Raw genomic sequence first — 72,089 nt, 5'->3', positions numbered from 1 at the left:
AAGGATTTTATGGGTCCACACTGTTGGAGAGCAGATGGGAGATGGTAAATGGAATTAAGACCGTTTGGCTCTGCATGAGGATTCAAAAAGATGTTATAAACATTTTAGGTAACAATTTAAATAAAGTTCTGATTTAGGAGGAAACTGGGAATTTGTAACACACTTTGATGACTATTTGTTTCTATATATTCATTAAAATTTTGCAATCATTCACACTGTGTTATATTGAGAGGTTACAAAACAAGAGCAGTCTGTTAGCGTGCATCAATTAATGTACTGCAGTCAGTACACTACAATAAACGCTACATATGTGTAGCATGAGTACCTATGTGTGCTCATTTCTCATTGCCATAACAAATCTATAACAAATCTAGAGTAAAACTGAGTTTTTGCAGAGATTCCAAGACACAGCGTTCAGAAAGAGTCACTGCAATCCTTCATGCCGTCTGCACCTAGGAAGCTCCTATTCCATAACCGGGACACGAGCCCAGCTTTCAAACAGAGCAACACTGGGGATTGGGTAGAAATCTGGTGCTTAAATCTAGACTATCTTTTTCATATCATCATGTCTTTACCAAGTAACTCCCCTGGCACCAGGGAAACCACTAAGATGCCTGAAGTTCTGCTCCACACATGCGCTGAAGCCTTTTGGGCTTGACAGGGCTAAGAGCGTATCTCGCACCTAATCCCATCAGGATTCACAGGCAAGGTGTGCCTCCTCCCTGGAGGAGCCTGTGAGGGCAGTACACATGTAATCCATGCTCACCCAAACAGGGATCTGCACGGAACACAGTGGCTACCGGCAGCCCCACTTCTCAGAGCAGGTTGTTAGTCGTGCAGGTATTGAAGGAGCTAGCAATTTGGGGAATTCACAGACACAATTCCCATAACTGTGGTGTGTTGCTCACATAGTATCAGGCATCTAAAGGACAGAGATGAGAAACAGTCTTCGTTCTCTTGACCTTGCACTAATCTCCATATCATGATTGATGATTCGATCCCTCTTCCCTTCTCCTGTGGCAACACCAGAACAGCTTCTACCCAGACATCAGTATACTGTTACAGAGAGTGAGAAGTAGAAGTTTAACGCTCCTAAGGAGCTGAATAAGGTCCCCAGAGCCTCATATCCATATATAAAAATGTATTTTTCAGTTTCTGACTAGAAAGATTTATTTTCCACCACCTCAATGCAAGAAAAGACTAAAAGCCATTGAGCTGGGCAGACATTCCTGACAGACCTAGGCAATGCTGAGATGTTTGCAGGAAAGTGACAGAAGATTTTATTCTCAAGGGAAAAAAGAAGGGAGTTTTTTTAAGCCTCTGACATATCTGACTGATATGTAAGTCTGAATCAGACAATGCTTTGGAAAAGGTCCAAACTGGCCTGCTTTCTTTGGGTTGCATAAAGTGGTGATAGACTTTTCGGTCCTGGGTAAGGACAGTGCATAACTGTGCCCATGTGGCTGGAAGTGCGTGTCCTCAAAAGCACCAGAGCAGGATGCCACCTAAGGAAGCATCATTGGCATGAGCTAACTGCAGCTAGTGTGCCCGGGGAGTGCACACACATCAGACACCTGTCCTTGGGGACAAATCCTGCAGGCTCTGTGCAGCCATCTCCTCTGCCACCCACAGATGCTGCTGTGTCCTCGCCGTGGTTCCTTATCCTCCCTAGGTCCCTTCTTCAGAGCTCATATTTCCCTTAACATTTGAGAAAAAATTCCTTGTAGTTTAGTCTGGCCTCACGTACAGTCTTTGTGGAGCCAGGGCAAACTCAGCACAGGTGAGGCGGCCTTTGAATGTGCATCTGCACTGCTTAGAATGAAGGAACTCAAAGCTCCAAACCCTAATATCACCTAACATCTGCTGAGGCTGCTTGAATAGGCAGTAGAGCATAAGGTCCAAAAAGCACGACTTTTGAGACATTTGAACCAAATCTTTAAAGCAATCAAATTGAAACCAAATCTTCCTTCTGAACCAAATCCTTCCTTCTGTCACTAGAGCCTGTCAAAGACATTTATTTCAATAAAGATTTTAAGAACTCAGGGTTGACGCTAAAGCAGAAAACTTAGTGCCTTACACTGGCAATCACAACTAGAATTCACATAGCTGACAATAAGGGGAGGTTTTGGGAAGTGCATTTTCTGGTAAGGAAAGAAAGTGGGGGAAGTATGGTTCATGTGCCCAAAGCCTTAATCACCCCCTACCCCATCCCCATAAAAATAACCACATAATTTATAATCATTCATAGCAGTTGGGATTGTCCTGACTTTTAAAAGACTTTTTTCATTAGACAGCCCTTTATTCCTTGTAAAGCATATTATTGATCTTAATACGCAGAAAATGCCATAGCTAGCAACTCAGAATGTCAGTGCCATTTTTGCTAAACAATGAGAATTGATGAGGTTTGGCAAGACATTAAAATATTTAACACTTTAACTTTGAGAAGTCTTTTATGTGTTTGTACTAATAGGAAAATCTTTTAACAGGAAAAATATTTTTCTCTGCTCCACTAAAAACTCCAGCGAGGGCTGATTCTGTTTGCATTAAACCCAATGGGAGGCTTGTTACTGACTTCAAAGTCAGTTCCAAGAGGAATTCCAGTGTGGAAAATCATGACTAGAAAAAAAGAAATCATAGACTTTTAGTTACATGACTAGTGCCATTTAAATTAGCACTTAATTACGTGCCCTAACACTTCAGAGTGTCTGGGGACAGCACGTTTGGTGTAGCTCAGAAAAATTGCACGTTACCAGCCTGAATACAGTGGATATGCCAGCTGCTACAGCAGCGTGTCATCTGAGGCACAGGAGCGAGGCCAGGTGCCCAGGGAAGTCACAGGCCTGTATCACTTACCGCTAAGAGTCTACATTTGCAAGACATTTTTCTTTTTTAAAACGATTTTACCTGCCCAGATCTTTTTTCTTATAGAAACCTGCCTTGCGCAGTTCTGATTCCTTGGCTGATTTGCTGTCTTCACAGCTTTATGTGCAGAGCACAGAGTTTGGGTGAAGTAGTACAGGAGGCATCAGGGTCTTTGTATTTAAGATGAAAGAGTAAAATTGCTTAGGCTAACTAGTCAGTCTAAATGAAAATTGTGATGAAAAGGAGATTGTAAACTTCATGTCTATGTTCATCTTTCAGCACTGATCTTGTGTGAGGGTATTCTGAACTTGAGCACAAAAAATTTTCTTTTCTGCATTTCTTTTAAAAGCTCATGGGCGGAGCTCAGGGTCCTATTCAGGCATCTTGAACATTTAAGAAAGGGCTGATACACTTAATTTTAACCATGGAGCTCATCATCAGGGTTTCCTGAGGTGGGCAATTAAATTATGAGCATCGGGTTATTTGCAAAGATCAGAATTGCTTTTGTTCATTTGCAATCTTTCCTTTAACCCCAGAAGGCAGCACCTCTTGTGAATGCCATTAGGAAAGGAACAAAATGTAAAATTGGTATCCTGTAATCCTGTATTTATTCCTATACAAGCAAGCTAAAATGCTGGGATCTTTTAATAGCTTTTTCCATATTGGACTCTTTGTTTGGATGTGGTTTTCCTGATGTATCCTAGTAACATGTTTAGTTAATTTATACTGTGTGTATGTGTAGACAGATATACACACATCCATATGTATGCACACACATAGTCCTCATTAAGTGAGTGTTAAACCTCCCACAGCAGAGCTGGGTTTGGAGGGCAGCAGGGCTGGAAACTGCGAGTCTGCTCCCTCGGCAGAGGGGTACCACAGACGCTGCTCCAAGGAGGCACACGCGGCCCCTGGGGATCTGGAGCCCCCGTGCCTCTGCTGTGAGGCTTGCTCTGGCTTGTGCAGCCCAGGCAGGACTGAAATCCTTATTTCTCACCGGGAGCAGAGCTCCCTGCTTACAGGCTCTCCTGGGAGGGTGGGCGCATCACCCTCCCACGTCTCACTTGCACTGGAGTGCTTGGCCAGCCCCTTGGCAGCAGAGGGATGGTTGCACTTACACTGGGGGTGTGAGCACTCAGTCCTTACATTGTCAGAGTATCTGAGCTGTTGCAGGATAAACCCCAAATGCAGAAACATTTGGCAGATGAGGAAGAAAAGAGGGATTCCACATTTTGCAGAATAAAACACAAATATAGCCTATTTATCTGGTGTTAGAAGACTCATTCTTCAAGGATTCAATCCTGGCCATACCTGCCTTTACTGAAACAAGAAAATGCTGGTTCTAAGGCTTACAATATGCACTCTTGGAAGAGCCACACAATCCTTATTATCTTTCTGTTTTTTGTTCCAGGCCCACAAGTGGATCAAACCAGTCCTGCACTGTTGCATTTAGTCCATAGCAAAAGTCCCTTTGAGGAAGATTCTGCAGACTTAAGGACTGAGGAGTTGGGACCGGGAGCTAAGGAAAGGACATGAATGACTTCCTTCACAACTGGTTTTAAAAAGCCAGCTGTTTTCTACAGTCAAGCCAAAACTAAGGGGAGATGGTCTGAGGTTTAGAAACATGCAGGATAATTTTCACACCAGATAAGAAAAATGAGAAATTATCTTAACATATTGTAACTTTTCATGAAAATACATGTTTCTTTCCAGCTTTAAAAGAGGACTTTATAAATTCCACTGTCTTTGATTTGTTAAGTCGATTTTATATTGATTTTTTAATTCATATGTTCTTAAGAAAGTAGAATGAAACACTCGATGTTTGTAGTGTCTTGATTAGTGCTTCATTATATAAGAATTTGGTTATTGAAAAGTACACTAAATATTGCACTGTAAATTGTGTTGTAACTTATGCAATACCTTTTGGTATTAATAGAAAAAAATTCAAGATTGCAAAAATGGTATTTAATTTTTAAATTTTATTTAGTTTAATAAAAAACTCACTTGAGTGCACATTTCTTTGCTTTATTTTCTCATTTGTTGTGTATATATTTGATGAAAAATATCTGTGTCTGTTGCATATCATCTATCTACCATGAGAAACTGCTGCTGTTCTTAATAAGTTATTGAGAAAAATAAACCAGTTTGCATTTTGATTTCTATCACTCCTGGTGAGTGATTCTTCTGGAATAAACATAGCTCTAAAACATGTAAACAACACAGGAAATTAATAACAAAATTCTTTGGATTTCTTTCAGATGCCTACATACTTTATGTAAATATATGTGGCTTTCAATTTCAATGATTTTCCAGAAAGTAATAAACTTTGTTCATTAAGCATTCTCCTAAACTAAACATTTATTACTTTATAAGTGTTGTTTCAACTAAATCAAGTGGATGTCCATGGTAAATTGATGCAACAGATCTGTTCAACTACAGAAGCAGGATGGCTTCTTTTGAGTTTGGAAAACTCTGAGTTCCTATTTAAACTTCAAGGGAATGAGATGCGGCATAATGATTTTTAATGTGAAAAAATGTTGATAATATCTTTAAAAAATTCATCTACCTTTACCTCATAATCTCTGTGGTAAATCTTGGGAAAAATCCCATCAGTTGGATAAAGTCATATGTCTGCCCCATCAATCTTGGGTTAGTACTTTTGCACTGAACTGGGTGGGTGGGTGATTAGTCATTATTTCCAGCTGTGATTAGTCATTATTTCCTGGAGGGCTGAGTCAGGTATTTTTTCTGAAAACATAGCTCTTTTAAGTGTAAAATTTGAAGATCATACAGACAAAAATATTTTATGTTTTCTGTACCAACAGGTAAAAAAACATATTAAGAAATATTCTCGTGATTGTCACGATATGTGTTTGAATTCTAAAGAAGTTGCTGGCACTGGTCTTTGTGGTGACTTTACATGCTTAGAAAACTCACTCCCAGGAGTCTGGGTGTGCAGCTCCTGATGTGGAAAAGCCCTACCACAATAAAAAGGTTTGGTGTGGGATGCAGCAGCACCTTCATTGCCCTTCCTTACTTAAGGAATTTGGAGAAGACTCCTTGGGGGCTCAGCCAGGGGGACAGTGGGAAGCAGCCTGTTGTCAACCCAAGCTTCTTGCTTTGGGGATGGATTTGGAGAAGCCCCTGTGCCACTGCTGAGTGCCCTCTGCTCACATGGGCTCACATGGGCCGGGCCAGCTCCTTTTGCAGCAGGGGCTGGGAGGGGGTGGCACTGCCACAGCGCATGGCACAGGTACCTCTGCCGTGGCCCTGAGGCCCCTGGGAGGGATTTCATTGCTCTGCCCGTGTCAGATATCAGTGCACAATCTCGTATTTAACATGAGTGCTAGGCTTCTGGACTTTATCTCCTAATGAGGCACAGGCTAGCCTTGGGGGACACTGAGTCATCACGTGTCCTGAGCGCTGTTTGCAACCAGCAGCACTTCCCATGGGGAAGGCATTGGCCAGGAGTCTGCAGGGGATGACACTAGCCCTGGCCACAGCAATCAAACATTAAAACCTCAGATTCAACAAGTATAGATTTCTTTTAGTTCTGTTTGGTTGGACGTGATTTTGTTCAGATGTGATTGCCACTTCCTGCATCTCCGTGATCATTCCTTCAGCTGTGGAGCATGGCTTGCACCTTCTTCAAGCATAATGCAAAATCTCATGTAAACTTTTCACACAGGAGCTTCATCTGAATTAAACATGGCAGGACAGAGGGCATGCAGTATGCATCCTTGTTTCTCTTAGTAGACTGAAAAGAGAACTACAAAGGAAAAAAGGAGGGGGGGAAGGTAAAAAAAAAAAAAAGAGAGAAAAATTTTTGAAAACCTGTTGGAAATATAAAGGAAGAAGTCAAATTCCAAAACCTCACAGGAAGCCAAATTTTCCAGGCACAAGAGAAGTGACATTATCCAAATAAAACCCTAACCCAGCATGGAAATGTGATGAAGAGTAAGGCTGGTATTTTCAGTAAAGCTATAGACATATAAGTAAATACAATCAAATTGGGAACACATTCTAGGGATTAAAGAGATCTGTGTAGCACTAGAAGAAAGGAACAGCAGATGTAACTGCTAACAACAAAAGAAGTGATTTCTGGCCAAAGCTCAAGATTGTCTTGCACCCAAGCCTGTTGTTGCAAATAAATCTGGACACAGTAAATAATTTGTAGTGACTTGTAGATCCAACTTCTTTTTGTTTTTATTTGTGAACTAGCTACCATTTAGCAACATGCTGACTTTTATAAATGAGCTTCTTCAGAGCTGTTCAGCAAACATGTAATGCAGATGGATTCCTATCTAGGCAGAGTCACTGCTCCCTTAAATTGAGCTGCTGCAGTGGCTGTGAGATGGGCAGTGACCAACAAGCACTGATGACTGAAGATGAGGAAAAAGATCTGTGCCCTGAACAGCAGATTGCCAGCAGGAGAGAGGCAATCTCATAATGCTCATAATCAGGCTTTAGAGAGGTCCCAGGCATCATGATTCATAAGCATCTCTTGATGAAGGAGGGAGGTACGTGATGGGAAGATACACTTAGTGGAGTAATGACCCACTTAGTATGAAACTACCCTTCAGGATAATCCAAATCTGATTTCAATTTCTTGGTGTTTGTAGGTAGGGGTCTCTGGACATCTTAACAGTAGGCATTAAGCAAGGTATCAAAATTGGACTGTATAATTAGCAGATTTTTCCAGGTCAAGATACTCACTGAATAAGTCACCTCAATTTCCACACATAGTTGAGAGCATCCTGAACACACAAGAGGAGTGCTCAGCCAAAACTAAACTGGAAATAAGACCCACCTTGACAAGACTCTTATTTCTACTGGTCACCCGAAAAATATCAACAGCATAACATTACTAATCTAACACTTCTGTCTGTGTATTGTGCAGACCTGAATCCCAAAGAGATAGGGAAGCCCACAGAAAGGTTGGATTCAGTGTTCACATATACTTCCCAGGTTTTCACAGCAAAGGATGCAGTTTTAAAACCTATAAGTAGATAAATATTAGGAAAGCAAATGCAGATGAAGGGCTTTACTGCCTGCACCAAGAGGATCTTTGTCTTATGCTGTTCAGTGGTCCAGTGAAAGACAGAAAGGGCTACCATGTGATTCCAGTGGGAGACAAAGAAACAAGCATCTTCTGACCATTATTATTATTTTTAAGGGACTGGCAGCAGCAGATCTTCTAGATCTGGAAGGAAAGGAGCTATAGGGTGGTGACAAAGAGGAATTTCTCTGTTTCCAAAGATGTTCCAAGCTGATGCCATAGCAGAGCAAAGCCATGTGCAGGGCCTGCCCTTTGCTGGGTGTCACTCTGGCAGCCTGGTCACTTGGTGCTGTGCCAGCCCTGTGAGATCACCACCATGGGGAGCTGGGTCCACCAGCCCATGGCTCATCATCTTTACATTGGGGATGGCAGTAGATTAAACAGTGAAAAAGTATGACCAATTTTTCTATTTATTATTCACACTGAATAATAAATTGACACACAACAGCTTTATTTTTGCAAGATCCTCTTCTGTCAAACAAAAAGGAGCAGATGAAGCAACTTATATATTTATACATTTGCACTGCTTTTTTTTAAAGTCTTAAAGTCTGCATTCAAGCATTGCTGTTGATGACCCAGCATGCTAAACACTTTTTAATATCTTGTTAAAAAACCTTTTCAGCTTGCTTTTAAACAAATGAAAATCTGGTTTAATATAAGAAGCCTGTAAAATTGCCAACTATAAAAGAACATCATACTCACTCTTTATTTTTTTAAATTATTTTAAATGCTTCTGAATTCCCAACATACTTATTGAGATCCAAGGTTATGATCTAAGATAAAAGATATGTTCATTTAATTAAAGTAGCCTTTTACATTTTTAAAAAGTTACTTTTGAAACATTCATATTGCCATTTATGAGCTTTGGGAGCACCAGAGGCTCTGGGGAGTGCTAATGACATACAGATAGCCATGTGTTGCTCTCACCTCCACTGTTTCCCTGGGACTGATTCTTTGCTGCTTGTGCCATGTGCAAAGCAGTAATAATCTATGTCTGTTTTATGAAGCTTTCCAATCTTTGGTTGCAAAGCACTTAATGTTGTGTTGCAGATGGGAAACGGAGGCACAAAAGGTGAGCTGATTTTGTCCCATGGGTCAAACTGGAGACTAGAGGCAAGGCTTGGCTTGAGCAGTACCCTGTCAAGTGACCCGTGCTGTGTGTAAAAGCCTACCTTCTGAAATTGCTGACTCCTCCACAACCCATTGCTACTGCAAATGCAAAGGATGGAGAAACACGTTGGTTGGTTTCACTGATTTATACTGCATCAAAAAGAAAGTCAGCCTCAGTGCATTGTCAGCATTATGAAAAGATAGCAATGAGAGACCAACTGGTGTTTTGTAAGAGATCAGATGGGCAGTTTCAGCTCAGCTTCGAATAGACAAGTGTCTTCAGAGCAACACTCTGGTCACTCTCAGGGAACTGTATAAGTGCAGCCACAGCACCAAGCAGCCACCCAGCCCCGTCAGCACAGAGTGCTCTTCCCTGGAATTCCATTTGATACCTACTACCTCCTCAGAGTAAATGGGAAGCTGAATACGAAATCTCAAACTGCACAACAAAATGAAGAAATCCATACAATGGGATCTCTGGCTCTCACCAGACAAATGGTGAAACAGTTTGATTTTCTTCTCTGCCTCAAAAGTGAAACCATGCTGACCTCCCTCAGAGTCACAGATGTACTTACGAGCTCTAGCTCCGTGCCTCATTGCCAGAACGCTGGAATGATGGAGCCTATTTTTAAATAACTTCCCTTCCATCTTTGAAATCAAAGAGGGAGTATGTGATGTAAAGAACAGACTAGGTTCAGATAAAGTTTTAAAACTTATAGGAAGGAAGTAAAGCACAAGTAAAGGAAGAGAAGGATGGCCTAGCAGCCAAGATAAGGCTCATAAATTCCCCAAGCTTAAGGGCAGAGGAGATGCCAGAGTGTCATTTTTGTTCATGCTCTGGGTCACTAAATTTTGCCCTGTCAGGCTGCATTGAACTCAGACTGACTATGGCATAACTGGGATTGGTCCCCATTTTATTTTGTCTCAGTCTCAGTGAAAAACTAGCTGAATCCTCATTGCATTGAAAGAGAATTTTCAGGAATGGGGGTGGAAATACAGTGAAAGTAAACAAAAAAAACTTTCACTGGAACGGTCTGGAATGAGAAGCACATCAGGGTCAAAGCTGGAAGATCAAAGATTGTATCTACAGTGTCTTGTTCTCTAGGGGCTTGACCCACGCAGGGGTGTGACAGCTGGAGCAGACACACCCTCCCTACCAGTGTGGGGAGACCAGCACACCCGGGCCTTGCAGGCAGCATGGATGCAGGGGATGCAGGCTCCCCATGCAGGGGGACCAAGGTGCAGGCTGTGGGCAGTGTGTGCACAACCGCAGGCACAGAGCTGCCTTTGCTCCTTGCACCTGAACTGCATCACCACCCCCAGGAAGGGCCACTCCTCCAAAAAGGCTGGGTTTGTAGCAGAATAATCTTTTTGTCTGTGGGGCTCCCCAGATTGCACATCTTCGGATTCCAGGAGTTCTCTTTGTGCTTCCATGTCTGCTAAGACACAGTGCTGGTGAGAAAAAGCAAAACCAAGGCAGAAGCCTTCCTCAACCCATATTATTCCTCTCTGTGACTCTTATCGTTGCAACACTTCGCAGGGAAAAAGCAAGGAATGTATCAGATGGAGGCCAAACATCAAGGTTAGACTGAAAAGTTAGACAGCCTTTGACTGTAAACCGGTTTGCTTTCTCTCTACAGGCTCTCTCCTTCCATGCTAAATACAGCACCTGGTGCAAGCCTGGCGTGCAGATGGCCCTGCCACGGTGCACACAGTATGCAGCCCTCCCAATCTGGCAGGCAGCTGTTTCACTTTCTTTTTTGCCAGGCAGCCCGTTAAGGATTGTTTTTACTTTTCTTTCCCCTTTTCTGCTCCCTCTGTACTCAGCCTTACGCTCCACGATGTAAATTGGAAGAGCAGATGTATAATCTGGGAAATTTTCCACATCCATCTTTTAAATAGGAAGGTGGATAAGCTAACTCAGCTCTTTAAGGCCCCATTTCGGAAAAAGCACTTTAGGCACATGCTTAAGTCCTGTTGATTTAGGAAAGGCAAAAAAGGCTAGTGATTTCATAGGTCTTAAACACATGCTTATGTGTCCTTCCTGAAGAGCAATATGCACCTGAACAGTGGCCCAATTATGCCAGTGCAAAAGGCACAAAAAAAAAGTGTTCACTGTAAAATACACAAGCCAAGTAATGTCTTAGTTTAGCTCTTTACAATGGTAACAGTTTCATTGACTTTCTGAGGTCAAAGAAATGTGCTGACTCCAGAGTCTTGGTAGTTCTGAGGAGCTCAAAGTTATAAGAAAATATTTAAATCCTGGTCACCTCCAAATCCTTCAAACCTCTCCTATGCCAATAAACTCTTGCTACCCTTATCCCTCAAAAAAACTTTGACAGCATACTGGACCAGGTGCATTCAGATTTTAGGAAAGAGAAAATGAAAGTAGCTAAATATTCCTCACTAGGGATGCTTTCCCCCAGATGCTGAGATGAAATCTTTTTCTCAGCTGCTGCAATACCACAGAGATATGTGGTACAGCACTGGCAATTTCACTGGTCAGTCAGCTGGGCTTGGAAATGGGCAGCAAACTGGCATGAGCTGCTCCCTGGAGGACTGAGTGAGCTGCATGCAAAGCAGTGGTTGTCCTCTCCCACGCATATTTTTGCACATTTTTCCTCCCTCCCAGCCCTTGCATACAACAATCTGCCCCCCAGCAAACCTGTTCCTATTGTTCCTCTGCACTGACAGAGGAGGAGACTCTTTTTCTCTGGGGTCACCCTGAGGGGCTGGGCTCACCTTTGTGCCCCCAGCTATCTCTGCTCACAGCCTCTCATCTTGTTATCAATGACTAAGAGCACCTTGCAGGCTGTCCTGTCTGGAAGCACCTCTCAGTGCCCCACTGTGAGTGCAAGGTGGGAAAAGTGCCCCATGCCAAGGCCCTCTCACCAGGCTCCCCCAGCCCTGTCACTGGCTGCCTCCTTTGCTCTGCTGCCCACTGAGCTCCAGGCAGCTCTGGTGGCACAGGGTAAGCCCTGCATCTGCACCAGCTCCTCTTAATGAAACAGGCTGAAAACTCACCTGGGTATTCCTGAGGTGGTCTCCCCAAATGCATGGCAAACAAAGCGAAGAAGTGAAGCAGAGCTGGCTCCTGTGAAGCACAGTTAGCTCCTGGGCAATCACTGCTGCCATTTCCAGGGTCCTCTCTCCAGGGAAGCAAACTTCCAGCCTTCATGAGAGGAGTTGTGCCACAGATCAACAAGCACAGAGATACAAGTAAAGAGATTTGGTTTTTGTCAGAAGCCTGTTGGCTTGTGATTTCTGCCAAGAGGTTGTTGTGCGGGTTTCTGTTTGACTTTTGCTTGTTTTATACTGTCTTTCAGGAAGATCTGAGCAAAGCGGAGAGCCAAGGCCCCCCTGCACAGTCCTGGTGCAATGAACCCAGGAATCAATGGGCACAAGTCAAACCAAGGTAGGAAGAAGAAATTTGGCTGGAGAAATTAGTTCAGAGGCAGTTTTACTTTGTTTTTTTCCCCTTAATCATAGCCTGTGGCAGATTATTAGAGATCATCTTTCACTGCAGCTGCCTATATTGTACTTGACCTATGCAGTAAGATTTTGGTCCCCAAGCCTGGAAGTCGGGCACCCTTGCCTAGCTCTGATTTCTCTTCTCTGATTTCTCTTAAACAATTTTAATTAAACAAGGAAAGAAAAAAGTGAACTGACAGTTATGAATAATGAAGTGGAAATGGGTTATGAATACAATAAGAACTAATTAAACTGTGACGGTAGGAACACGCTGATTTTTTTTTTTTTTTTTTTTTTTTTTGTGTCAGACTTTTAAATGAAATACATGTGCATTTAGGAGAGATTTAAATCTGCTACGCACACTTTCCTTTACAGCACAACTCATGACAGCTGTTAGTCACAGCACTTAATGCACTACTGCATCAGGCTTCAGACACCAGTGAAGAGTGCAGGATAGGAACCTGCATGGGAGACCATAGGAATCATGCTGGAGAAGTAAGTTTTACCTTCTGTCAGAGATGTGCCTGCACACGTGTGCACTGAACCTGTGGTACAGCAAGTACCGTAAAGCCAAATCATTCCCAAATGCTAAGATGCTTCTGCCTGTTCTAATAAAACCATCCGTGTTTCCCTAGCATGTTACTACTGAAGATGTGCAAATAACAATAGCAATGGATTGCACCACAACACAAATGAAATCACCGGCAAGGGACCATCCCACAGACCACCTGCAGATTATATATCATTTCTTTTCAGAAAAGTTGGAGCAGAGGGGAAAGGGGATTATTTTATTCCACAGAAACGGATGGCAGCAAGCTGAAAATGATACAGGAAATATTCATTCCTCATTCCCAAAGGGAGGAGCAAGGGCCAGCTCAGAAAATTAAAAGGCTTTACTGAAGATTTTCCTGGAAGAATTCCTCCACAGGCTCCTTAGTGCTGGTTTTGAGGCAAAGAACAGTAGGAGCACTGAAAGAAATGACCGAGACAGTAGCTGACCAAGTAGCTTCTGCCTCCCCTTACCCAGCACTGTGAATTCCATCCTGTGGGAATCTGCACTCATAGACTCCCACTCACGTGTACATGGATGGCTGAGCATCGCCAAAGTATTCCCGAGGACTGGCTGCCTGCCTCCAAGCTTGAGACTGACTCCAGACTTCCCAAATTCTTCAAAGCATCCCTCCAATTCCCTCACCCTGTGCTTGCTGCTTGTCCACACTGTTCGAGTTTATCATCTCCAGCAGAAAACATCACTGAGCTAGAAGACTTGGTAACACCCAAAGAAACCATCTTTTCCAATTGTCTTATGGAGAGGATTGTGTGATGGGGTTGCTGTGGAGACTGTCAGGGACCAGCAGTATATCTGAGGAAGAATCACTTCATACATTCCTTGCTTCTTACACAATTCCCTAAATAAGTGCCAAGGACATGGGAGGCAGAGGTGGGGGGATCTGTGACCTGAGCCACCTCGATGAGAGCAGTGGGCTGCACCTGCTCCCTGGCAAGTGCCTTTTAGCCTGTGCTCCAGCCTTCTCCCTGTACCTTTGCTCAGAGGGACTCACATCCGAGAAGAAACCTTGGAAGCCCCTTTGATGACTTGCATTCAGAGTGCCACAAAATAATTTGGCCCATCTATGCAAAAAATGTCTTTTTCCTCAAAATGGAAGGGCTGTATTTTCGTGGAGCTCACTTGTGCACAGAAAGTCTCATTTATGAATCTACTACATGCAGTGAAAATGTGCCCTTTTTGTGAATAAAGCTCCAACTGTCTGCTAACAGTGCTAACACACTGACATCATTCTGCAAACATTTTCACGTAATACAGTCTCTGACAAGCTTTGTTTCCACTCGGGTCAAATTACTTGGAAAAATCACACTTTTCCCATTAAAGAATCATTTTCTCTTTAAGCAGTTTCCAGTGTACTCCACCCCACCAACTTCCAGTTGGAGCTGGCTCACTTTTCTTGGCCCAGCCCAATGGCCAGAGCCCAGGCAGTTCTCAGCACCAGGTCAGGTGGGAGCCAGGCAGACGCGCTCCCTTCAAGCATTAATCAAGATTACAATTGCTTAAGCAATTTCAGCTCCACCAGTCTCCAGCCAACAGAGGTTAGAAAGCTCTGCACCTTGGTGAACAAATAATTTGTGGAGACTTACAAAGCAACATTTCTGCTCCCTACATATATGCAGATATTTAAAATAGGTGAGTCTTGCAAAAAGGTTATTTGAACAAGTAAAAGTATCCTAAGCTACCAAGTAAGGTCCATCTTTGCTGGTCCACTCTAGGTACTTCATATTTTCTAACAGCACAAACCCACTTCACAGAGAGCAGTTTTGACACAAATAAACTGAGAGGACAATTTTGCCTACAGGAGAAAGTTGTCACAAATTTAAGTAGACTGGCAGTGGAGGCTTGATGCGTGCTTTCAAGATGAAGAGTTAAGCTAGCTTGTTGCCATGTGAATTATCCATTGGCATATTTTCAGAAAGAGTGAAAGCTCTTTTTTGTGGCTGAGTGTTGAACTGCACACTAGGCTGCAAAATGGAGCTACAGAAAAAAATCAGTTTATTTCTGTATATGTCTGTTTGAGAGTAGCTAGAAATTCAGAGCTGGATATCAAGTTCAATTCTCATTTTGACCAAGTCTGTCCGAATTTTGGGAAGGCAACTTGATCAAAAACATCTCTGCTCAAAAAAATTCTGTGGGTAAGAAATTAGTCCCTGCACATTTTCTTCTCTGCAGGAAAAAACTTAGTTTCAAAAATTTTGGCTTGATTACTTTTGGTGTAGCTAATGACCTCTGCATCACTTCCTCTATGAAATTTTCGAATTTTCACTTTGACATCTTTATACTTGATTTGCTTCCTGAATTACTGAATAAGGCTAAAGTCTTCTGTAAGTGAAAAGGCAAAGTTTAAGCACTGTCCACATGCAAATGTATGTCTTTCAAAAAGCTGTAAATGTGTACACTTAAGTCTCACAAAGATATATTTTGGTCCTAGAAATAATTTGCTTCTATTAGCTATTACAATCTGAAAGATTTTTTTTTTAACACCAAAATACAATACATATTTTCACGGGTTTTTGCCAGCTTGAAAAATTTATTTATTTTTATTACTTTTGTAGAAAGCAGGTAATTTTTCTCTCCCCACTCTACAGATGGGAAAATGCAGCACAGATACTGTGAAGTGGTCATGCTCTGGACAGGTGGTGAGGCAGGGAGAGAACTCATGCCCTCAGAAGCTCAGTATAATGCTTCGACATAAACTGAGCAAGGTTGTTCTGCCCAATATTTTTATAGGCCTGATGACAATGTGAGTGGAGTTGAGATCCTTTATAAAGTAATTTCTGTAGTCCATGAGTCCTATGAAGTGGGAAGAAACATCAACTCAGTATAAAATTCTTCAAGCAAGAAAAATTGCACTGTAGTAAGAGCTGTACACAATTCAAACAAATTATTTTTTTTTTACTTTGTCTCCATTCCTTTCTGCACATTACTTGTATTTGCATTGCTACTCGTATATCATTCTTTAAATATCCTTTGGGTGAATAGGTATGTACTTTCTCTGTTTGTTTTTGTTAGCAATGTTTAGAAGTTAGAATGTGCTCCTTTGCCTAAAAAAAAAAAAAATTGTTATAGGGTTGCTTCTATGCAAAGGTTGTTACTATACAAAAACATGTTTTATTTCAATAAAAATTGTCTATGAAGATGGATGCAATGGTTGCTGCATAGACACGTAACTTGCTTCCCTTAAGGAAAAACAGAAGTCACACAGCAGGGATGAATGACATAGATATTGCACAGAAGCACAGGGGAAAGAACCAGAGCCATCATTTATTTATTTGTAACGAAAAAATCAATAAATTGTTTTAAATTATTTGGGTTACACAGTGACAGGCGGGTAGGAAGAGAAGAAAGAGGTGGGAAAGAAGGGAGGAAAGTGGGAAGGGAGGAAAGAGGGAAGGAGGAAGGAAGGAACAAGGAGGAAGGGAAAGAGGGAAAAGTTTAGTTAGCCACTGAATCTGGCTTTTTTAGGAACTGGCTTTTTAGGATGCACAGCAGAGATCTAAGGAGACATGAGGAATGTGACTTTGCTGTGGTGTTAAATGGCTTCCAGAACTGACCCTTGTCAAGCAACCACAAGCATAGGCAGAGCCGGCGTGCAGCTTCCTGCACATATCTATGGAAACAGGCTGTGAGAACTCTGTGTTTGAAATGAAAAGCTCCTTTGGGCTGTCTAGCTGCCTTGTCATTGATGGGCATTTGATCTTGCATTTTCAGCCTATATCCAGGCTTGCACTGAATCACATTTCTTTATAGACTATCATGGATACTCACATGGTGCTTTGCTAGCACACATTGGGAAGACTTTAGTTTAGCAGCCCTATTCAAACTGAGCAGCTGCTTCAGGATTAAATTCCCCATGGATTCCACGCCCCTCAGTGTTATCATAAGCATTTATGTTCAGCACAGCAAGTCAGGAAAAATAAAAGCATATGCAGATATAAAGAAATCAATTAAGGGTCCCTCCTCTTTGGATGCAAATCTCTGTCATCCATTTGTTTGGGTCCTTTTGAGAGAAATCAACCACTCCTTAAAAGTGCATATTTCTTTCAAATTACCCTAAAGGGACTCTAAAAGGATCATTCAGATTAAGAAATTTACATTATAGATGTCTAGAACTGAATCAGTCAACAGAGATAGCAAAGGTTGTTCCGATAATATCCTTTCTTGACTTAGCTCCATCTTCCAGCAGAGACATATACAGCATCTTTTCTGCTCTCAAGTGACATAATATATGGGTGCTCTTGTGTATCACCCTCTTTCTTATCTGCTGTTGTGGGTATCAAAAAACCTGTTCTTAGCCCTAAGCAAAATCTCCTGGCAATGCTCACAGGCTGGCTGGGGCATTTGGGTCACAGACATTTTTCCTACGGCTGCAGGAGAAACCACAAAGTCCCCTGGGGTGTGTCAGGCTCAGGTGGTCCACTTCTAGTGAGGCTGCACCCCAAATGCACTCAGTTCAGTCAGCCCAGATTGTGCTGTGCTCAGGAATGCGAGTCTTGCTTGAGTTTGCCCTCAGTAGACACCAGAGTTAAAGGCATCCTCTCACCTCTCAACTGCAACCCTTACAATATTTTAAGAAGAAATCCTTTCTTGGTAAAGAGCCCCAAAAAGGTGTGCAACATGATACGGTCCCATGTGAGCAGGATTTCCTGCCTGACATCTGAACATTGCTTAAGAATTATTTAGCCTATTTTTCCTTCTAGCATGTAACATGAAGTTTTCCATTTGTTACTACTTACAAACAAGTTTCATGACTAATTTGACAAATAACTCCAGATTGAATACCTCTGCTGGAATTTTTCTTTAAAGCTACATCATTCTGGACTAGTTGTTGGAGGAGAAACAACCTCCTTGACAACAGATAGAAAGGACCTCTTGGCTCTCATTAGGAATTAAGCACATTTCTTCTATATCTGTATCATGGTTTAATCCTGGCTGGCAACACAGCCACTTGCTCACTCTCACCCCTGCTGGAATAGGGGAGAGGTGAGAAGGATAAAAGTGAGAAAACCTGTGGGTTGAGATAAAAACAGTTTATTAAATAAAGCAAAAGCTGTGCAGACAAGCAAAGCCAAACAAGGAATTTATTAACTCCTTCCCATGGGCAGGCAGGTGTTCAGCTCTGTCCAGCAAAGCCGGGCCCCATCACATGTAACAGTGGTTTGGGAAGACAAATGCAGTCACTGCAAATGTCCCTCCCTTCCTCCTGCCCACAGCTTTGTCTGCAGAGACATTGCATGGTCTGGAATATCCTTTGGTCTGTGGGGATCAGCTGTTCCAGCTGTGCCCCCTCCCATGTCCTTGCGCACCCTCAGCCTCCTCACTGTCCCGGTGGGCTGAGGAACAAGAAAAGGTCTTGACTGTGCAAGCCCTGTTCAACAATAACTAAAACATTGCTGTGTTATCAACACTCTTTCCAGGAAAAAACCCAGAACATAGCCCTATACTAGCTACCATGAAGAAAATTAACTCTCCTAGTCAAAACCAGCATAACTCATGCCCCCAAAGTTGGTTATATACATGGATGAAATTTTGTCCCCACAGATCACAGAGTTCAGTGGGAATTCCAGTTGCCAAAGTGAAAGTGTTGAGAATCAACCCAAGGTGAAAATTATGTTTTTCCAGGGGAATTACAAATTATCAATGGAAGAAAGAAAGCCTGAGATTTGTCTTTGAACAGAGACTTTCCTGAAGAAAATTCTCCTAATTTTCCTTTAACTATGTATATCAATAATGAATACAAGACTAGCAGTCTAGTCCCATGATACTGAATAAATTACTACCCACTGGATCATAAATCAAGTGTTTGTATAATTTGGCTATTTACAAATCAAGTCTCAGTCCAGAAACCGCTTTTTCCCAATGCAGTCATTGTAGTTAAGAGAATACTTGGAAAACATGCAAGATCTCATCTATTTATCAGTTTCTTTTCAAACAGCTGTTCATATCTGTAGTAAAAGGGAAGATGCAAAATGTTCTTGGACTGTATTCAAAATATGAAAATTATCATAGTAACAGTGGGAACAACAAAAACCTCATGAAGGCAATCCAGCTTTCTTTTCAGTGGCTCTCAGGACACAGATGCCATTGAAACGGGGTCTCCCAGGAGGATGTTTTGGTAGCACAAAACCAGAGCACCTTCTCCTGCCCAGGGGATGGCTGCATATGGAGCAGCCAGCACATCTGATGGCTTGTGCCCAGCTCTGTCCTCACCTCCAAAAAACAGTCCTGTGAGTTGCTCTCTGCTTCTGGAAGGACACTAGTAACATATGCTGCTTCCCTCAAATGCTAGTTTAATGAAGGGTTTTGCTATTAGAAAAAAGTGTGCTGGGGGATTTGTGGAAAATTGGGCCAGGACTTACTCCAAAGACAGCATTGACCTGAGCTCCCCCAAAGGTACCTGTTAGGGGACAGGAGGTGACTCCAGAGAGTTTCTATTTTTCTTTATACTCAGCACAGGAGTTTTACTCTGCTCAGAAAACCAACTATGGGCCAGAGTCTGCTCAAAGCGGGCGTGCACCCCACAACCAGAGCATTGCAGTATGCTGCTTTTCCACTCATGTAAATGGCAGGGTAAGGACCAAAGGCTTGCTTGGAAGCCATGCCTCCGAGCTCATTCCAAACAGATATGTGGAACCATAATATTGTACTTAGAAATACATTTGAGTTTCTGTGGTCATTTTTAGATGCAATAAACTAATGAGAGCCATGAAAGCTGGAATCAGCCACTGTTCTCATTTCCAAGATAAACATCTCAAAATACATTATGAAGAAAATAAAGCAGACCAAGTTGCTAGTAAGGTTTCCAAGTGTAGGTGGCTTGTTTTGAAGTTCCATTAATGTTTTTAAATTTGTTTTGGTGCCAGCCTGCAAAGCAAAAATATTCCAAGAGATAACATAAAGGTACATAGTCAAAGGAAGAATAAACCCATTATTCATCTACTGCCAGGCATTTGGCCACAGTGAAGTAAGAGATGGAGAATGGAAAGTTGTTGACGTGTCCGGAAGATGAAGATTATTTTGTGGAACGTAGCACAAAGTTTAGTGCTATCTATTAAAAAAAGAGAAAAGATTGCTGGGTTGTGGGAGAAGGAAACCAGCTACCCAGAAGACAGAGGAAGCCCCACAGTCACAACAATGTCATCCTGGGTTAATTTATCCAAGTTAACCCATGCGCAGCCATGCCCTCGGGCAGGATACGCAAGATATTTACTTCTCACACCTGCAAACCTCTTTCCATCTCCTCTGGAACAACAGTAAAATCTCCAGTTAAAAAAAAAAAAAAAAAAAAAAAAGAGAACACCTACAACCCTACAATCATAAAATACTAGAGGATGAGAATATTCTAATTTTAAAAAATTCTGTTCATCAGCAGGTTATCTTCAACTTCCAGAGCAGCCTAGGAAGTGAGCCACTTGCAGTAACATGCAAGTTAGCAATCCATTAAAAATCTAGCTGAGGAGGAAAAAGAACTGCAAAGCTAAGGCTCAAAAGGAAACATGTAAACAGGTTATAGGAGCCCCACTGAGAAACAGGCAGCATTGCAAGGCTCCTGAGAGAAGAGCAGCTGCCAGGGCTTGATTAATACAGTTACTATTTGCAATTCTTACATCTCAGCTTTACTTTAATTTTATTTCATTTTAAGAATAAACAATTTATCTACTTAACAAGGAATTTAAATGTGGGATTGCTGAGTTGTATTTTATAAGCTTTCACAAAAACAAAGACAAAGAAATGTCCGTCTCTTTGGAATCTAATGAGGGCAAAAACATAAAAAAGGGAAAGTTCAAATTTTTTCTAATAAATGTATCTTAGTTTTCCCTATATATATATATATATATATATAAAATTACATATATGTATGATTTGTCTATAGCTAAGTCAGCATACTTCGTAGCAACATTTAGGAAAGGACTTGTATTCATTAAACTTCTTTCTAATTCTATTGTTATTAAAAGCCACGTTCAAAAATTGTGTCTGTCTTGCATAAGTGTCTCACTGCAAAACACACTCTACTCTTCTGGCTCACATGTACGGTACTAGACACAATGAACTAACAAATTAAATAATAGCTAATAAGATTTGTCCAAATCTGATTTTGCTGTCCTTTTTTTGATACTGCTGATCTCCAACAGCAGCTCCAGCAGCACAGCGTTACAGCTGAAGATCTGTAGGTGAGAATGTACTCTCAGTGTTTGCTGGGGCAGCACATCTCCAGTCCCTCCAGAGGTGCTAGCTGGTTCTTGCTGCCTGCTGGGAACAGCCAGATTGCCAAAGGAATCTCTCCATCCACAGATCCTGCAGGGAATACCTGGAGGAAAACAAAAGGAGGGTCCAGGAAGGGGTGTGAAGGTCTGACACTTATGCTGAAATGAGTCTGTAGAAACTTTTCTGATGATAACAAGTCTCAAGCTTTGACCAGCTATAACAAAGCTGAAGGCTCCCTGGCTGAAGTCCAGTGCTCTCAGGGAAGCAAGGAGTGTTCCAGTGCATCTACACAGCCTCCTGTGAGGTGTACTGCACCACTGATCCCAGCTCTCCACAGACCTTCCTTCCCCAAAATGCAGTTCAAGATTGTTTCAGCTGCGCCCTGACAGTGATCCAACCCATACAGCTAAAACCACCAAGCATCAGGTGTTAGAAAGAGTTCTAATTTTTGAAATGATTATTGATTAACGCAGTGTTGGTAGATAAAACTGGTATGCTACCACAACATTTGGCTGCTCTCTGACTCATTAGGCCGTAACCCCTCAGCTGTGTCTCAGGACTGTGCCACTAGTGGATCGAGCTCCAGTCCATGCTTTTCTGCTGTACCCTTATTGCCTGAGTCATTTACCATTCTGAGAAGCAGCTCTAAGAGGCTTGCTTTACAGTCATGCTGGAACAGACAACAGCTGGAGAAAGGACAGCAGGATTTTCAGAGGTTGTTTTTCCGGAGCTGAGAAAGTGCAGGAAAGGGTCCAAAGGTGGCACTTAAAATTTAGAGTAATCCCTCTGCCCTCCAGTGCCCTGAATGGATCTGTATTTGTTTGTCCAGCATGCCTACCAAACAGGTGTCTGAACTAGTTATACATTATATTATTACAATAGTGATACTGGTATTAAAATTATTAGTGAATGCTAATTTCCAAGAACATTTTTTGAGGTGGATCAGTTTCTGATTTCCAGTGCATTGTGCTGTGAATCACAATACCTAGCTGAGTTATTGCTGGTTTACACCAGAGTAACAGAGAAGACTTTGGTCTGGATATAGCCTGATGAGCAGTAATCACATCCTTCTGCTCCCATACCACAGGCCTCATCACTCCTGCTAAAGGAAAATTTTCATTCAATTTGATTAATGTACGATTCTTGTTCAGGACTAATTTAGACCATGCAATGCTGAGAAGGTTCTAACCCTAACCCGACCTTTCAAACACACCTGGGGGAGGCCTTTTGGAGAGAAGCAATTTATTTCATCTCTAGTTACCACAATTCCAATTTTGTGGAAATTTTGTGTCCTCTCACAGTTGAACAGAAAATAAGAATTGGAAAAATGAGGTTTTAGAGGTATTTGCTCCAGAAACAGCTCAACATTTCAAGTTCCCTATTTGGATAGTTTATATCTGCTATGCATGTGTGTTTTAGCATGCAGAGAATTATATTTCAAACCCAAAACACACATTTATCTCCAGTAATCATCAATCTTTGGTAAACTTAAATCTGAACTTCCATCTCATTTAAAAAAGCTGAACCCAGGTGGGGTTTTGCCTGGTTTTATGTTTCATTGTAAAAACATTGCATGCCCATACTCAGAAATACTTGGTGAATCAGCCTTTAGCAGGCAAGGCTTTTTTCTAGTGATCTGGGAAATAAGGTTCTGCTCAGCAGGGATGACAACTGCCCTGGTTTTTTTCCTTCTTTAAAATACTTATCTTAAAAAACATTAAGACTATCAATATTTATTGTCAAAAATAGAACTTTTTACTTATCCTAACATCTGAAGATATTGTGGTTTCTCAGCTGATACTTGGCTTATGGGTTTTCTCCATTGTTTTCTAGATCACACTTCCAGCTGATAGGCGGGATTTGAGTGCTGGACTCCACTGATCTGCATCAGATATCTCTGGGTGGACACAGCAGAGTCTCTGCAGCATAACTGTGTTCTCAAAATTCTCTCAGGGTCAGAGTCTTACTATTTGCCTCTGGTACCCTCAGATTCTTCCTAATAAAAATTGTCAGGAATATACTCTGGCACAAATTAGAACATTAGCACCCTCCCAAGACATGGATATTCGATTTTTCTCACCTCTACACAAGAAATAGCATTTTGTTTTGTTGGCTTGCATGCAAAAGCTGGGATTTTAAAGTTACTATTATTATTGTTATTTGAAAGGCTAAAGAAGAGAATTTTCAAAATATTTTAGGATGTCGAGGCATATATTTTCTTTAATTAATCCAGTTCATTCAGATTGGTGAAAGGTGTTTAAACCAAAGCAGGATATTTGATAGGCTTTGGAATCATGATCAAAACTGTGTCCCTCTTCAGTACCAGGTTAGAAGCAAGTTAGGGCAGCAAAATCTGCCTTTGCAGAAGGCACCAGAAGGCATTCACACCATGGCACTGAAAAAGCAGAAGGAGTAAGAGTAGAAGAGTAAGGCTGCACCCTGTGCCTTATATGTCTCTCTATAAGGTTGTCCATAAAGGAGAAGAAAAAAATAAAAATATGTTTTGAGCCTTCTTATGCTTGTTAATGTGGATTTTCACTGATACAAAAGTGGAATTTGTCTTTGGCAAAGGGAATAACACTTTGAAGGCTGAAGAAGAGTGATAACTAGCTCTTCTCTGTAGAGTTTGCCTTAAGAATAATTGCCCAAGACCAAGCTCTCTTGCAGGATTGATTTTTGCAGTGCTAGTCTGTGGTATAGCTATACCCCATCTGTATCCCAGGCCAGTCCATGGAACACAGAAAATTTGGTTCTAAATAAGGGCATTATTCAATTATCAGCAAGTTACCAGTGTGACATTAATGCCAGTGCTGTAAACCTGACATTCTAGAAGAAGAAATTTTATTCCTATTCAGGTTTAAAGGTGCTTTCTGGGATTTGTTTTCTGACTGGTTCCTGAGTCTGTGGTACACAACTTTTACTCATGAAGAGCAAGGTATCATTCATGGAGTACCTGAACCATTGGCCCAGTAATAAGTTTGCTTTGAAAATACTATGTTTGTAACAATTACAAAGATTTCATTCTGCAACATTTTAGTGGGGCTCTAGCTGCAGTTTTGGTAAACTGATTATTGCTACTGTTCTGCTCATTGTGCTGGGCCTGTGTAGCAGTGAAATGATGCACAGACGACATTTCCAACTTTTCTCTCTATACTTTATGTTAAAATCAGATAATTGTGGACAATGTCAACATTAAGATGTGTTAACTACCCCCCCAAAAAAGTATTGACTAAAATGCCTTGTACTATGATAGTCCAACTTAAAAGTAGAGGATTTAACAACGGAACACCAATCTACCAAGGCAGTTCTTATCTGTTCTGTTGCTTACATTGACACTTATTTCCTTCCCTGTTGCCTTAAGAAAAAAACCTCTTCTCTTCTCCAAAAGCACAATGTGTGCTCCCCAAACTCTCACTGCAATGGAGAAGTAGCAGCCAGAAAAACACCATAGACCTGATTTGTGGTTAGTACCTCATCAGTGGGAATGACGAATGGAACCAGGAAGTCCTGTATGAATTAGATGGCCTGAGTGATCTCTCCAGTGTTCTGGAGAGATGTTGTGTTCATAAATATGCAACTCAGTTGCCACAGTGGAGAGATCCAATGTTAGCATATGGCCCTTAATTTATTTGCACTGAGGCCTGGGGCTGTGTAAGAAAAGAAGCCAGCAGTGTTCAGGTTCTTCACTCAGATCTCCAACAGCACTTTCTGCTTGATCACTCTTAGTGGTAGCACAGTAGCCCAGTTTCTTGAGAGCAGAAGGCTCAGGGTGCTCCAGTTCTGCAGGGTCTGAGCTCCTGTACACTGACACCTTGGATAAGGCAGCTGAGTGGTTCCACAACTGCTTCACAGGTAACACCAAGCTGCTGTCTCAGAGGGCAAGGAATAAAAAGGGAAATCTGGCTGATATTTCAATCTCATCAGACATTGATAGCATTGATCCTTGATTTAAAAATGCATCTATGCTTCTTCATAACAAGACAACAGAAATTTCATTACCTGAAATATTCCATAATTGTACATACCCAGAGCACATGGAAATTTTGTGACAGTAGAGAATGACAGAACTGACTCATCATGAATAAATAATTCTGCATCCACCCTTCAAAGTTCCTATAGTTTCTAAAGCTTCCAACGTGCAAAAGTTTCACCATTTTCTAGAGCTTTAGGACAAACTTGCCTTCTACTTAATTTTAAATTTCTGTCTTTTAGGCCATTTACCAGAGAAAAATATTTGAAACTTGTGTGGCTGATAATAGTCATTGGCTCAGGTTTTTTGGCCATTGTTACTGACTTCTAGGACTGACGGCTGAAATCTGGTTTGAGTGCAGGAAAGAGAAGAGGAGACAAAACACAGCAAAAAGCCTGGCAGGCATAAATTTTGCTTCCCTGAATGTCTGTGCTTGCAATCAACAGCCTAAAAAGTTCTGCTATGATCATCAAGAGATGATGTCTATCAATCAGTCTTTAAACACTGCCCATTAGGTTCTCTTGCTGAGGATGTAACTGAATCTACAATTCCCTGAAGGCTGTTTTCAGTCCATTTTACAGCCAAAGGAGAAATAAGGGAAGTTCTTTTGCTTGCCAATGCATTAAATGGTGTGGATCAAAGAGATTAGTATCATGGCCTAAAAGGTTATTTTTTAGAGCTATAGTTGAATCTATACTGCTACTTTTTTTCCCCCCCATAGAATAGTTTAAGACATAAATCAAGTCACATGGTATTGATGGTAGAATATATTTGCAGATGTCACCCCTTAGTATAAAGACTCGATTTCTACGTGTTCTATTTTCTGGTACTGCAGGATTTTATACATTCATGCGAAATGCATTATATTATTCTCTGAGTTTAGATTTTTTCCAGATGACAGGTGTTACTTTTATGATGCCCTGAATGGAATGACAGAGTGAACTGCCCTGATTTATACTCCATTACAACCAGTGATACTGCTGTCACGACCGCTGCTCTTTCTCATTACACAGCGTCATACACTCCCTGGCCTAGCAATGAAATCAGTTGCAGCATTCCCAAATGCCAACAACGGGAGTTGATTCCCATCGTGTCTCTTGCTCATTCACCCTGGGAACTTTTCCTTTTCAGACCTCTGTCCGTAGCTCCTCTTACGGATGGTTTCCATTCCATTGCCTTATCTGGGGTACACACGGTATCTCATTCTTCATTTTAGATGTACTGTTTGGAGACAAGCACCAAAACAATAAATCATGGGGCTAGGTTATTTTTAGGCCACATTTTCGAATCAGCATTGAGACTTTTTCTGAAGAACCTGCACAAGGAACTTATTGTGTGCATACACAAATAAATGACACAATTCAATGGTTTAATACTATCTGCCAAGTTAAACTACTGCAGAGCAGCTGTGTACATTTAAAATGATCCCTGGCACTTCTGAAGAGTTCATAAATCAGCAGCAACATACTTTCTTCCAATTAAGAGGGTTAAAGGAAAAAATCAGAAATTAATGTGTCTAGGACATAAATGACATCTCTATACACTTGTGAATCTGAAGAAAAAAAAGAAGAAAGCACTTCTCTTTACATTACTAGGATTATAATAATTTTAAAATGCCCATTTTTGTAAGTGGTTCAGTTGCTGTCAGAAGCATTGTTTTAAGGAGGCTTGCTTGAAGCAAGCCCTTGACATTAACCCAAATCTATTGAAGAAATGAGTGACAGTCATCAGCCAAGCCACAGAAGTACTACACCAATGCCTCAAACTGAGGCTCCTTCCAATAAGAGTAACATGAGAAATACACTCTGTATGGGCAGTCACAAGTCATCTTTTAGAACTCTCTCTGAAAGCAATTACTGAAATACTACTTATTGCTCTAAAGAATCACATTGTCTAGTCCACTATCTAAACTTTCCTGACAATCTGCTGGCATCATTTGAATGTCCAAAGTTGAAGGGCCTCGAGGGGAAGCCATACGAGGAGCAGCTGAGGTCACTTGGTCTGTTCAGTCTGGAGATGAGGAGGCTGAGGGGAGAGAGATCTCATTGCAGTTACAGTGTCCTTGTGGGGAGAAGAGGAGGGGCAGGCACTGAACTCTCCTCTCTGGTGACAGAACCTGAGGGAATGGCCTGAAGTTGTGTCAGGGGAGGTTTCGGATGGATATCAGGAAAAGTTTCCTCACCCAGAGGGTGGTTGGGCACTGGAAGAGGCCCCCGGAAGAGGTCACAGCACCAACCTGACAGAGTTCAAGACGTGTTTGGGCAATGTTCTTGGGCACATGGTGTGACTGCTGGGGCTGTTTTGTGCAGGGCCAGGAGATGGATTCCATGACCCTTGCGAATCCCTTCCCACTCAGGATACTCTGTGGTTCTGTGGTCAACAGCAAGCACCGCACAACTGTGCCATTGTTTCTTGTGCTGTGCTGTAGCAAACACTGTGGAAATGCAAAGGCATCACTGAGTCTTTACCACCTATGGCAGTATCTTCTATTTGCACTTCTTGCAACTTCTTGCCTTCTCACCATGTTCCTGTGTCCTTTCACAGCAGTTTATTGGTCTCTTGCTCTAGCTGGATCTTCTTCCCAACCATATTTGACATAGTTTGTTTGTCTCTGTGACTACATACATTAAAAATCTATGTTTACATCTAGTTTGGACCTCACTAAAGGAGGCAGAAGGAAGAATTAGCGCATTAATAAAAATATTTTAAAATTAAAAAAACCCTCCCCTTCCTCCCTTTTTTCACTGAATGGTGTCAGCAACAAGCCTCCCACTGCTCCAGTGCTGCAGGACACACTGCTCTTGCACAGATGCAATTTGAAGAACACACAGGTTGGAAGGGTCCTCAGGCATTTACCTAGAACATCCTCCTGCTCAAAGAAGGTTTTTAGAGCAGGTAGTCAACACCTTGTCCAACCAGGTTTTCAATATCTCCAAGGACAGGGATTGTGCAGCCTGCTCCAGGGTCTGACAACTCTTTATACTGAGTTGGGATTTCCTGTTTTCCAGTTTGTGTCTGTTCCCTGTTGTCCTTCTGCTCTGCACACCCAAGAGGAGGACTCAAACTTCTTTATACTTTCCTGTTAGGAAGTGATTCCCAGCAGTGGGCATCACAGAAATGAATTTCATTATTACAGTTCATTTACTCAAAATCTAGTATTTCCATTTAAATACTCCCTAGGATCATAATTAGTTCTCTCCACGCTCCAGAGAAAAGATATTCCTTTCACTCTGTGCTCTGGCAGAAGGGAGAGATGATATATGCCTAATTGCCAGTGTGTCTGGAGCAGGCTTGAATCTGCTTCCTGTTAACTAAACCATTATTGCACATTTGAAACACAGAATCCATGTTAAAGTGTGTCCTCTTGTTTTAAGCTTATAGCAATGCAGGCCATTTTTGTGGTAAACCAAGTGTGGAATGGATAAGATTTGGAGGACTGGGAGACAAGTCTGGGTCAATGCTGCTGCATATTGCCATAATGAGTCATAACATCATTTAGCTGTAACTCTTCAACTAGTGCATTAAAATTTCAGCATAGTACGATGTTAATTTAATAAGAAATAAAAGACTGGCTTTAATACAGATTTGCTAAAGGTTTTGCAAAAATGCTGTATCATTTGATTCTCACATGGCATTATTTCCTGTGCCAGCTGTCTCTGGCGACAATGATATGTTTGACAATTCAGACAAGGAGACTTTAGGCCTGGAAAACTCTAGGAACTGAACAAGTAGACATTTCCAGCCAACAGCATAACCCTCTGGAAAGCTGACAGCCATTCAGGTCTGCTATAGTACACTTCGCAGGTTCTTCACAGCTCACATTCATTTGACAACAAAGAATTCCCATTCTTCAGGTGAAAGTTAATTTATGTCCATAATATGTGGATGTTATGTGGATACACTTCAGGGGGTGAGTCAGGTGAATCACACCCACCAGCTGGGAACATGCCAACACATCAACGTGTCCCTCAGGGCTTCTGTGGAGACGATGCTGCACATTAATAGAAATGGTTTTCATGACTAAGGCTCTCCCATTGTTTTACTCTTTTCCAGCCTCAGCAGGACCAGTCAGAGGATTTGCCTCTTCCATGGTTATGGGGACAGACCAGTCGTTGTGTACTCTACAAGTGGATCTTAAAATGATTGCTGTCATCTTCGCGTGGTTTCCCCTTCACCCTGGATCTAGTCGACAGAAGTTTCCAGAGGGGGCATCCTGTGACCAGCAAACCAAAGTTAATGGAAAGCTAATGGAGTTTGTAAACTTCCTCAGTGACAGAGAAGTGGACAGACTGAGCCTATCACTAGCACAAAAGTAGTGGAGAGGGCTGAGATAAGAAATGGAATTAGACACCTCAGTCCCCATTGCTAGATCCCTTTCTCAGCTGCAGCTTGCCCAGAAAGCAACACACTGGTACCCTGGTATCCCTACAACTTATCAGGCCAGATCTGGACAGCAGTGAACCGCTTTAGATAGAGAGCAGATAGGCATGGTTAGGCCAGGCTTCTACTTAGCTGAGCCTAGCCCCTCCTGAATTCTAGCCAAAATGTCACTGAAATGTGAGGCCAGGTCAGGAAACAGCATGGAAAGCAGGGTTCAGGTGATACATTGCTATTTATATACAAAACTGTGGTTCTGCGATCTTTGCTCAGCTGAGCCCTGTAACATCAAGTTCAACTGCCTTCCTGCTTTTAAAAAAATTTTTACAATTCCCTGGCAGCTACATCTGCCAGGATTGCAGGAGGGCTCAGCTCCCTTGTTAGCCAGAGAGAGAAACCAGTGCCCAGAGAAGATGCTGCAGGAGGCCCACAAAAACACAACCTACCCTGTGGCCAGGCTTCCACTCCTCACAAGCAACAGTGCAAACTGCCAGATGGTGCTTTGTGGTGCCTTCACAAATACCCACTAGAAGAGTGCTTTTTAGTGTCTTGGGCAGAAAAGGGACTCCTTACCCTCATTGCTGGAGATGTCCCTTGAAGCACATGTGGATGCCATGCAGAGGGGAGCCTCTCCTGTGGCACTGCAGGAGGGACAATGTTTAAGATCCCTGGTGCTCTCTGTCTGGGTAGTTCTGCATAATTCTGATTGCAGGGGCTTCTCTCCTAGGGCAACCCAGCTTTCTCTGCGCACTGCCTGGGAAGATGGAGAGCATGGCAATTGTTCCAGAGAGCAGGCACCTAAAACTCCACAGCTAGGTCCTCTTCTGGCTCTAATACTTAGGAATCAAACTCTCCCTTGGGAACAAAAACAAACCCTTAAAACCCTAAAGTTTAATGTGATAAAATGTTTCATACTTTCCACTAACTAAATGAGTAGGAAATGGAAGAATTTACATTCTGGAAAGTTAAGGAATTGTTCTTAGTAAATGCAAGTAATGCTGCAGAGTTTAAATTTCTGAGGAAGTCTGTGTTTATCTTGGGGAAGATAGTAGAGCCGATCTGTTTTCTAGATTTTCACGGTCCTGCTGAAGTAATATTTTGCAAATGTTGTTTGCAGTTTCTGTCTTATGAAGCCATATTATGTATATATGTATGTATACATGTATCTCCTTAAGTAGACATTCTATAAGGAGTCCAAATAGCATGTGAAAAGCTAAAAATGCTTTTGCAGAATATACATCTTACTTTGCCAGGAGGTATCTGACAAAGATAAGAGATTTATGTTATTATTTTTATGTTTTGGGTTTTTTTACTTTATTGTCACAGCCAGAAGGTTTAAAAGACAAAATTTTGGTTAAAGGACAAAGTATGCAGACTTCCATATAAAGAGTAGTATGATAAACTCAAAATTCTTTGAAACTATCATAATTATGCCAAATTTAAAAAAAGGACACACTTCAGAGCTGTAGAGCAGCACATGGCTAGATGGAAAGAAAATTCCACCAAGTATTTTATCAGCTGGCTGCCATTCTCTGTATGTGAGCCAATAAAAATGGAGAATTTTATTGAGAAGCAATAATTTCCTCTATATCAACTCTTGCAAGCTCTATTACATCAAACCCCAAATCTGCTCACAGAAACAAAACACCCTTTTAAATGTTTTCCCAAGATATGATGCAGCCATTCCATCTATCATTTGGACCCCACTGTTTTAACCAAACATGCTCACATTGAGGAGGCAGAGGGCTGAGCTGCAGATAGCTATGCAAAAGGACTGCAAGCTTTGTAAGGCTTTACATAATTTGTTTGTCTGTTTGTTTTTAATTTTGAGGTTCGACATAGCGAGCTATCTTGGTTATGTTGTAACACAGCTCTAAAACGTAATGGCAGGAAGAGCACAATTTTATTGAACAGCTCTTGTTACACAGGGAAGGGATGTGAAGAGCTTTTCAACACAGGAAGCCATAGTCACTCCCTTGACCAGAGGCAACACTTCAAACCAAATTAAATACAAGTTAGCTGAGTGGAAGAGCACCTGCATATTCCCAGAACCATTAAGCTCTTGGTCTCTGGGACCTGACCATGTGAACCAAAATGAAAGTTAAATAATTTCTGATGACCTTGGAAGGCTTTAGAGCTGGCCAGCAACCATTTATGCCTTTTCTGCAAAGCTTTGCTGATGTGCTGAATTTGAATAATCTCCCATTTTGCAGTTGGCTGACATGGATGAGGGGGTGCCTCTTTGACTCATTCAAATCCATTCTTCATTTATACATACTTTTTGTCCATACAAAACTGCACTAACTGCAGGCACTCAAAGGCCTCTGAAAGCCTAACTCAGGAGTTTGGTGGAGGACAAAGCCTGTGCTGACTGAAGCTGACTGAACCCACAGAAACCATGAAATGACCCAAGTCAGTGCCATGCAAATGTTGACTCATCTCACCTGGAAAACCTCATTCAGCTCTTGTTCTAACTGCTTACCACCAAACTGCCCATCAGGAAACAGCCCCAAACCCTGACTGGGTCCTGGAACTACAGGAGTAGTTCAGTAGCTGCTCAACAGCCAAGATGCTGGGAAGTCACACAGTATCCTAATAGGAGTGTGCTTAGGAAACACTGCTCTTAGGCTCAAGAATTTACACTTGTTTTGATTAACCAAAAAGTAAACCCTCAGTCAGCATACTTTCTTTAAAGCCCATAAAGGGAAGGACACAAGGATTTTTACAGTATTTGTGGCCACATATCTATCTCCATCAGGAAAAAAACCCCTCAAACCTGGGAAAATATGCAGCAGGAAAATATGTCCTTCTTTGCTTTTTGATCAAAAGCTTTTAATGCAGCAGAATCAGGCACCAATAAGTGAACACTGATCATACCAGGAGAAAGAAAACAGCTGTGGACACCAATATGAACAGCCCTGCTGTATCACCTCATTTAATGATCCACTGCTTTTGCACTTGATATTTACCTCTTTGGAGCTGAGTCCCATCCCCCAGGGATACATCTTCCTTTCTTCTTTCATGCAGACGCAATATACATGATAAGGTTCATTAGTCAAAGCAAAGTTTTCTCCAATTTGTCTGCAGCTGGAATTCCTGTATAAAATAACATGAAATAAACCATGCAGTGGTCCCCAAATTAAGATTCCAGCAGTATATAAGCAGAGTACTCAGTTTTCTCAAGGGTACCTAGCCTGACACCGGGGACAGGAGGATGGAGCGCTATCACTGAATCCCTGATCTGCCTTTACAAAGGTCCCCAGTGGTTTTAAGAGGTGCTGGCTCTGTTTTAGCTTGACTTTGAGCCTCTGTTTCGTGGTGAAATAGGTCTCCATGAGCACTGGCAGCCATAGTGTTGTCTCTGCACTGATCATTGTAGGTAACTGCAGAGCCACTGTCAGGAGAGGGCAAACAGTGAGAGTGAGAGGAGCTGCCATCCTTTTCTGCCTGAGAAGAGGGAGACAAAGAGGAGGAGATGCTCCAGACCCTGGGCTTGGGTGTTGCTTTCTCTTCCCTTCACTAGATTGAGCCAGATTTAGACACACAGTGTTCTGTAGGAAAAAAGTTATAAAACAAAAAAACTTAAAAATGAAAGGAGTTTCTGCAGAAAAATGTTGAAATTAAATAGTCTGGCTCTTCAAATGTTTCCTTCATTTCTTGACTGAAAACATTGCTAGGAATTTAACCTAAAGCCTCAGATAGTTTCAGTCAATTCAAACCTGCATTTCAGAGAATAGAGATACCTAACATATGTCAGTGCAAGGCTGCTGACCATTTTTCCCAACAGAATACTGGAGCTCTCATATGTCACTGAGAGCTTAGAGTATAACAAATTTCTTTTTGTTTTTAGCAATTTCCTTTAGTGCTCAGTGAATTACCCTGTCGCACATTCAACAACTTGTTTTCATATTGCTACAAGGAATTGTGCCGTATGAAATTAATGTAGTAAAGTGTATTCTCAGCTTTTATTAATCTCTCTTGACTGAGGAAATATCAATTCTTAGTAGGAAGATGGGGGAGGGAATGTAAACACAAAGGTTTCACTTTTCTCTCTTGTATCTAAAAAAAAATTTAAAATTAAAGTATTTAGTTTCATGAATGACAGATCAATTCAGATGACTGGCCAGATTCTGCTGAGTGCCAGTTGCAATCACAAAGATTTCAGGCTTATTATGCTTTGAAGTTAACAGAGCTGGCACAGGCAGTACTATAAAAAGAAGCAAATAACCTGAAAGAAATGTAAAGGCTACAAGTACTGTTTAATGAAGTGACTTTGGAGACGCCTATGTGAGCAAAGTAATTAAAACCCAGGCAGTAGGGAGAGCAGGAAGAAAACTGAGAAGCAGTAATTAATTTAAAACATTATGATGCTTCTCGCTGCAAATTCTGTAATTTTCACAACACTGCAGAAACTCGAAGTAGTGCCTTGTCCCTTCAGGATACTGATCTCTGCAGGATATAGACACCTACCCAATAAAGTATACATAATAGATGAATAAAAGAAACAATTGTTTCTACTTCAGCCTGGTGGTGTGAGGGTGAACTTTGATGGCATCCTAGTAAAACACATAACATTTATTGCTGTGATAAACTGCTCTTGAGGGAGTGATTTCCCTGCCCTCCCAGCTGGAGCTGTCGTACTGCAATGACAGAGTGGGTAAGGAAGGGACGGAACAATAGAGAAGTCAAGGAGTTGGAGCCTGACCTTAACAGAGTGGGTGGTATTTGCTGCAGTCCAGAAAAGCAAATAACTCACTCAAAGGTGATAGATTTTACTGGGGAGTGGAAATAACAAAGCTGAGAAATAAAGTGGAGCAAACACGGTATGAAAGCATATTAAAGTAATTGAAGGAGGGGATTTACTTCTCAATAGATTCAGTTATTCAGGAGAGAGAGAGAGGAAAAAGCAAAAGAGGGGTGAGAGAACAGAGGAAAGAGGAACAGAAAAAGAAAAAAAAGAAGAGAAGAATGAAAAAGGGGGGGGAAAGGAAAAAAGAAAAAAAAAACAAGGCTCACAACTGCAAGGTGTTCTTGATTAAATGCATCACTCAGTGACATGTCCAAAACACACCAACCCACTTCATGGAACACCTCGCCTGACAGCAAGGGTGTAATTGAGTAGTTGGTACCGGAAAATTTGTTTCTGTTTTCCCTTTTTGGGACTAGAGGCTGCAGGGACCTACGGCCTACCATAGGAGCAACATCCTTCATGGTCTCTATCTCATGCAGGAGCAAACTCAGGATTCAAAAACAGGGGGAATTTTTTTTAAACCTTTTATTTTTTTTGAACATGAGTGCATGCAGAGCAACTACCTGTCTGTTCTATTCATTCTTTCCCATTGCCCTCTTTTCCTGAGCACGAGAAAGGGCAGAGTTTCTACTCACTGATCTAAAAATTTAAGAGTTGCTGTGGTACTAGTGACTTCAATCCAGTTGCATTTGCTGTGGACAGACAAAACATGATATGGGGTACAATATGTACGTTGTGAACTTGAAAAGGTGTCAGTTTTACAAAGTTGAAATAAATCAGTGACTTGACTGACTGAAGAGTGGTATTGATCAAGGATATTCTATTTGCTTAGCAAAATATCACAGATTGATAGGAAAAAGTAATCTGACTGAAAGGAGACATGGAAGTTCCAATAAATTATAGACATGCAAAGAGAATCAAAGAAAAAAAAAGCATCATTGTAGTGAAGTTACAGATTTATGTCTCTCATAACTGATTTAAAAAGGAAGGTAGAAAAATTGATAAAGCATCCATTGTCTATTCTGCAGGGGCTTTTTTCCTAAAGTGTGTGTAATAAAAGATTCTTTTACACAGTTTGAGGTACTTTTATGGCTCCTGTTCATATTGCATTAAAGTGCTTCAAAAAAGAAAGTATTTAATTTTACAGTGTACTTTTGAGAAGCAGATGTCTCTTTTGCCTCCATGTTAGAGAGGGGAAAACTCAGAGAAATATTCTGAGTCAGTGTAAGATGGGATACATACACTGATAAAGCACGATTCTGGAAATTTCTGGGTGAGAATGGGATTTGCTGGTCACCCTTTCTCCAAAAATAAAAGCAACTGCCTGTTTGAATCCATTATTATTATTATTATTATTAATTATTATTGCTACTACCACTACTGCTACTATTATACAAAGGTGTTGCTGGAGACTACAGATATCCAAATGTCTTTAGACCAGCAGACAGGGAAAAGCTGATGCATAAGATGTTGATAGGGCATGACAGCTTATACACAAAGACACCTTCAATTCCTAGGGGATAAGGACCATGAAGCAGCTGCTGGCCCCTGCAGAGGCTGTGTAGATTCCAGTGCTTTGTGAGATGAATCAAACCTAAAGAAGGACTTAAGAGAATTAGAAGTAGTGTCACACATTGGGACTGGCAAATTGTCATCATCTTCAGACTGTTCTTTACTCAGGGTGATGAAAACCAGGGCCTGTGCTGATGGTCACTGAAGGGGTCATCTGGTTAGATGCTTCTCAGCACATTGAAAAGCTTTAACTTTCTTGTGTTCTAGACAGAATGGTAGGGCAGGAGAATGACTCTTTAAGTCACATAATTAATTATAAGGATATGGCCATATACCTCTGCTGTATAACAGTGCCACGATTATAATTTTTTCTCAAAACAGTGTTTCAAAAGGCTCAGTGGCATCAGCAGCTTTCTCAACTCACATTCTGCTCCATGGTCTCCTGTTCCTCCCCAGGTTCTGAGGCATGCAGGGAGTACTCAGACACCAGGATGCTCTGGAACAGGCTCCCAAAACCACACTATGCCACTGTTTGCATTCTCAGGGGTGTTCTCCCCTTCCCCAGCAGCAGACCTAGCCCAAATAGCCTATCTTTAAAGGAGGGAGGGTTAATGTTAGTTGGGACAGGAGGACAGAACTTTTGGGGAAGCCCAGTGAAAGCCAAGGCAAACACACCTGAGATGAGCTGCTCCCCAGGGGCCCATGGCAAAACTGCTTCTCACACCAATGTCTCCATCCTCCTTTTCCCTTACTTGTCAGCTTTGAGAATCCCATTTCTCAGAATATTATCCTGCCTTTTTATTGCAATTACCCTGCAGGTCAGCAGCAGGCTCCTTGTCCTCCACTCAAAAGCACAGCATGGTATGAGCAACCTCTTCTGGAGAAGGAAAAAGAGGAGAGAGGTTCACAGCAGCACAAAGACATAGAGGGAATGTTCAGTTCTGTGCTCATCTAAGAGGAGCATGACTTCCAGCTGCAGCAAGACAGCTTTTTTTTTTTTTTTTTGCATCTCTAGATTACTTGCACTGCAGAGGCTGTGCTAGCAAGTTGTTCATTCTTTGTGCAAACTACAGACACCCACCAGGCACAGAGCTCCTGCAAGACCTCTTCTTCTTTGACCCCCACCTCAAATGGTGTGCTACAGTACACAGCATAGCTCTGTAAACACCATCACACAAATCAGCACTTTTTCTGTCCAATTCATATAATTCTTTTTTTCATCCATATTTTAAAAATGTATGTGCTTACATATATATATTTTTATTTACCAGAGTAATATTTACTAATGTGTCCTTTATGTCTTACAACTCCTGCAGAGCTGGTAATTTGCTAGAAAAAAAAAAATAACAGCAGAATCACATGGAATGCTTTAAAAGCAATTTGCAATTTGTTTTTTGTCTTTGTACACAGTCATACAAAGACTTTGAGTGTGCCAGTTGTTCGAACCGAGTTCTTTTAATCTTTTCATCTGTACCAGAACCAAATCTGCACCCAATCTGAGCTGCACCAATAGCTGTGACTACTTAGGTAAGTCATATAATACCAACTTCTCCAGCAAAAAAGCACTTCTCTGTGGAAGGGAGACATAAATCTCCCCAGAGAGTGAATTTCAAACCTCTGGGCTGCTGGACCACCACAATGCTTGCTGAAAGCAGACATAAAGTGCAGAGCCTGCATTTAGGAATGGCACGGGTGGCTGAGACAGTTCCTTCTCTCCTCCTGCTCAGCTTGCTCCAGGCATTGTTCAGCTTTGGATACACTGGCTGTCTTGGGGAACTTGTTCTCTCTGTTCTGGGCTCTCTCCCTCAGCAGGGCCCCCTGGAGCAGAGGGTGCTGCAGGTGAGGTTTCAGTAGGACACAGCCCCTATTTCTCAGCCAGCAACCAACCTGTCTTGCAGGGGAAGGCTCAGCATAGCAGGGTAGTTTTCCCTGCCTGGTGGAAGGTGGACACATTTCTCTGTCAGAAGCACTACACTGCAGCCAGTTCACTTTTAATATTATTTGTGTGCACATGTTCAGTAGGTCCTTGTGAATGCCACAGTGAGACTGTGACAGAAAGTACGTATAAACCAAAATACCCCAAATAAGTAATTTTTCATAATTCAATATGACATCCTTCCTTTAATTTAAACCTAATCAGGGAATAAGAAACTAAAACCAGCTGTAAGCATTCACATTACATCTCTCCAGGGAAACGTACATAAAGTTAGGATTTGTTTTCACCCAATGGAAATATCGCGATTTCGCACAGCCACTCTTTCTGTTTAAGCTGCTTCTTTATTACATTTTCCATAACAGAATTTACAGCCTCCACAAAATAAAAAGCAATTCTATGGCATTTTCCTTGCCTTACCTTCTCCCGCTCAAAACATGAAAAGATTAAACACATAAGTGTTTCTAGTAATCTGGCTATCTCAGCCATAAATTCAACAGGCAGGAAAGATTTTTTTTTTAATCGGTAAGATGTGCCTGGAAACACTGCACGGCCCAGTGTGATACACATGTTTCTTCTTCTTCTTTTTTTTTTTTTCTTTTTTTAACAATTCATAGGTAAATAAGCTTTTAGGAAACCACATCCGAAGGTGTTTTGAAGCTCTCTTCTCCCACATACACCAATCCTGGCCAGCAGCGCAGAATTAAAATGTGCGGTGAGCTCAGAAGCGAACGCTTCCAAAGCTTAAAATGTTCCACCGAGCAGGAGGGAATGTGTCCCAGCACAAAAGGACACGGCCCCCAGACCGTGGCCATTCAACAATTCCTCAGCTGTTGAAGGCAGCAGGGAGGGGCCAGGCTGCAGCGTGAGACAAGCAGAAGCCTGTATCCTCTGCATCCAGGGGGAAGCAAAAATCAGATTACAGCCCTCAGTCCCTCTGAAAGCTGGTCCCTAATGGAAGTTTTAAGAAAAGTGCTCTGCTGCTGGAGCTTTCTCAGATAAAGTGCACAAAATTTGGGAACAGTGATGTCTCATGAGTCCAAAGTTAATGCTAGCAACAGCCTCTTAATCTGTACTTAACAATCAGGCAGAGTGAAAGGCTGACCCAAGGCAAAGTTTAATGATCCAGGCTGGCAATTGGAGCTATTGGTAACAATTAGTTTTTCTGCAAATGTGCTTTCCATAGTGGGAAGTGTAACTATTAAATTTCCAGACATTTTAAACTACATTTTTACAAATGTGACATGATCATCTATAAATGTTACATGAGACCATTCCCTGAAGTTAAATGCAGGGGCAATGGCAAGATCTTGTAGAGAAAGGCAGCAGAGGAGGTTGTGACATTTGGCTATGAGCACAGAAATCACAGTGTTTTCTTCTTCACCTACGGAAGGAACTTAGGGGGAAAAAAAAAATTCCCTCACAACAAAAGACTTTGAACATGACCTCGTAGAGGAGGGAAATCACAATTTACAAATTGGCATCACCTGAGAGCCCGTTGTCAGGAGTGGTGCTGTCCAGGTTTAGCAGAGGACAGACACAGGTCTTGCCAGACTGATCCCCCAAAGCAAGCACCTGCTTAAGTTAAAATGAGCACACAAACAGGGCCCATGTGCTATACTTTGAGAGCCCAGGAGTGTGACTTCCAATGCCTTTGGTGCAAAGCAGGGGGAGTTTTGCAGCCACTGACTTCCAGAGGAGCATCAAGCATGGCTGGATGCTCCTCTCCATGCCCGGAGGCGCTGCCTTTTCAGGGTTGCAGCCAGATTATACCAAAGCTTTGAATTTCTGACACACTCAGGGGAGAGAGTGAGGGATGAAGATGTCCCTTGCACTTGGCAGGACTAACAGCACCCCACTGTCCCATGTCAGTGTGATGAAATCCTCCTGGATGTCACTGGAGCAGCACCATGTACCTCTTACTACACACCTGTAACAGTAATGTTGGAACTGAAGTGTTGACATGCTTTTCATTAGGACAAAAAGTGTTTGTTGCTTGGAGTACAAGAAAGTTGTGGGAGGAAGTGGGAATCAGGCAGTAGAAGGAAAACAAGAGAAAGACACCAGCTAAGAAAGGCCTGGCTTTGCCCCATTTCTAACAATTGCCTAGTCAGTATTTTAGGTTTTATATACATGCATCATAAAACTGGTGAATTTTTCTTCAGTGTTTTTGGAACCTTTGTCTTAGTTTTTTTTTTTTTCCCTCCAGCAGCAATTACATATTTAATTCTAAAGGAAAATGAAAAGGAAAGAGAAATTGAGAAATATGAAAAGTAAGCACTCTAAAGCATATTTTCCAAGACCATTAATATATGCCTGAAGTATATAGAATAGCAAATTTGGACTGGAGGCAAGAATTCATGGCCTCCTAAAATACATATTATCATGTCTTCAAGATGTAGTCTGGAAGAGTTAGACTTCTAGTTAGCAAAGACAAAAGCATTTAAAAAATTCAGATAGCACAAATGCATTTTATGTATGGTAGTGCTTATCTGAAAAATACTTCTGACCCATATAATCAAGTTAAATTATTGTTAAATTTGGAACCTATCTAGGTTCCAGAATTGGACTTAAGGAAAACATATACACTTGTACATATATATATATGATAGGCATAATCCTATGTACAATACACAAACATTTATAAGACTTTTTCAACCACTACTGATAAGGTAGTGGTTGAAAAAGTCTCAAAAATCCTAATATCCATGTACCCCATGTAGTTCAAATCAGGACAAGTCAAATCAAATACTATTCACGAACAAACACAGGTACATGCAATTCTTAAAACTAGTTTTATCTATTATTCAGACATTCCCTCTTGTGTGGGTGGTTGTTTTCTCTGTTTGTGTTTTCCCTTTTTGCCTTTTTTTTTTTTTTTTAAGCCTGGAAACTGCCACAAAGAAGTCTGGCAGCTATAACCTCCGGCTAACTACTAGCAAATGCTAACATGCTGTAAAGTGGAACATTTATACAAGATCCATCTGGTGCATACAAGTAGGATTCCAAGATTTAAAGCCATTACATTGTGCATGTGCATTTACACCTTCACCAAAGTTGGCAAAAAGAGTAGATTTTACCCCATGACTCCAGTAGTAAAAGGAGTGGTGTGAAACATGTGCTGACCTACGCTCCTCCATCCAATTGTAGTTATTATATACTGCTCTTTGGCATGTTACATCCCAGGCTTCATGCCAGGAATAAATTAGTTCAGTCCTGAACTTGCCTATCAGAAATTAAATAGTACAAGAGTGAAACATGCCTATAAAGGATTAGAGTAGCTGAGTGTTTTCTTTTGATCAGTCTCACAGATTTAAAAAGGCACTCCACCGGGTCTGGTAAACCCAGCAATACTCCCATCAAAAGGACGTCTCAGTTGACTCTTTTTGCAATAACCGAGCAGTAAGGAGGGAAAAACGGCTTTGAGCTTTTTGCTATTCTTCCTGAAGCTTAGACTTCCTCAGCCGTATGCCGAACATTTTAGTCTTTTTTTAACGGGTACATTCCCATCCCCTCAGGCAGAATAGACCTGGGTTCTTCCGCAATGTTTTGCTTTGTATTTGTACAGGAGGTACATAACAGAAATACGCAGAAATTAAAACAAAGCATGCAGAAATCAATGACAAATATAACCAACATCATGCTAAAAAGAGGGGGGAAAAGGTTGAAGAGGAAGGGTACATTTACACTTCCAGAGAGATTCAGGTTCCCGTCAGAAGCAAGCCCCGAAGCTTAAGGCATTCACTCATGCCCTCTGCCGTCTGTCCCGGCGAATTCCAGCGCGGACTGGCCGCCGGTCGGGCAGGAAAGCCCAGAGCGGTCGGGGCGGGGTGAGTTCCTTGCCGAGCGCCTTTGCCCGGCTGCGGGCGCGGAGCGGCTCCCGCAGCGCCCGCCCCGCACCGGCGCCCGCCCCGCAGCGCCCGCCGCGCCATCCGCCCCGGCACCGCGCCCGCCTCGGCCGGACTCGCCAACACCAGGTGGCACCAAATAACAAGTTTCAACCGCGTGCACTGGTTTAGCTTCTGGTTTGTTTCTTGGGGGTTTGGGGGGTTTTTTTGTTTTGTTTTGTTTTTTTTTTTTTTTGTTTTTTCCCCCCTAAATTGGTGAGAAGGTCTCACAGAAATGTGTGATAGTGTAAATAACAGACAAAAAAAAATCCAAAGAGACAAACAAAACCCCTCAACCAAACAGGCAAACCGAACCAAAGCAAGACCCAAACAAACATAACACCATAACAAACCTCAGAATGGATCTGGGGTGAGTTCTCCAAGGGCAGTGACTTCCTCTAAATGGTGACTGGAGAGGAATGGAGGGGCAGACAGGCACTCCTGGCTTTACCTGCCTGTGGAGATGCTCATTCCAGAACCTGAACAGCAGTGACTATCTCAGCAGCTCACAACAAAAACATATTCCTCCTAACTAAGTGCTACAAAGTCACCAGATTTCTGAATGGGCTCTCTTTGCCACCACCACTTGATAAGACTGCTCGATCAGATCTTATGCCAAAGAGAGCAAGGCCAGTGTTTTGGGGAAGGAGAAATCCTGCTTTTGGGATGTGTAAGTGCTCATGGGACATGCTGGACAGCCAGCAGGCATGATTTGTACCCTGTGCTTTGGTCATCTGGACAGTTCCTTCTTTGCAAAAGCTGAAGTGCAAACTTTACATGCTGGGCCTAAAAATGAGTCATGCACTCAAAAAAGGGTGGTGCTTTCTGCCCTGCAGGGTATTGCTCAGAAGACCAAGGGCACAGGAGGATGAACTGGCTGGTTTGCTTCTTCATAGAATCATAGAATAAAGTGATTTGGAAAGGACCCACACGGACCATTAAAGTCCAGCTCCTGGCCCTGCACAGGACAGCCCCAGGAGTCACACCATGTGCCTGAGAGCATTGTTCAAACACTTCTTGAACTCTGTCAGGCTTGGTGCTGTGATCACTTCCCTGGGGAGCCTCTTCCAGTGCCCAGCCACCTCTGGATGGAGAACTTTTCCCTAATATCCAACCTAAACCTCCCTGACACAGCTTCATGCTGTTCCCTCAGGTCCTATTGATGGCCACCAGAAAGCAGATATTGCTGCCTGCCCCTGCACCTCTCCTTGTGAGAAAGTTTTAGACCCTTTTTTCCTACATTTTGATAATAGCAATTTTAGAAGCACTGTAACTGCACCTGGTATGAAGGCAATGCACCGTGGTGTTTCACAGAACCATGAAAATATTGAAGGGGACTTTTGGAAGCCACAGACTGCATTTGTCTAGCTGAAAGAAGGGTTAACTTCAGCTACACCAGGCAGTTCAATGTCTTCTGATATGAAGTTTTAGAAACCTCTCAGGTGAAAATCCCAAAGCATCTCATCTTTTTTCAACTGATATAATGAATAATGTTATTCTGGTTGGACTCTGTGTGTGTGTGCACAAGAAAGCACACTCAAAGACCATTGTGTAAGCTGTTGAGAAACCACAGTACTGCTGTAGGTGTACCAATGGCAAGGAAAACCTGATTACACAAGGTTAATACAGTTATTTTAATTGTTGTCTTTTACATGTGCAGGTGTTCAATCTGATACCAATCACTTAATCTCATTTCCTTTGCAGGATGCAAAGGGGAGCAATCAGAATTTAAATATTCACATATTTCATAGGAGAGTGGCTGCTTATAAACTCAGAAGCAGAGACTTAACCAGGTTCTTACAGAAAACAAAATAAAAATTAAGGTGCTGTTAGAGACTGTTCAACAGATGAAGTGTGGATATCCCACCTGAGGGCTGCTCTCCCTCTGGATGAAAACACAGCCTGTGGTTAGCAGTCCTCAGAGGATTCACTTCCCCATTGCCTCAGGGCAGTGCAACAGGGTGGGCTGGGCAGTGGGAGGCAGCATAAGATAGACATTGTCTCTTAAAATATGGCTGTTCATTCTAACACACACCACTGTGCTATCAAACCAACCCTATGGACAGATTCACATTTACCCTGATGTAAGTTCTCCAGGCAATGGAAGGTCTGGGGTGTGATCAGCACTGTCAGAGCAAGACAAGAACCAGCACAAAGTCACACATGAGCCACCTGTCTGATCAGTGAAAAAGGTTGTGTTCAAGTCAGGCTTTAACTAATAAAAACAGTTTTAAAGGAGAGTTAGTTTTGAATGAAGTCAAACAGCCTTTAAAAATGTTATTAAGGAAAGCCAGTTCTAGATTTTAATACTTATCTCTGCATTTTGAAGATGAAGTTGTCCAAAGCTGATTATATAAACCTCATTTACTGCCTTCTCATGTAGTAATGAGGTACAATTTCTGCAATGTGCTTCCTGCGATGCCAGCTCTTTCCTTTCTTATTTACACTGCTGGGGTACAATTTAAATCACAGCTATCAGAATCTCTGCAAGCTAGATGTCTTCAGACCACCAAGTAGGTCATGAACTTTATTTTTTCTTTTTTTAATCTTAATGAGTAATTAGGCAGAATTAATTTTAATTTTGTGTTCTTAAGTGGCAGAACTGGCATTCTTCCCAAATTCAGTAGCATTAGGGGTGCTCTCTCTCCCACCACTGAAGAGACAAAGTGCCCTGCTGTGACTTCCTTACTTTAAGCAGAGGTTCAGGAAGGATAGAAGGAGTGATGCAATTCTGCAAATTTCAGGCTTAATACCTGCAGGTCAGGATTGCTGTGCAGGGTGATGATGATGGGTATAAGAAACTGAACACCAGCTTCAATAAAGGATGATTTTTTCTCCTGTGGCAGTTGTATTTTTCTACAATGGTCATTAATATCCAAAGCAATTCAATATTCAGGTTATATTTTTACTTTTCACATGGTGAAAAAGTTAAAAGAGTCTATTTTCCTTACTAGCCCAATCTCCCAGTTTCCTACTCTGAAACTGCCTGGCTCACCAACAAGGAAATTCTGCTCTCCCTCCATCCACACATAGCTCCATAAAAGACAAATTAAAATAACTAGGCATTGCTTACTCGAGTAAAAGGTGGCAAGATTGGACACCAGTCACACAATATGGAGAACTGGGGATCAGGTTCCTCTGATAAAAGATCAAGGACATATTCCAACAAAGCGTGAATGAAAAGTTCAAGCAAATCAAATAAAGAACTTTTCTCAGAGAGCTACTTGCATGAACATGACAAGATCATGTTCTTGTGTATTATGTGGACTTAGACACTTTCAATGACAATGAGACTGTGTCTGTCTCCCGGAATTAAAAATTACTTTATATTACACAGAATCTTGCCATAACTTCTCATTTTTCTTTGTAACCAAACCCAACTAATTTTCAAAAGATGCTTAATAACATATGCACAAAACTAGCTCTGAGAGCCCTGAAAACCCTAATATATTCAATCCATAAGATCTCACATGATGGACACAGACTTTATATCTTCCTGTACTGTATAGTCTTTCTTTACATTCTAATCTTGTGCAGGAACACCTTCTCCATCATCAGGCAACTGCATTACACTTTACACTTTATGGACTAATCTTTATTCACAACCCCTTTTTGTTAGAAATCTCATTTCTTCAGGAAAGCCACCAAGGAAAGAAGTTCTTCAGCATTCTGACTGCCCCTTCCATACATGTCTTACATACTTTTAACAGTAATAACAGACCAAGGACACTCAGTTCCAGGGAGCTGGTGTGGGGAAGCATTATCCCCCTCATCCACTAGCCACCCCAAGCCTTGGGGTTTAAATTTAAGAAAAATCCCAGCCACTGAGCAGCCAGTGCCAAAACAACCTATAAACGACATGTAACCTCTTCAAAGCATAAACTGTGAAAACAAAAGCCCAAAGCAATAAGTGACTTTTTAGAAAAATCATTACCTACTTAGTGATTAAGCTTTACCAGCTAGGGGTAAGTTGTGATCACTCCAAGGCTGATTTATTCCATCTCAGAATCTACCTTTGGAATGCTGTGTGCTGCTAACAACATTCATATTTTTACTTCATTTTACTTCATATTTTTATTTCATTTTAAATGCCTTGGGGATCTGGATGGTGTTGTCTGAGCTTTACATGGGTTAGGACAGTGATAGAACTGGAATAGCAAATAAAGAGAAGAAAAATTAGTAAATCAGCTATGCTTAGGTGTGTTTTCCACAATAAATCAGACTCATCAACAGTAACATGAGAGCAGAAATCAATCCTTATCCAACAGGAGAACTTAAGAATTCATTAATTAAGTTAGATCTACCATGTAGAATTCAAGCAAAGAGCATTGCAGTAAACACTGCAGGAGTATTCAAACCACAAGTCTTCACACTTTCCATCAAGTCCAGCTTTACAGAATGCAATTAACAACAAATTACTTTCTTATTGGATAACTAAAAGCCCTCTAGAACAGGCAGAATGAGGACTAGGATTTAAGTAAGCCTTCCTATGTTTATTAAGTTGATGAGAAAGCAAACCCAGGAAATTTAATGCAAAGAGCCTTCAATAATGAATTTCTCATGATGACTTTATAAACGCTGAATATTCAGCACCTAGAAGTCAATTTGCTGCTTTGAATGCCAGTTATTTCCAGTTTTGCCAAACTGTACAAGCTCTTTTAGTGACAGTTTATATTTCAGGGTACAAAACCAGTCCCTTTTGTGCATGTTAATGTGCTGGTACTGACAAAAGCAATCTGGTAACACTGACTCTGAATTACACAAGTTCAACAGTGAGGAACAGCATTGACAAGAGGGATTAAAAGGAAGTACAACTCAAATAATCATTTTCACTTGAGTTGTGAATCCCAGGGAGACTGTCCCATTACAGCACAACAAACCAAACAAAAATATGTAGGAAACAGGGGCTGGGTAACCTTTTGAACTGGTTAACCAGCTCTCTCCCAAACAAGCATGCCTCAAGAAATGTGAAGAATTCTCACACTTGGGTTGTCACTCTATGGACAGAAAGACTTCTTTGCAATTTTTTTTTTAACTATTAAAATAGAAAACATAAACCAAAAAGAGCCACAAAATCATCTAGTGGGAAATCTGCTGCAAATGTATGCCATACAGGCAATTAAATTTTTATGCCAAGATACATACACAAAAGCCAGATGAAACTGTTTCTATAGTTTACTCCCATAGAGGTGTCTTGCAAATCTGACGATGAAATATTTTAAGGAGGAAGGCAATATGCTCTTGGATGACCTTGCTTGGCTGGAAAGTTGGATCAGATGAGCCACTGTGGTCCCTTCCTTTTTACCCATTCTCTAATCCTCTGTAGTAAGTCCTGATTAATTTGGTGGTGAACAGGCTTAAGGCAATAAATAGAAAATATTAATTTTATATAAACATTTATATAAATACACATGTCAAATTATGCTTTTTATTGTCCATGTGTTTGGTATATCTTAAGATTAATAAGTGCCAAGGTTGCTGAAGACAACAGTAAATTGTTTAATTGCTTTTGCTTTATGTAAAGTTGTTCTTTTTCTTGGGCAACTTACTGCCAAAACATGCTCAGCTTTACTAGTTCTGTATTGAAGAGTTGAACAATGTTCACCTAACACTCTACTGCCAGGTCTTGCTAATACAAACAAGAGGCTGTGCAAAGATTATAAAGTAATAATTCAGTTTTAGATATTCTGAACATGATGCATTTAAGTCTCTGTTGCAGCAGGGAGAGTCTGGAAAGTATTTTTGACAATGCTTTGGATTAAATTTTCAGTCATTCCAGCGACCAAGGAAGGCTGCATAAGGAGCAGCTGAGGATCTGTATCTACACATATGTTATATACTGCATAAAAGATATCTTGTAAAGATGTATATTATTTTCAAACCTTGGAAAACAGAGGTCTACTGTAAAATGATGTACAAAACTAAATGTAAAGTTAAAAGCTCTGTCAACTATTTACAGTGATAACAAGAAACATGCAACAATGAAGTAGTCACCTAAGTACTTTTGAAAGAACTACCAAGACCACTGCTCATGGAAGCCAAAATATACTCTTCATTGACTTAAGGATCACCAAAAGAAGCATATAAAGACATCATTTTATGGCTTGTTTTCCTATTGAATTAGCATATATAAATATTGAAAAATTAAATAATATCAGAAGAGTAGTATACTTAACCATAGTGACCAAGGGGAACAATGTAAAAAGTATTCATTGCAAGTTGTATACCCCAGCAAGAGAATAATTGTCAACCCTCTTGAGCTCAGAAATAAAGACTGATTAGATGAAATTAATTTTTCCACAAATAACATTCTTTGTGGATTTTTCTGGATTATGATGATAGTAAATTACACAGTAAGTGGTCTCCTTTAGAGTTAAAGCTGACTAAAAATCAGCTGCACTGACATATGTTACAAATAAAACCATGTTATTTGTCTCTGTTGAGTGTCAAGCCTAATATCATTCAAAAAAAGGTGTCAGCTGTGATTTACAGTTTTGTTACCCAGAAGTCTAGAGACCACTCTTTCTCTATTTCAGTTATGAATGCAATCTGTAGCTTGTACATATAAGACCCTGAAGTTTTGTTTTGAGTGCAGAATAAAAGTCTGAATTTAAAAGTGATTTCAGTAAAATTCCTCTTAAATTAAGAAACAGAGGCAGTACTTCACCTAGGGCCCACAGCATACTTAACCCAGCCCTTCCAGCAGCAAAGCACTCTGTCTCACTTCTCATGAAGAATGCTGCAGACTGTGGAGATGCTCCTCCCTTCATTTCCATCCTCTGACAGAGCCATGTCTGCCTGAGAGCCAAAGACCTATCTTTTTAAAATATGTTTCAAAGGGCTGCAGAATGCAGTGTCAGCCAGCAGCAGCAATGCTTGGGTGAAACCTCCCAATTCCTTGTGGGGGCCTTCATTTGGGGTACATACACAGGTGTAATTAACAAGTCTCTGCAGTCCTCATCTCAGGAAATATGAAATACCACAGACAGCTCTATTAACACCAGTGCACTTGCTAGCTACTCTGTATTATCCCCAAAGCTGGTAGCATTTGCTATCAATAGCTGTAGGATTCATAAAGACCTGGAAAAAAAAATAGCTGCAGTTCTGCTCAGGAGCTACAGCCCTTTACAGGTACAAAACCTTTGTAAATCAATTTGAAGGTACCAAGGGACCATGTAATTGAAGCTAAGGGTAATAATTTCTGGGATGAAGGAGGCCAGAGGGACAACTTTACAAAAATAGGGCAAATAGTTAATAACTGTAACTATTACTCTAGGTTAGTTATTAGACAAACAAATCCTTTTCCTGTCAATAAACTTCTAAAATGAGCTCATTATTACCTATGAGCAAATAAAGAGGTTCTGTTGAGATTCAAAGGCAAAAGACCTTTCAGCTTTTATACCCCAAAACTATTCCCTGCAGGTAAAGCAGGTGGAAGAACATCGCTGTGAGATGAACTGTGACTAAGTCTAAGAGTCATTCAGCTTCTATCACAGCATCTGCAGTTTTCAGAAAGATTTTGGCAAAAATCCCTCATCAGAGGCTCCTAAGGAAATGAAATTTTCTATTAATACCTACTGTTCAGAAATTAATGATTACATACACAATCACTTGCCACAACACAGGGAAATTGCTGCTCTTCCAGGGCATCTGGGCTGTGACCTGACAAAAAGCGACAGGGACTGATAGGGAGTTTGCAAACAAAAGATTTGCTTTGTAAAACCACAATCACACAAGCTCACTCAAGATGGTACACTCAGTATGAGTGATTACAGTTCAGAGCCTATGCTGCACTGCTAGTGGATTTTCAGTTGAGTAAAGGGCTGAAATCTCAGAGTAGTGGGGTTGAAAAAGACCTCTGGAGACCATGCAGTCCTGCAAGCAGGGTCAGTGACAGAAGTTTGGTCTTAGCCTGTATTCAGCTGGGGTTTTATATGTCTAAGGAGATCTCCACAGTCTCTGTGGTCACTGTTTTACCTTCCTCACCAATAAAAAAGTTCTTTAGACTTTGAGGAGGAATCCCCTGTGATCAAGCTGGTGTCCATTGTCTTTTGTCCTGTCACTGGGCGCCACTAAAAAAAGTCTGGCTCCTCTTTCTTGCCCAACCCACATCAGGTATTTTTAGATGAAGAGATACACACAAGATCCTTTCTCCAGGCTGAAGACTCCCAGTCCTTCCAGAGACTTTGTACAATAGATGCTCCAGTCCCTTAATAACCTTTTTGGCCCTTCACTGGTTTCACTCCAGCTCATTCACATTCCTCTCACACTAGGTCACTCAGATCTGGACTCAGCATTCCATGTGTGTTTGACCAGTGAAGAGGAGAAGGATCACCACCCCAACGTGCTGACAACACTCCTCCTCATGCAGGCCAGGACACTGTTGGCCTTTTTTTCTGCAAGGGTCCACTGCTGGCTCATCCAGCTTGGTGCCATCCAGGACCCTCAGATGCTACTCTCCAAAGCTGTGCTCCAGCCACAGCCTATTGTAGTGCCTGGGGCCATTCTTCCTCACATACAGGACTTTGTGTTTGCCTTTGTTGAACATCATGGTGTTCCTGACAGCCTATTTCTCCAGGCCCTATAAGTGTCAGCTGCACAGAATCCTCTCTCTCTGCTTCTGATTCTTTTGCCACTTTCCCGAGGTTACGACAGCTCCCTCACTCAGTTTTGGGCTGCCATCTTCCTTCCTGTCCTGTTCCTTTTTAAGGCTGTCCTCCCTAGGCTGGCCAATCTGGGTAAAGATGCTTTTGCCTCACACAGTCACACTTGAAGCCTTTCAGGGCTCAGCTGGCTGTAGAGCTGGGGAGAGAGTCCGAAGGCTGGACAAGCCTCCATGGTGCCACTGCAACACCGCAGAGCTGAGCACGCAGCACGCAGCCTGGTGTCGGGTCACAGCTGCCCTGGGACAGGCACAGCACTCCAAAAGTCAGTGCAGCAACCATCATGGTTTTGGTGGTGGTAATTTAGGAAAACTAAGTCAAATCTTATCATTAAGTTTGCAGGTTTTGGTTTTATTTTCAGTTTTATTTTCTTTACTAGACAGAAACTAGCACAGGTAATAGAGCCAATAACATCCTGAGTCACTAGAGAATCAGAGCAGGCATGGATTTCTAGGTATCACACAAGCAATATCTGTGATGGCTGGGCATAGCTTCTCAATTTAAAATAATTTTTCATAACACATTCAGACTCATTTGCCAGCTTGAGACACCAAACTTTATATATACACACTTAAAACATTGACTCATTTGGCCTGTCTGAAACTAATGGTTCATCACAACAGCAGGTTCTGAGTATACTGCATCCTCTCTGCCTTCAGAGAAAAAACCAGCAACAGCCTGAGCATGCCAACAGGCCATTGATCTGAGGAAATACACTAAAAGATGCCTTTGATTAGCCCAGTACTTTGGGTTTCCTATTTTAACCAAGCCCAGAATGCAACCTGCAGAAAAAAACTGGTAAAAATTGACAGTAAAACCAGTAAGCCAAAAATCAGAGAGAGAGAGAGAGGAAACAAAGGGGTTCTGCAGAAAACAACAGCTGGAAGTAAAGCAGTGCACAAAAACAAAGGCAAGAAATTGAAGAAATGCTGGATGAACAAGAAGTACTGTACAGAACAAACAATCAAGGTGTTCCAGAAAGCTCAGATGAATCCCCCAGGCTAATGCAAGTACAAGGTATAAAGCAAATTATCAGATGCAAAAATTGCTAAGACAATTGTAGGGTATTTAACAGCACTTTTTCTTAAAAAAAAAAAGAAGAAAAAGTCAAGAGAACAAATGAAAAAAATAAAATTGTACAAAATAAAAGCACCAAAACTGCTTCCAAATACTTTTTCTGACTGACATAATAAAATTTAAGTGATGAAAAATGTGACATGAGGGGTATAACGTGAGATATATTTGTTTTACACTTATGTATGTTTGCAAAATGAACACAAGACTTTTATCTGTGCTTAAAAGCCCATTGTGCTGATGTTTCAATTCCAGGTCCCTTACCCACTATGGTCCTGTAAGAAATGATGACAGCAGTTAATATCTTAGCTCTGCTGGCACTGTCATGACTACTGGCATTATGTCTCCAAGGTCTTTATGCATCCCTACAATACTTATATTCCTTTATAATCTTCAAGTACAGTTTTAGACTGCATCATCTGCCAAAATCAGGTTCTGAGGCTCCTTATGGATCTCCTCATATGAGCTCTGTGTATGAAGGAGCCAGTTAACTCAAAGGCAAAGTGGTATCTTTGAAGGAGATTTACTGTGAGTGGAGATGCATCACTATTTCTCACTGTCAGCCTGAAAAGAGCTTAGTGTTGGTATCAAGGATACAAATAAGATGCAAAGTGGTTTTCATTGACAGCAAAAAGCTAAACCTGTGTGGCTGACGTTAAAAATGCAAAGCACATTTAAGAGTGCAGTGAGTACTTAGGAAAAAAAAAGAAAAAAAAAAAAAGAAAAAATTATTTTCCCAGGGCATGTTACACAAATTTAGTCTAGAATAATGCTACATGTCAGAGACAGCCATGCTTTCGCAGCTGAATTTTAATGCTGCCTTTTCTTTCTTCTGTCTCACCCTACCAGGGGCCATTCTCCTTTGAAAACTACTTCTCTCTTACAGATTGCTGCTGCTACCTTGTCACACCCCCTCCTGCCTCCATCTGCCACTGCCTCCTCATGGGCCATCACTTCTCGCTGACTTCAGCCTGGGGAAGAGAAAAAAACCCCAAAGGAGCTCTGCTTTGCATCCTACCTCTAATAATGCCATTGCTCTCCAGACAGAAACAGGGATACGTGTACATCTAAAAGAGTGTGTCTAAGGAAAATGAGTCAAACACAGCTCAGGATTACTCTCTCTACACAGATGAAGGAGGGTGAAAAAGCAAGATTCCCTTATGGTTCTCCTGTAGATCCCAGATGCCATGGTAGGGAACAAAAGGGCTCCTGCAATTTTCAATAGCCCTCTGTCAGAGCTGGCACCCTGCCAGCCTGTGCCAGACACCGGCTGCTGAGCCCACTGGGATGCGGGGCTGGAGCAGAAAGGCCCAAGGAAACCAAAACTGAAGAAAAGGCCACCAGGGCTGGAGGCAAGGAGTGAGACAGAGTCAGAGGAGAAACAGATATTCAGGGCAGTGGGTCAGGGGCAAAGTGGAGAAAAGGAAAGAAGGCAAGATCTGGAAGCACTGCTACGTACTTTCTCCCAATGCAGGCTCCCCAGCCCTTCCATTCATCTCCCATACCTCACTTTTAACTCCTTAAAGGCTTGTTTTACAGCAGTCATAGTGACTTCCATTTGGGTTGCATTTCACTGACAAAATTACACAAAACTTTTGCTTCCTCCAAATCCCACTTTGATTCTCAGTCTCTACTCTGAAACAGCATCACAAGGGAGAAAATTTTGTCTCATTCCTGGAGGTTTTTAGTGACTGAAAACATTGTATATGGAACTATAGAGGAGAGCAAAAAAAAAAAGAAAAATAGCAGGCAAACACCAGCTTTGTTACAACTGTCTTTTCTTTCTCAAAATGCAGCAAGACATCTCCTGAAGAAAACTATCCCTCACATACTCCACTTTATATACAAAACTGTCAGCTCACTGGACTGCTGTCGAGACAAAGCTCTGAAAATGTGTTCTGAACACACATATGTGTGGAAAACACAAGAAAACTTAAAAAAAAAAGCAAGTTAATAATCCTAACACACTTTTATTACACCTTCTGATAAAAACTTCAAATTATTCAGAGCAGAATTTATTTGCAAGTAACTAAAAAGGCATTCAAATCCAGAGCTTCAGCACGCTATGCTCTCTCTCCCTTCTCCAAGTTTTATCCCTGCTTATATATAGCCAGTCCCCTGCTGCCGTGCATGCCCAGCAGGCTCCCAGCCTGCTCCCTGCTCACATGGAGAAGGCTGCCCTGGAACACCGCGTGCTCCCGGAGGCATTAGGATAATCTCATTTAAGGCACGGAACGCTGGGGCCATGCTCGGCACCAGGGAAGAATTTCTGGAGCAAGGCAGAGGGAGCAGCAGGCATTTTGTCACCCTGAAAAGGCAAGGCTGTCCTGTTCTGACAGCCACTGCCTGCAGCTATCTCCTCCCTCCACTTTTAAGTTGCTATGTGCGTGTAACCACAGCGGCCAAAAAGGTCCTTCCTCACCTTTCTAACCAGAACTGGAGGCAGAGGTACAGCCCTGCATCCTGTTCTCTCCATCCCAGGTGCTCCCATCCCACAGAGAGGGGGGAGCACCCTGCTGGATGGGAGCACCATGAGTAGGTAACTCAGTTTCCAAAGGCTTGCTGCTAAATAACTGTGCCATTTACCCGCTCTCTTGGCTGAGGCAGCAGAACATGGGATATGCACTTCTTACAGAGGCACGAGCTCACTTCTGGCATACAATAAATCAAGATGAACATGCACCAAGACATCAAATTGTAAACTGAACCAGCTGAGCTGGGGCACCTTTTCGTACTCCTAACAAATCTCTGTACTGGAAGCAGACCAACAGACAAAGAAAACTGAACTCTTACAACACAGCATCAGAATTAAAACAACACACACAAGAAAAATATAAGAATTGCAGCTCAACAATCATCCTTCTCTATTCCCATTGCAAAACAGGTCCAGAACGACTGCAGTAGAGCAAGAGATAAATTGCAAGAGAAATATGAGGACACATGCTTCGCCCTCAAGACTATTTTCTCATTAGTATATAACATTTCAATTCCATCTAAAATCCTTGTTTTTATGGCACCAGATCATTTGATTAATCTGAAATTAGTTTAAAATAACTTCCTCTGAAATACCCTTGATTAAACATTGTTCAGCAAAGAACTTGATACGTGGCACCATTGAGCATGCTGTACTAGAAATCTGGTTAAAATAATTAAGGGGGTTTTCTATTATGTCAGTTTCAGAAAACTTGAAAGGATCCCAAAGTCAAAAATTAAAGTACTGCATGAGATTGTTGTGTTCTTGTCCACCAGATGCAAAATAAGGCACCTGTATATAAACCATGTTTTTCTGGCTGTGCAACCCCAGAAAACTGCTCCTTCCCCTTTCCCCCAGCCTGCTCACACTCCACACGCAAGACACAGTTATTCCACAGGATCTTTTCTCTTGTTCTGGGTGTTATGCTTTGCTCTTTGAGGAGGCACCTTTGCTTCAGATCCTGGATGAGCTAATTGTTTCCTGCTGGAAGGGATATGTTACATTTTTGCCCCAAGATGAGCCTGGCAGTGACGGAAAGAGGAGGCTCCTGAAGCCCATCCTCTGACCCACTGCTGGAGAACAGTGCTCATCACTCACAGGCAGAAGTCAGCACAAACAAAGGGCTGTTTGTACAGCATCTCCCATCAGCCCTCCCTCCCTCTTCTCACCCCAGCTCTAGCTCTCTCTGGGTACATCTAAAAAGATACAGCTGCCAAGAAAGTGGAAGGGAGTGAACCAGAAGATTAAGGTACGTTTTGCTCCTGCAATTATCCTTGTCTACCTGCTCCTTCTAGTTACAGATTACAGAATTAGAAATACATATGGGAACATGCAGAAGAAGATTTGGGAGAAGCTGTTATCTTGCAGGCGAGAGGTACTATTCAAGACAGTTGCATGGCTGGGATCCAGATCAGAATAATTCCTTTACTATCGTGCTTTTCTTCAAAGCTGGATACTACATATGAACACCTGAAGTCACTAAATATACTAGATTGCCTGCCAGTGCTCAATATAATATGGAGAGAGGTGTCCTCACGATGAATTGCTGTCTTAAAGAAAACTAATTGGGGTTTCATGAGAGCTCAGTTTCTGGAAAGAATCATGGTATTGATGACAATTACAAAGCAGTAATTCACAGAATTCATCCTCAGTGGAATAGCTGCTGTCCTTACAGTGCACCAACTGTTCAAGCAAAATAGATTTGACATTTTTTTTAAACGGAAAAAAATTCTTCACAATATTATCAGTTATGCAGTCCTTGTGTAATGATGTTTTAGTAATGCACTAATAAATCCAACTATCAAGCACTAGCACCTAAATACTAAATACTCCACATTTTACAGGTGGTTGTGAAAGGCAAACTTGACAAATAAATCAACACTAAAATACATTTCATTTTAAATAAGTGAAACAATTTTAATACATATGCTTTTGAAGTGCAACTTGTTAACCTGGCACATGCCACTGGACAAACTGGAAAAGAATATACACCAAAAGTGTACTAATTAATGTATTTCTTGTTTTCGACATTAGGCAACTAGAAATACAGCCTATTTAAGGGGAGAAGAAGGATACATTTAATGAAGGATTGATATTTTTAATGGTTGATAGACCAACCTAAAAATATTTCTGTTTTCCCAACCACGCAGGATCTCTAGAAGTGCCGAAATACACATTTTGTGCCATTTCTCAGTTTTCTCTCTTTCTAACACCTGAGCTCCTACTGATACTGTGTGACCTTTAAAGGACATCACTTCTCATGAACTATGCCCATGCTGCTCTTGGACAAGGAGGCTGAGGCTTGGGGTTTTCTCTTCAGTCTGATTACCTCTGCATCTAGTGGATCCAAAGAGTAGATGGTGCCAAATTGCCTGGCAAGATAATTCAAACACTCTCAGCTGAACAAGCAGAGACAGCACTAATTCCTGACTCATCATGCATATTCCCAAACTAACCATTTTCCTTTAGAAAAAGCTCCAAACTATTTCAAAGCACTTGTATTCCCAGGTGCATTTGGTGTTAAACCTTACTTACACCCTGTCAAAATAATCAAAATAATTAAATGAAAAAGAATTTATGCAAATGCAAGGAGCTCATTTTTGGCATTTTTAGATGGCTTTACTCTTGCTAGAATTTGAAATTATAAAATCTTGATAGAGCAAGCTGGTCAGGCTTAGCATGCCTGGCATTGCTATCTTTTCAGAAGGCTTTATAAAATAAAGGACTGTAAGAGGATTCCTGCTGGCAGTGAATGAGTCTCTGAGCCACGTTAGCAATTGGATTTGTTCATCACATTTTCCTGACTTGTTTTATGAGCAAAGCCTATCTTCTGTGCTATGCAACAGCAGACAAAGCCTTTGACACTCATTTTGAAATAAACATGCACATACTAGCTCTGTTCTTTACCCAGGCAATCAGTGACATTCCAACATCTGTTCAACTGCGCTCAGGAAAAGAAGCTGCAGCACTTTGTCAGACAGAGATGCTGCATCTGAAAGGTCTGCATCGACCCTGTGCAGGGAGCTGATGAAACACTTCAGCTCCTTGGCAATCTTTCATCTGCAAACAGAGACTGCTCTCCCCCAAGACAGAAATACCTGTTTGAAGAAAGGTCTTTTGATAAAAAATTTCTATTTTGTTTTGATCTACAAAAAAAACCCCAAGAGGAACTATTTAAGCAGAAACAAAATTATAATATTTTTTTCTGAATAATAACAATGTTTATCATTGGTAAAATGCATAACTGGTCAGAGGAGCTGTCTATCCATAGCTCTCCAGCATGTTGATTTTGCTAATACTGATTTTGGCAGCCACCCATAGAAACCCTCCTGATGACACACTACAGCAACATCCCATTATTTTTATTAAATGGCAAGTAGTGAGTTACAGAATCACCTTAAAAACTGTAGGTGGTGATTTTTGAATCTAGCAATTTGACAGTGTATAGAGAATGCACCTATTTTCAGGATGAATGTGACTATTTTTCAGGAAGTGAATTCCTACAAATTTTGAGGAGGTAGGCAGCTGTCAACAGAGTCAAATGAGCATTTCAGTTGAACTCCAGTTAGGGAAAGATCACCTGAATTATTAGAAATTTTTAAAAGTTCACCAGACCAAGGAATCATGAATGCCTCATCCTCCAGTAGAAGAGTACAGAATAATCCAACTACAGGAAACAAAGCTGATTTTTTCTTTCATGGAATTTTTCTTCCATTAAATACTTCAATAATTAAGTCAAAGTAGCTGAACAGAAGATTAAATTTTACTCCCTGACACTGGCATTTATCTAGGTATAGAATCAACAATATTTTCTCTTTAAGCATTAGACTTCTCTGAGCAGAACACTCATAAGCAAAGTGTTTATACTCCTACAAAATAAAACCATGAATATAATAATACAGATTCTACACTCAAGTCTAAAAAACACTAGGCAATGTTTACTTAATTTGAGTAGTAGTTTTGAGGTCTAAAACTAATAAAGACAATATGTTATTCAATACTGCACTCTGAGGTAATTAAAAATAGATCCCCAAGGCTCCATTACTAGTAGTTTATAGGAGTCTTCTACTCTAGAGTTCCCATACAAGTTCATGGAAACTAAAAGGAATCATTCAATGAATTTTCCTTCTACAACAGAAGCCAAAAAAAAAAAAAAAAAACCAGAAGAGCTTATTCTCACTTCACTCATGTTCTTTAATATATTCGCCACTTTTTACTGCTTTATTTCGCTACTGATGTTCAAAAAACACCAAGTTTAAATATAAAAATAAATAACCAAAAAGCTTTGAGACGTTGTATTTCATCCCTAATATGAATCTAAATTTCCAGATTTTCTTACATGGCATTTTATTCATTGGCTGAAGACATGGAAGATAAGATAGCTATAGTGGCAAGAAAACTACCCAAGAAAAATGACTAAAAAATACTGTAGATTTAGATATTTAAAATTTTACTGTTTGTTTTTTAAGGGTGATCTCAAGATTTTTACAAAGTAATTCATATTATAGTCACATCTACAGCTGGCATACCTCTTTTTTTTCCTTATCTAGATAATAGCTCTACCATCTTAACTTCACTTTTGATAGTCTTTGATTAGATATTGTCTTACACCTTGATAGTCATTGATTAGATATTGTCTTACACCTCGATATTTTTGGGTTAGTCCATTCTAATCTTCAGCCCCACAATGCAGACCAGGGCTGGCCCACAACGTTGTGTCAGGGCATCAATTCCAGAGTGCCAACAGGAGGAAGGACAGCAAAGTCTTCCTTAAGTCCTACACAAGAAAAATGAATATACAGGGAGAGTGCTGGGCAGAGCTGGTCATTATTTTCATTTTCAGAGCAGAATTCCTGTTTAAATTCAGTTAAGATAACAGACCACTTTGTTTGAGCTTGAGGAAAGGTAGAAAACCACTCTCCTAACACCAATAAAAATTCAACTGAAACATTGTTCAAAAGCCTAATTTAAAGGTGAATGTATGTTAAGGATCCAAAGCTTTGTGGCACGGTCAGACTGTGCAAAGCAGCACAGAACAGCAGAGCTGACATTAAAGAAAACAATGGAAAGCCTAGTGGCCAGCAGGAGAGTTTTGCAAGGGATAATCTATCCCACCTTTTAAAAAGCCAGTTAAACCATGACCTCCAGTAGCAAGACTTGTACTAAAAAAGCCCAGTAAAGAAGATTCTCCCTAAAGCTGCATCATACCAGAGGCCAGGACAGCAGCACTGCAGACAGCTTCGTCTTCCTGGGCTGCTTAGCGCCTCAGTTTCTCACACAGCCCATGACACAGGATTCAATCAGCAAGCAGTTTTTCCACAGCTTGGATGGGGAAGGATACTATTTATTTTGTGTGAGTGACTCTTGTTTTGCCAGGCAAAGTGGCCAGGGAGGCAAGGACACACATCCAGACATTTCCCCCTGGTTTGGTAGCAATCGATACAATCACTTACATCACCAAAAAAACACGGCCAGCTCAAAGCAATTTTCTCAAGGTGAGAGGCCAAAGAAACAACAAAATTGCCAGCATCAGAAGCCTCAATTCACAATGAAAGGATTCCCAAGGCTGTACAGAAAGTAATGAATATCAATTCTGCTGCAATATTATTTACCTCCTAGGAGAGAACACTCTCCAGCACTCAGGCTCAAATGACCGAAACAGCACAGGAAAGAAAAATGCGAGGCAGGAAGCAAATGAGGGAAAGAGCCCTGTTCTGCAGCAACACTGTGTCACATCCCTCGTTTCTCTTTAGCACCCTGCTGTGGGAAGCTTGGCAAACATGAAGATGGTCTGGGCGCTGCTGCTGCTGCTGCTGAGCACCCTCCCGGGTAGCCCCGCGGTGCCTTCCCAGCGCCCTTCCTGCTACAAGAGGCCCCTCAAGGAGCACGGCTGCCACAGCATCCCTGCAGGCTGGGACAGCCTCCGGCACGTCGATGATGCTCTGCCAGATCACTTCTGGGAAGGGAAGGGCTGTGAGGTGATCTGTTACTGCAACTGGAATGAATTGCTCTGCTGCCCAAAGTAAGATCACACTCATTTCACGTAAACTCGTATAGTTCTTCACATCTGCCTGTTTTATTTCCATCATTTTACAGTTTCCAGACATGGAATAAGCGATCATTTTAAAGCAATTCCTCACTTCAGATGGTTTGAAATGATACCAAGATATAGCCAATTTTCTGTAACTATCAGTTTTGAGGATTTGTTTTTCAGGGTCTTACCTAGTAAACCTCCCTGTCCTATTAACAGGGACTTCAGCATCTGAATTACCCAACTTTTGACTCCTCTGTTTGATCCAAACTAAGAATAACTACATAAAACACTTATTCTGACCATTTTACAATGAAGAAGTTTTCACGACCACAGAAAAACTCCATTTCACTCCTGTTCCATGGAAGAGAACTGTATTGCTATTCTAAAGTGCCTGAACATATTTCAGTTGAACAAGTAATTCTGTAAAAATAGCTGTTAAAAGCAGAAAAATCAAAGGAGGAGCACAGGGGTTCACATATACTTGTATAAAGCAAAGCAAAGATTGAGCCCAAGAACACCAACACCTCCCTGGGTTCCTTGCACTGCTGACAAAGTTGAACAGTGAAGTTCTCACTGAGCTTTGGTTTTTGTTGTTGTTACATAGAAAGAACATAACTGAGTTAAATAAACACCATCAGCCCATACTGGTTTTAGGTAATAAAATGTATTAAGAAGTATTATTTCATTCAGCTCTTCAGCAACATCTTCAGTAAATTTGGATTAGAAATATCAACAGTTCAAAACTTACTAATACTTCAGAGGCACCAAAATGTGATGCCATTATTTAGGCAAGCAAAAGGCTTTTTTTATATATATGTGCTCCTCTTAACACTCATTTCTCGTCCCCTAAAATCCAATAAAGGCAACTTTTCAGCACTCCTGTAGGGGACCCAAGTTGAACCAAGTGGGAAAGACTTCTAAAGCTAAAAATCTCACATTCAAACTGAGAGTAGGGTTTAAGTAAGATTTTAATCTTTCCCTGGGTCTCTAGCTTCAACCTTTGAGCAGCATAGTAAAGCCTCTTCCTTTGGTACAAATTTGGAAGAAAATACTCCTTCCATCATCCTGAGGTACACAAGACCTGCTTTGCATCTGCATCTGCATCTCGGGACAAACTGCACTAGAACAGTATGTGTGCACATGCCAAGTCCTTTATTTTGATAATATAACCTATTTGGTAAGTTTATTTTCTCAAAGTTAAAATGCCAGGGTGGAGTTCTGCAACGCGGTCAGGCAGTGAAGGTTTGGCCATTGCTCCCATAGCAGGCTGGTAGAGGTAGAAATGCAGTATCTTCATCCAGATCTGCAGTTGCATTTGTTTTGCTGGAAGGACATCCCACAAACACAGAAATCCCACATACATCATCATACATGCAAAAAAATATCCACAGTGGGAAATGCATGTCATATTAAAGCTCTAACAAACCAATGATCTAATTGTTTAAACATGTGATCCTATCTTTCAGGGATATTTTCTTTGGACCAAAGATATCTTTTGTGATCCCCTGCAACAGTCAATGATCCAAGTCTGCAAGTGAAGATAACAGACATCATGTAATAATGTTTTCAAGGGTAAAACAAAACTACCACCAACAAAAAAAAACTTCCTTTCTAATCACAAGCCACTGCCTCACTTTACACTGTAAAAAGAATTTTCTTTCTATACCTTTATGGAATATCAAATACCTATGAAGTTTTCTTCTCAAATCTGGTAGCTGACCTAATTTCCATAAAGCCATTTCCATGGTTTAACAGACTGTACAAGCTCTTAATGTGTCCTAATATTGCATACCCCAGCAAAAAGCATAACTCTTCTTACTCAGCACAATATCCTTAGATAGTCTGGAAGAAGAAACTTCAAGCCTAAGCCTTCATGTTGTTAGGAACATAACTCTCAGAGCAACTTATGGCAGTGCAGCTTCCTATTCCATTATTGCCATCACACTTTTAATGTCACTTTAAGCTGAAGCCACTCAATCCCTGGCACTTCTGAAGAAAAGCTCCCATGTTCTGTTTAGGCATCTTAAAATACATGTACATACAAAAGGACTGTATCTCCACATTTGAAAGTATTTCACTGGAATAAATAGTAAAAATTGGCATTAACAGTACTAAAGCACACTTGGGTCTTATGTCTAACTGGTCACCTGCCTTGACTATGCAATCTCTAAACCCTTATATTGCTTAATCTTAGCAGTGAGCATTTAAAAATATTAGAACAACAGATTTTTTATTCAAGCTCTGTTTGAAATACAGTACTCCAAAGTAAGATAAAATGCTGGCTTTTTTAGGCTAGCCCCATAAGGCAATAGCTACAGAAAACATAGAGATAATTATCTTAATATTTAAGTGGTATTGTGATCTATGAGATAGATACAGAGACATAAATTTTGACCATTTTTCTGTTACATGGCAATCTGTATTGGCAGGTGTTTTCAGGTGACCACATAATTTTAAGCAGAGTCACCTGAACAAGCCAGGCTTACAGGCAGCAAGCCTGACTTGCTGTTTTACACATATAAACTCTTTAGCTTTCAAGCCAGCCACATGGAGAGTGTGAAGGAACTGTGCAGTCCTATCTACTCAAAAAAATGCACTGTTCACCTAATAATCTTACACATTGGCCCAAACTGCTACCACCAGTTTACCATGCTTACTTCCTGTGTCAGTATGAAATATCACCATGACTGTTCTTCTTCTTGTTAGCAAACAAGGGTTGGATACTGGGTGAGGGGGTGATTTATACACAGCCAATAATAAATGTTTCAAGTAAATCTGTGTGTACTATTTTTGCCCTACTGATTGTTCAACAGTTTGTGTCACCAGACTTTTTAAGCCTTGCTTGTATAATTATTCAAGCAGAATAATTTGGGCTTCCTATCAAATAATCAACTGATAGTAAAATAAACCCCATAACTCTGGCAACCCAGTGAAAATATCCAAAGTCAGTGCTCTGCAAAAAAAAAAAAAAAAACTATGGTATGTGCTCTTGTGTAAAGTCCTCTACAAGATTCTAGGGTAGGTAAACTTCTGTTGTGTATGCCATTTAGTTTCTACAAGAATCACATTGCATATGGCTGGCATTTACAGCTTTGCAAAACAGCTGCAGCAAAAAAAAAGTTAAGGCAGATACAAGGCTGGGTACTAAAGTTCGTGGCTTTCAGTTAAATTTCTTCCAAGACTCCTGGAAAATCCACAATCCACAACTTGGCCACTATCCACATGCAGCAAGATAGGGTCACTTAAGTTACTACTTTAAAACTGGCTTTCCATAGAAGCTTGCTTTTGTTTCTTTCCCCACTCTCCTCCCCTCACATAACTTCATCTACAGGTCCTGCCAGGCCTAGGTGAGAACATTCAACCCTGTCATGCACTCAGAAAAAAACTCTTTATCCTTTGGATGTCCTATCCATCACTAGGTTCCCTGGCTTTTTATGCAATTTGCACTTTGAAGGTAAGAAGCTTGAATGTGTTCAAAGGACATTTAGTAAACAAATTGACAATCCCTGTAGTGAAATGGCCATGAAAACATATCTTCAAAGGAGCACCAATTTTAGCTGTCACTAGCTAGGTATCACTGTCTTGAACTTTGGCCAGCACTGCAGAACTGTATTGTGGAAATAGATAAAGCAGTACAAGTGAAAGAAATCATACCACTGGGAGATATTGGGAAAGCAGCCAGTTTGAGGTTAGGGTTTATCATCATCCAGTTCTAGGCAGGCATCACAGGTCAAAAAAAGCAAAGTGAAGCATCTTAGTTGGAGTGATGCCAGCAGAGCAGTAATTTTTGAAAAAACTCAAACGATTAACATCAAGCAGATTAGATCACAGACATACTGCTTTCTTATTTTTCCCAAATTAAGGAAAAGCTTAAACATCTGATAAGGTTGGGAGTTGCAATGCATGCTAACTGAAGAAGCTGATGCCACATCCTCCTCACCTTTAGGATAAAAACTATTTTCCCTCAGCTGTTTATTCATCCTACGTGCACAGCTTTAAGCTGAAAGAAATCATTTTCCATACACCACAGGCTGGCACAATAGCTGCAATACAAGAAGTCATTCATAATGCCATCTTCAACATCAGAGTTTTCTAAGACAATCAATTAAAAGCCCAAGTATTGCTGGATATTATTCTCCATAAGCTACCATGAGTTTTGGCTTTATTGAGAGGGGGTTATTCCTTTTAAACAGGCCTGAGCTAATCCATGCAATGAAAAAGAAGCAGTGTGCCTGTTAGAAGAGGCTGTATTGACCTCACACAGGCTCAACTCCCATTCTCCAATTAAGTTCTTAGCAGCAGTCCGTGCAGACAAATGGAGAAGTCAGCAGGTAAAGGATTTCTTACTGAGTCAAAGGATTTCTCAGCACAGTAAGCTGCAGCAGTCTCTTCATCTGTACTTACAGCTTTGAAATTCTAGAGCTGCACTTCTTTCCATTTTAATATAGGAGCAGGAAGGCCTCAGCGCTTGGAAGCACATATCTCAGCAATGACACAGTGAATAAACAAATCAGAGAATCCTCCAATACTTGTTTCCAAATGGGAAAAAAAGTGCTAGTCAGCCATTTCTGCCCAGCTAAGAACAGAACTGGCACTTAAAGCCTTTTACCTTAGGAAAAAGAACTTATTGCCAAGTCTGCTACAGCTTTTTCTTTTAAATGCATTGCATCATAAGCACTTGAGGTACACTTATAAATATATCCTTGGCACGTTTCAATTGAAAAATATTTTAATATTATTACATAGTTCATTAAAGCTTAACTATTAGGTACAAGTATCATAGAATCACAGAATATGCTGAGCTGGATGGGACCTGTCAGGATCGAGTCCAACTCATTAAAATTACAGACACACCCATTTGAGCAACAATATCAGTGATATTTATTTAAAATAATTTTGCTGAGGAAATTTGTTTCATAAGAGATGGTTTTCAAACAAATCAGCAAGGTTATGAAAAATAAAACAGAAAACTCTCTCAGGAGAAAAAGTTACAAAGAAAGCTTTTGCATATCAACAAAACCTCAGTCTTTTCATTTGCAGCCTGAGTCTCAGTCCCAACCTTTTCTGCCTAATGAATCCCACTATCCATCTTTAGATCTGGTTTGTTCTTGTCATTCTTCACTGAGTAGATGAAGTATGTTAAGGTGTCCTTTTCATTCACTGGAATTGTCCTAAAGTGGCAGCCAATTATCTATAAAGGAAGAATGCAAGGAAATTAAATAATCACTCTTACATGCAAAACTTGAAGATTCATATTTAAATGCACTATATTCAAGTTTAAAAGATTGATTAAGAAGCTTACAAAAAAGGAAATTTTGCCTCTCTTCAGAAGTCTTCAGTAGTCATAAGAAGGTAAACAGGAACTATTTTACTGATAACTGTGAACTAAATGTAGCAGACTGTACCTCTAATTTCCAAAGTAAAAAGTTGAGAATTTTTTCAGGGAATAAACCCCTCAAAGCCATCAGAACAATCATGGGACTAGCATTACATTTGTCTGGTTAGAGCTTGAATATAACAGGTAATGACTACAGAATATCAACAGTGACAGCACAATTATGAGAGGCTACTGCTCTCCACTCAACTTTGGAGGTGATGTCTGCATCAAATCACATACAGAAACATTTAACACAACACAAGAATTACCAGAAAATGATAACTGAACGTTCAGCTCTTCAAAACAAAGCTATTAATAAAAATTCACCATGCTGTAACCATTGAAATATAACAATCCGTAAGCAGTTCTTGAATCACTTGTCATTTCAGCAGTCCTTCTCTTCATCAAAATGAACATTAAAAGAAAGTTGCAAAATATTGTAACTGAATCTGTTCTCTGGCACTTTGCCAAACTGGTAGATTAAAAGGACGAAGTGAAAAACATGGGACTGCTCACTTAAGCACCACAGGATATGTGTGGGATAAATGGATAAATGTTCAGCCTAACTAAAAAGTTAAGAAACTTTCTAAACTCTACCCCAAAAGCACTGACAGAGAAGCAGCTTGACAGAGTAATTTGAAGTGAACTTTCAGTAATAGCTAGAGCAGTGTCTATGGCATGTTAGGGCAGATTACAAGGAATCAAATGTACTGTGTATTAAGGAAGCCCTGTGGCTATGGCTCACAAATACCTGCAGGTCAGTCAAACCAAGCATGTGGCAGAAAGCTTTGCCCATGGACACCATGCAGCATTGGAATAACCTAGTGCAGGTATCATATGAGATGTACCTAAAGCAGACCCTGTGAAACACCAGTTGTGCAGAACAAAAACTGCCTGTGCTTTTTCAATTCACAGTCCTTCTAATTCAAGAGCTAACCTAGATATAAGAAAATGGAAGACTGATTTTGCATTCTTACACTTAGTGGTAGCAGGACTATTCCTTTACAGTTTACCCACACCTTTAAGAGCCTTGCTTTTAATCCACACAGATTAAGGAGAAATGAAAACAGTGTCTGCACCTAAATACAGCTGAATGTATCACTGCACAAAAGTGAAAAATCAGTAGCTATACCTTTCTGTTAATATCACCAGCTCTTCCACTTACTTACATCAATATGCTGTGACTGCACCTTTGCAGCACTAAAGAATTCCTTTCAAGCTGCACTCATGCGAAGCAAAGATGCTAACATACAGCTGTACTGACATGCAGCTTCAGCACTTTTGGAAACAGTAAATTCCATATAATTCCAGTTTTCTGACAACAGATTCCAGTGGTTTTAAAATAATTAATTATCCATAGAAGCATGTTTTTTCAGGTTTCTGTACTTTACATACACAGAAACCTACGTTTGCAGTAACTAGCTTTTTAAAGCAAAGTCTGAACCTCACCAGAACTTCACTGACAGCTGTCAGTTTCTAGCTCTTTTCAGCAGGACATTTCAGGTGAAGCTGTGATTGATGCACAGACAGAATAAATCCCTAATTCTACGACATTCAGGGACACGAAGATCATCTTACTGCTCCAGCTCTACGCTGTGCTTACAAGCAGCACACACTCCTTTTGGAAGTTAAGAGTCCCTCCTCTGGAAAGAGCTTTTACTTTTGATTTACTTGGCTCAGGAGATGCAGCCAATGAAGGAAGCTAGATAAGCAGCTCCCTTTTGTTCTCCTAAAATCCAGATTATATAGGCACTTTATGCAAGGATCACAGTGTATAGAAACCCACATGCCACAGCAAGTTGCATTTTCTATTATGGGAAACACTCATACATACTTCAACAAGCTGTGCTTTGTTAAGTCCCGGTCTGGTCTGTAGCTTGAAGTGTCTTTTGTACCTTCGAAGTGTGTTTACTTGTAACTGATATAAATCAACCTAGAAGAAAAGAGGGGGAAGGGGAAGAAAACAATCTAATATAACTGAAAAAAATTCAGTCATTAATAGTTCTCCTCGCAAAAACATTTTGGAAACTCACAGATACGCAAGTGTAAACAGTCAGCTCAGCAGATGTCATTTTGACAAAAAACAAACCTTCCAACAGAAAGGAAAATAGCCCAGCTCAGTTTAAGAGTGTTTTGTTGTTACTGAGCATGCCTCTACCTTCCCTTTAGCTGGGGACATTATTTTGAATTCACTATTGTACTTGCATCCATTCTGGATTTTTTGTTTGCTTCCCAGTTCCAGCACGATAACACAAGCCCAATAGCAACTTTTATATGACATCTATAAAGATGCTGATCCAAAGGAGGCCCCTATATTGTAATTTCAGCCATTAAATCTAATGTAGATTACATACAAGACACCATGCACCATGAAAGACATCTGCACCATGAAAGAGCACACACTAAAATCAGGACAGAGTCTAGAGCACAAGCATTCTTGGCTTGAGGTGAGAAAAGAAAAGAGCAGCTCTTGCTCTCCAAATGTATCCCTGTTACACAAGCAACATGCAGGAGTTATGTGCATGGGCATAAACGTCCAAAATTCTTTCTCAATGTCATTCAACAGTGGAGAGAATTACACCAAGTCCTCTCAGGGATACAAATACACAGCCTTAATCCAGTACTCTGTCAGTTTTGAATCCTATGTACTCTGATCAGTCACTTCTCCCAGCAACAGCTTACCCTTCCCATCCTCCCTGACAACCTAAGAGAGCTTAATCAGATGACTGAGTGGGAGAGCAAGCTCAGAAAGCAGGCTGAATGAGAAATTCTGTTAGGGCAGTTGCAATTACGATAGTATTCTCCAAATTCACTGCATTAAAGATTGATGAAGGCATTCACTTTTGCTTTAAATTCATTTATCAGCCTCACTGCAGAACACTTAAACAGCAGTGCTACCCCACACTTGGCAACCTGGCCAGACCTGAAGTGAGGCCACCTTGCATGATAAAGGATGGTATCCTTTGGTGTTTCTAAAGTTTACATGGCATTAAATTACACTTCCTAAGCCACAGTGGGGAAGCCACCCTTGCAGCATCATACAAAGGAAGAACAGCAGCTTTTCACCAAGCCCCAGAAGCTACCAGTACTGCAGGAGTTTCTTTTCCTCCTGTAGGAATCGTTTCCAACCAGTAAAGATGGTCATGACTGAGATGGAGCAGCAGTGCCTTACAACTCTTCAGAAGAATGGCACCTTTTTCCTTAGCAAACTGGGTAATAATTGAAAATAAAGGTGGTCAAGGGCAAACAACGATGTAAGGCATACAGGAATTACAAGGAATGAACATACTGCCCTTGCCCAAACAGCCAGCTGACACTCTTCAAAAACAGTTCCCAGTTTTCTTTTTTGTAATACTACTGTTAAGGGGAAAAAAAAGGCTTGTTTTCTTGTTCTGGAGATATCCATCAGTTGTGATGTGTTTTATAATCCTGGCATAAGAAAACAAAACAGGCTTCCAGGAGAGCTGCAATTACACAGTGTCAGAGAGCTACCTGAAGTCACTCACAGCACTAGCTTTAGACAGAACTTTCCAAGAAACAATCTCAGATATTTAACAGACAGACAACACCACCCAGCATCAAGCTACTTGCAATCTCCTAAAATCCTCTTATCCAGAGCTTTCAGACTGGAGCCTCTGGAGCCTAAAGGCACAGATTCCTGCACAAAGGTTCTGCTTACTTGCTGTTATCTGCAGATGCTGACCATAAGGATGCCATTAAATTAACACTTACAGAGCAATTTCTGAAGAATGTTTTAACAATCCCTCTCAGAAGGGACCATGTAGGCATAACAGCCTCTGCTCAAAATTAACACACTGTGGAGCACCTGCTAAGCAACGTTGTAGCAAAAATAACCCAGAGCATGTGTAAGAAAAAGAAAGCCTTATGTTCAAGACCAACCCATTACACCAAGAAAAAAGTTGAACACTTTGGTTCCCTTATTTTAATGGGTCAGATTTCACTGATGTGCAGTGGAGAAAACAGGCTGAAAAGACACGGTTATTTGTCTACTCCACTCCTTCATAGCAGAGCTCCACAAATGGCTCTTCCCCCTACAGTGGGGCAGAAACAAAGCAACCATCATTAAACTCTCAGTCTTTAAAGTGACTAGGGCAATGGAGTAATTGCCAAGAACCATCTGCAATACATTTAGCACAACAGGGACAGGACAGAGAAGCATTTATATCCCGAGCACTATGTGCAACTCCCTTCAGGTTGTCAGCTCCTGCAAAACATAAGAGATCGATGCTATGTGCTAAGGAGGAGGAAGCTGAAAACAGTAGATTTCTGAGAGAACCATCAGACACTTAAAAATAGAGACTCTTGTTCATTGTACTCTGCACCATTTACTCAGAAAACATGCCACAAAATTCAGTTAAATTCTGTTATATTAAGAACAGTGCGAATCAAGAATCTTCCCTTTCCCACATGTAAGGTAAGCTGTAAAAGTGGGAGAGTGGTGTTGGTGCAGACTCGGTGTCATTAAGAAGCTCAACACAGTAACTCGAAGAAACCCGAAACTGTTTAGCTACCTCTGGAGTGTCGATGTCTTGCACTGGTGAGTCACCGTCATCATCGCTGCCTTTCCTCTTTCTTCTATTTCTCACACTCTGAATTAAATTTTTGTGGAAGTCACAAATGTACAGATGTCTTGCCTAGAAGAATAAAACGGCATCTTTCAATCAAACCCACGTAGTGTATCTCCCAGACTAGAGTGCACGTAGATAGACAACCCTTAAGCACTCACAGCCACATTAACTGGGTTGAGGAAGCTTTTCTACCGGCTTCTTCTAAATGGAGAGTGCGCTGCGCTGCAGCTCCCCGCCACCGGCTGGGCCCCGAGCTCGCTGAAATGCAGCAATCGGCCGATGCAGCAGTGCCAGGCTGTGGAGCTACGCAGCACAGCCCTCCCTCCGGCCGCACATCGCACCGCGGGGGCCGGGCAGCACGCAAACAAAAAACAAGCTTTCATTTCAGCTTTCTCTGCAGGGCTGAGAGACGGTTCTCATTTCCCCAGCTATATCCTCCCCTCCTTGTTTTACTTCCGCTACCCGGCGTGGTCACGCAACACACTTATTTTTACTTTCTTTCTTTTTAACAAGTTTCCCTTTCGTGGGGATCTGTACGCTTTGGGAGATCTGGGCGCGTACCAGCCCGGAATCCCCAAGCCCGCGTGTTTTCAGGGCAAATGAGAGCACGGGGCAGCGTTAGGGACGGGCTGCACAGCCGGGCCGGGGTCTCTCGGGGCGCACGCAGAATCGGCCCGGGCGCGGGGCGCTCTCGCCGGCCGCCCCGCGCTGTAGCCCGCCTTGCCCTCCGCGGCACCCGGCGAGGGCGGGCGCTCTCCCGGCTCCCGGGCAACCCGGCCCGCGGGAAGGCGGCCGGCCCCCGCCCTGCCCGGCCGAGCCGAGCCGCGCAGCGCGGGGTCCGATGGCTGCCGAGCGGAAGATAAAGCGGCACGGGAGACGTGCGGCGCTGCAACACGAGGCGGGGCGGCGAGCGCGGCCCTCGCCAACAACACAGACAAACTAGCGCGCCGGGAGCCATGCAGGCTGCGCTCCGCTCCGGCGAGCAGCGGCGCTTCCCGGCCACGCTAACCCCCGCTCCGGCTACAGGGGGGCACACGCCGTCGATGCCCAGGCTCTTGGGGCTGGAGGGGACCCCAGGAGCAGGCAGGAAAGGCGGGCGCTGCCCCCCTCCCGGAGGGACTTTCAGCCAGCGTTCCTGCCAAACTCGGCCGTGCTACGGAAAAGAGGTGGGAAGGGGGAGCGAACACTTCCCCGCCGCCAAACACCCCTCATTCCCTACTAAACTTGATTAAAATCCCCCCAGCCAACTAAGACACAGATACAGCGACCTATCGGCCGCTTTTGTCCGCGCGCACCGCCGGCTGCCCTGGCGCGTCCTCCCCTCGCGGACTTACGCTCTTGTCCAGCTCGATCTTCACCTTCTTCTGCGAAATGCTCTTCTGGATGCGCTTGCTGAAGCTGGCGTTGCCGGCGGCGCGACCGCATCGCTCCCCCTCCTCCCGCAGGCAGCACAGCTGCCCGGCCCCGGGGCCGCCCGCGCACCCGCCGCCCGCCGAGCCCGCGGCGGCGGCCGGACCTAGCCCCGGCGGAGCTGGCGGCGGCGGCACCTCCACGGCGGAGCCCGCATTGCCCACCACCACCGCGGCGGCGGGGTCTGCCCCGCGCTGGGTCACCTCCTCTGGGGCGAAGCCGTTCATACCCGGCGCCACCGCCGCGGTCGGCGGGATCCCGCCCCGGACCAAACTTCCCCGGCGAGGCGCCTCGGCCCGGCGGGGGGCTCCCCGCTCACTGCCTGCCTCCCTTCAGCGGCGGCGCCGGGGCGCAAGTCCGCCCTGGAGGGCGGTCAGCCCACGCGTCGCGGGAAGGACTCTCCCCGCAAGCAGCCGCCGACCGAGCCCCGCGACTACCGGAGCGGCGGCGGCAGAGCCCCGCGGGCCGCCCCACTTCCTCCTTCCCCCCCTGTCATGTGGAGACTCTTCAGCTGTTTCCTATGTAACAACAGCAACCTGCCCTGCCGCCCCGCCCCGCCCCGCCCGCCGCGCATGCCGGCTGCCGCGCGCGGCCCCACGGGAAGCGCAGTTCCTGCCCCGGCCGGCGCGGCCGCAGCGCCCGGGGCACCGCGCGGCGGCGGGAGCGCGGCCCAGGCACCGCCGGGGGGAGGACACGCTGCGGCAGCCGCTTCTTTTTCCCGTGTCGCGCTCCGCTCCCTTTCCCTCCCGTCTGGAGGCTGGGCTC

At 41.9% G+C, this 72,089-nt stretch overlaps 2 protein-coding genes and 1 long non-coding RNA gene across 3 annotated transcripts; 1 reads left to right on the top strand and 2 right to left on the bottom strand.

The window, feature by feature from the left end:
• Positions 1 to 24,626: 24,626 nt before the first annotated feature.
• Positions 24,627 to 34,872, bottom strand: LOC132326427 (uncharacterized). The gene is made up of 2 exons (XR_009486235.1): positions 32,592 to 34,872; positions 24,627 to 29,458 (listed from the first exon to the last, which is right to left on the bottom strand). It is a non-coding gene; the product is annotated as an uncharacterized LOC132326427 (long non-coding RNA).
• A 20,209-nt stretch (positions 34,873 to 55,081) lies between these two features.
• Positions 55,082 to 61,487, top strand: SCRG1 (stimulator of chondrogenesis 1). The gene is made up of 3 exons (XM_059844543.1): positions 55,082 to 55,163; positions 59,668 to 59,936; positions 61,415 to 61,487. Exons 2-3 carry the CDS (start codon positions 59,695 to 59,697, stop codon positions 61,467 to 61,469), a joined length of 297 nt encoding a protein of 98 aa, XP_059700526.1. The 5' UTR covers positions 55,082 to 55,163; positions 59,668 to 59,694; the 3' UTR covers positions 61,470 to 61,487.
• A 3,318-nt stretch (positions 61,488 to 64,805) lies between these two features.
• On the bottom strand, positions 64,806 to 71,830 carry SAP30 (Sin3A associated protein 30). The gene is made up of 4 exons (XM_059844540.1): positions 71,249 to 71,830; positions 69,858 to 69,980; positions 67,160 to 67,258; positions 64,806 to 65,139 (listed from the first exon to the last, which is right to left on the bottom strand). Exons 1-4 carry the CDS (start codon positions 71,549 to 71,551, stop codon positions 65,017 to 65,019), a joined length of 648 nt encoding a protein of 215 aa, XP_059700523.1. The 5' UTR covers positions 71,552 to 71,830; the 3' UTR covers positions 64,806 to 65,016.
• Between the last annotated feature and the right edge of the window lie 259 nt (positions 71,831 to 72,089).

Source organism: Haemorhous mexicanus, chromosome 4 (assembly GCF_027477595.1).
Source record: "Haemorhous mexicanus isolate bHaeMex1 chromosome 4, bHaeMex1.pri, whole genome shotgun sequence".
Lineage (NCBI taxonomy): Eukaryota > Metazoa > Chordata > Aves > Passeriformes > Fringillidae > Haemorhous > Haemorhous mexicanus.
The sequence above is the reverse complement of the archived record's forward strand: the minus strand, read 5'-3'. Positions and strand labels throughout refer to the sequence as shown.

Coding starts and splice junctions, on each gene's coding strand:
- SCRG1 (XM_059844543.1), top strand. CDS start 59,695: ATGAAGATGGTCTGGGCGCTGCTGCTGCTGCTGCTGAGCACCCTCCCG. Junction 59,937..61,414: donor GAATTGCTCTGCTGCCCAAA/GTAAGATCACAC, acceptor CCTATCTTTCAG/GGATATTTTCTTTGGACCAA.
- SAP30 (XM_059844540.1), bottom strand. CDS start 71,551: ATGAACGGCTTCGCCCCAGAGGAGGTGACCCAGCGCGGGGCAGACCCC. Junction 67,259..69,857: donor AAGACATCGACACTCCAGAG/GTAGCTAAACAG, acceptor CTTTTCTTCTAG/GTTGATTTATATCAGTTACA. Junction 65,140..67,159: donor ACAAAGCACAGCTTGTTGAA/GTATGTATGAGT, acceptor CTTCCTTTATAG/ATAATTGGCTGCCACTTTAG.